Below are 71,104 nucleotides of genomic sequence, written 5' to 3'. Positions count from 1 at the left end.
CCGAGGGACCTGTACCCAGAGGGGGGCATGCAGGGTGGCAGCCCAGCTCCCTTGGTGGCTCTGGAAATGTAGTCCATCCAACGCCAGACTGGGCCCTGCACGTATCAGATGTGGGACATGACCTGTTTGCCAGTCTAAGAGATCTGGGACACTTCAAGGATGGTGACATCTTGGGTTCATTTGCAGGTACTACCTTGAGGTTCAGTGGTCAGAGCTATGTGCGGTACAGGCCCCTACAGGCTCAGAACTGGCAGGTCCACTTCTACCTCAGAACGCTGCAGCCACGGGCCCTTCTAGTGTTCACCAATGAAACAGCCTCTATTGCCCTGAAGGTAAGGTGACTCCCATGTGAGTGGCTTTCATAGCACCCCAAACTGGGAAGAGGAGGGGTGCTGTGAGGATAGCTACTGAGCCAGTTCCTGGCGAAGAGTCCCCTCGTGGATGCTGGGTATGGCTATCAGTCAGAACACACAGAACTCAGGACTGTCCGAACCATAGCTATTCTTCCTGGAGATACAAACCCCAGGCCATCCAGGGGTGGAGCTGCTTGCTCTGTGGGGTGTGAACACCCTAGAAGACAGTGAGAAGGATGTGAGCCTACATAACCCTGGTGCTGTGAGGGTGTTTTTAGTGTGTGGTAGGAATTTCCACTGGGAGAACAAGTCCAAGGCAAAGCCTCATGAGAACACAAGGAAAACAGACCAGTCGCTGCTCAGTCCCTCAGTGATTCATATTACAGCCAGTAGAAGTCTCCTTTGCTGCCTGGGTTAATACCTCCATCACAATGTTGCGCCAGGTGACTGCTTTCATGATTTCAGTTTGCTTAACATGTTATCTGTTAAGCATCCATACGTGACAGGCCCTGTTCTGTGCACTTGGGTCTCATTGTTCTATGGGACAGGAATCCCCCTTAGAGTTTTCTTTAAATGCCAGGGAGACTGGTGGTAAAGCAAGGAGATTTCAAAGTTAGTTTGAATGTGAAACGTCCTGAGGGCACAGGGGATGGGAGGGTGAGGGGCTGAGAGGTGGTCACGGAGGTGGTGGCTGAACAGTGATATGAAGAGGGTGAAGAGATGTGTTAGGTATGTTTCCTGTTGCTCTGACATAAGCAAGTTCAAGAATAAAGGGTTTATTTTGCCCTGTATTTTAAAAAAAGCAGGAGGGAGTGTGAGCAGCTGGTCATGGTGCATCCAGGGTCAGGAAGCAGACAGAGATGGATGCTCAACTCTTTTCCCTTTTATCCAGCTCTGGACCCCATGCCCACATTCAGGATGGATCTTCCCTCCTCAGTTAAGCCTTTCTAGAAACTCCTACATAGACACACTTAGATGTGTGTTTCCATGGTAATTGGTTGACGATGGAGGGAAAAAAAAATCACAGGGAGGTAGCTGCAGGCATGTCGAGAATAATGGCCAGGTAGATGAACAACAGGAGGCTGTTGACATTCTTAAACAACAGCCCAGTGTTGTTAGTGGCTCCAGTGGCATGAACAAGGTGGACAGACCTCACAGTTGGGGTCACAGTGTAATGGGGGTGGGGCATTTCAATGAAGGTCTTGGAGGCCCTTGTAAGGACTCTGCTTTCATCTGAGTAAAACAGAGGGTTTCAGAAGGTCTGTAGCAAACACAGCCATGTGATTTATTGTCTTCATGGTGCCTGGACTGAGAATAGAGTTTAGAAGAAGAGAGACAGAAACAGAGAGATCCAGACAGGAGGCTGAGACAATATCCCTGGTGAGCGAGCGTGGCTATGGGGACCAGGGTGATGACAGTGGACTGTGTCAGATCTGGGAAGGAATTTGAAGTTAACAGCCTTTCCCAGTGCAGTGTAGGTAAGAATAACCCTTAGGGCACAGTCCCATGAAGAGGGAAAAGAGAAGACAGGACACCAACAAAGGGTATGAAATATGAGACTTCAAATGGAAAATAGGAAAAAAAAAAAAAAAAGATTAGGTCCAGGAAAACAAGCGAACTTGGATTAGAAAAAAATGTGTGGATAGATGTGGCTTAATGAGGGAGAGCTTGCCTAGTGTGTGCAAGACCTTAGGTTCATCCTAAGAAGAAGGAGGAAAAAGGCAGAGGAGAAAGAAAGGGAGGAAAAATAGGGTGAGGAGGGAGAGAAAGAGAAGGCAAGAAAAGGAGAAGAAAAAGGAAAAAGATGAAGGGTGGGGGAAGGAAGGAAAAGGAGGAAGAGGAGATGAAGGAGGAAGAAAAGGAGGTAAAGAAAGAAGAGGAAGAGGAGAAAAGGAAAGAGGGGAAGGAGAGGAGGAGAAAAGAAATGGGGAGGAGAAGTAGTGAGCAGAAGGAGGCGGCAGCAGTGATTGACTGAGGGATTGGCTGCTGAGAGCAGAGCAGAATGAGGTCTGTCATTTGATACCACAACAGGGAGCACACTGAACACCAATGGACACCAATGGACTTTAGCACAGAAAAGATGGGTTCATTTGGGGGACATTTGGGGACAAAGAAAGAAAATGATCCCAAGTTCAAGACAACTTTTTTTTTTTTTTTTAATTGGAGGACTCATTGTATTTGCGTGGTAAATGAAATGATCCAATAGGGAATGGACATTTTGCAAATGCAGGAGAAAGGAGGCAGGAGAACCTGGCTTTGGAGGGGGTGGAGGGGACAAGGATCAGTAACAGGACCAGCTTTAGCTGAAGAAGACAGTCATGATGTCAGAGTGCCTGCGAGCACCTCTGGTGCCTTCAGCAGGAAGCAGGGCCATCAGCTGAGAGTGCTGTCTGAGGAGAGAAAAGCTACATTCAGTCATGACTGGTTGGCCTGACGCTGGCTGGCACCGGAGGCTTACCTGCCGCTAGGGTCATGGGTTGGAAGCTGGGCAGTGAGTGAGGATACAGTAAGATAATCATTTTCTCCAACTACAGTTCAAATTTTTCTAAAGAAGCTGCCTTGCCCACACTAGACAGAAGAATATTTGGTCCCTGACATGCCTAGTTCCTGTTGCTCTGTCTTGTTTTTTCACAACACAATGTCAACTTGATGCTTGCCAGCACAGGGACTGAACCTTGAACCAGAGGCACACCAGACAAGCACACTCCCACTGAGGTACAGGCCCCAGCTGCTCTTTTTCTGGCTCAAAGCAGGGCCTCACTGTGTATTCCAGGCTCGCCTGGTGCTTTATAAGCAAACCTATACCTACCTGTTGAGAGTAGAGAAAATTAGCTCTAAGCCAGAGGCTCTCAAACATTTTAACCTCAGGGACTTACGATATGTGTGCATGGGCAAGTAAAGAGGTCACAGGGCAAGTAAAGAGGTCACAGGGCAACTTGGGTGTTGCTTCTCGGGTACCATCCACCTTCTTTTTTTTTTTTTTTTTTTTTTTTTTTTTTGCTTGTTTGTTTCTGTTGTTGTTTGTTTAGTTTAGTTTTTCACCAGTCTGGAGCCAAACACCTAGGCTAGGTTAACTGGTTCATGCACAGTCACTAATGATCTAAAACACAGGGTCCCATCAGTAAGGTGCCTTTGGCCCTCAGTTTCCTCGTCTGTCAAATGGGATCTTGACCATTCCATGGAATATGGTGGAGGACTGGATGAGATTTCGAGGACATTTGGATTCTTCAGAGACAATCGTTGAAGCATTTGAAAACGATGTGGCTCAACTGGTAGAGCACTTGTCTGTCATGCACAAAGGCCTAGATTCTATCCGCAGCACCGTTTAAAGGAGATATGATGGTGAACAATTGTAATTCTAGCAAATCAGGGGTTAGAAGCAGGAGGATCGGGAGTTCAAGAGCATCCTTGGCTACATAGCAAAAGGGCCTGGTGGGGAAGGAGAGAACAAGAGAGAAAAAAAAAAAAATTCCTGCAACTGAAAGCCTGTCACAGAAATCCTCATCTTGATGATGGCTATCTGTGCTCTCTTTGTAGCTGGCTAACGGCTTCCCTCAGCTGGAATACCGATGTCCAGGTGGTTTCTATGGAAACCTCTCCTCCCAGCATCTTGTGAATGATGGACAGTGGCACGCCATGCTGTTAGAGGAGAGGGACACTTCTGTTCATCTGGTCATTGACACCACAGACAACACCTCCCTTGTCATCCCAGAGGAATGTCAGGGCCTGAGGACTGAGAGACACCTGCTGCTGGGTGGCCTTGTCCCCTCGAGTCCTTCCTCAAATGTCTCGCTGGGCTTTGAAGGTTGCCTGGATGCTGTCGTGGTCAATGGCGAGAGATTAGAGCTGCTTGGCCATGGAAAGAAGACGGCAGGCTGGCTGGAGAGACGAGCCCTCAGCCAGTGCTGCTGGCCCGGCACTGCCTGTAGCCGGAACCCGTGCCTCAATGGTGGGAGCTGCTCACCTGCCCTTGGATCAGGTAAGGACCTGGAAGGTGACCAAAGGCCCCTGATTCTGATTCAGCCCTTGTATCTCACTGCAGATTTGGCATGAGAGGGTCCTCAGCCCAGGGTGATCTTGGGCAAAGCCACTAGTATCTAGTAGACAAATGAGCCTTGAACTGCAGCACAGAGACACAGGTTTTGCTGGGGCCTCTGACCAAGGCACTCACCTTCCTCTCTCTCCCAGGCTACCTGTGCAGGTGCCCTCCTCCATTCTCTGGCAGGAACTGCGAACTTGGAAGGGAGAATTGCACTTCTGTGCCCTGCCAAGAAGGTGGCGCATGTGTCTCCTCCCCTGAAGGCACGTCCTGTAACTGCCCTCACCCCTACCCAGGTGACAGGTAAGTCCAGAGAGGTCACATGTCCAGGCTCCCTACCCCAGCACATTAAGGAGTGACCTTTGCCTTCTGGCCTCCAGTGAGGCCAATGTGAGTCCAGAAGCCCAGCCTCTGGAGCTTTTCCTCATACCACTTCCTTGCATCAGGACACTGTGGGAGGGAAACGCTTGTGAAAATGATGGCTTCCTAAGCCCAATTCACAACCATCTGAACCAGACCTACAAACAAGAGACCAGGAAGTCACACATTTCACTAAGCTCTTTACACATGTCAACCCTGGCTGACATCTGCAGAGAAATGACCACACTTGCTTTGTACTGCATTGCCCCAGAGACACTTGGAAAAACGGGTTCTCCTGGACCCAGGAATGGCTTTGTCTCAGACCCCACTGCAAGACTTAACACCCTGTCCCCAACGAGGCTGGGCCATGAGGGTAGTTAGGGAAAGAGACACATTCTAAAAACCTAGAAACAAAACATTTGGACAGGTATCTAGTGTCAGAGCACCCAAGCTTAGGAGCCTTTAAGCAGTCATAAAAAAGAATTGTGAATCAATGGAATTGGGATCACCCACAATGGACCTTGATTCTATTTTCACAGGCTCCTGGCCAGGGGATTCCCTTGTAGTCAGCCTGGATATAATAGCCATTGACTGCCAGGCATGGTGGCTCATGACTACAACCCCAGCACTTAGGAGGTGAAGCAGGAGAGTCAGAAGTTCAAGGTCCAGGCTGGAGGGATAGCTTAGTGGTTAAGAGTGCTTACAGCTCCAGCACCCACATGACAGGCCATATGCTCCACGAATGCCTGTAACCTCCACTTCAAGGGAATTATATGACTTGCTGGCTTCCAGCCTAGCCAAGTAAACAAAAGCCTCAGGCTTAGGGAGTGACCCTGTCTCTCTTCTACCTTCTCCATGAATGCATAGGCATGGGCATATATGTACACACATAGACCCATATACTCACACAGTCACACACATACACACAATTAATTTAAAAAGTTCAAAATTATCTATGCAGACTTAGTGAGTTCAAGGTCAGCCTGGGCTAAGATCAAAAATCTCGAAGAAAAGAAAGTCATGACCACCTTCCCACTGTTTTGGAAATGGGGAAACTGAAGCCCAGAGAGGGGAAAAGGCTTGCCCAAGATCACCCAGTGTTCCAGTGACTCAGTCCTTCTCAGCAATCATCACTGCTACCCTGCTCCCTGCCTGTTTTGATGTAAGAATGGTATTCACCAGGGTCATTGGACGGCGCATGGGAGCAGGCCAGGAAAGTGGTGTTTTCGTTTGGAAAGAGGAGCCTGAGGAACACAGCATTTCACACTGCAGAACAAGCTGCTCACGGTGAAATTCTAAGCACTGAGGGATATTTGGGACTTCCCCCCTCCAACCCCTCCAAAGTGGAAAGCTGACAACAGATGATCTCTAAGGGCCTTACACCAGACAGTGCCAGGTTGAAGTTGGCCTGGGAGATCACATAGTGACTTGGTTTCTCTCCCTGTTGCTGTGGTGAAATACTCTGACTAAAGCAACTTAAGGGAGAAAGGGTTTATTCTGGCTCCCAGTTCACAGGGGCAGTCCGTAGTGGTGGGGAATCAAGGGGGAAGGGGAGCAGGAGCTTGAAGCAGCTGGCCACACCCACAGTCAGGAAGCAGAGAGAGGTGAATGCATGCTGCTGCTCAGTTCTCCTTCTCTACTGGTCCAGCCCAGCATCCCAGCCAGGGGAAGCTGCCACCCACACTGGGCACATCTTCCCACCTCAGTTAGTGTAATCATAGAAATTCCACACAGGCCTGCCCACACAGCCATCCACCTCCTGGATGATTCAAGATTCGGACAGGTTGACAATTAACACTTCAAGCAATTGTCGCACGTAAGGCAGCTAAGCTCTGCATGACCACGCTGGCTTCTTAGAGCTCAGTGAAGAGAAGTAGGCGGCATTGCCACCTGGGTCCCATCCCCGGGCCACAGCTGACTTGTATCTGGTATACAGATGTTCTTCCTATGAGAGAGCTGGGTAGACCAGATACCTCCACAGCAGGAGCATCTGATTTCACTGGTGAAGAGAATATCCCTGGCCTGGATGTCATTGGTAAAAACGAACGCTGGCGGGTTCCATGGTCACAAGTGAGGCTGTTACCGAATCCGGTGCTTGGCCGTAGAAGATGGCTCAGTTGGTAACAGTGCTTGCCTTGCAAGCCTGAGGATCTGAGTTCAGTCCCCAGAACCCACGTGAAAATGTTGGGTGTGGTGGTGCACACTTGTGATTCCAGCTCTGAGGAGGCCGAGGCAGGCAAGTCCCTGGAGCTTCCTGGCGAGGTGGCCTCACTTAGTTGGTGAGGGACCTGCTAGTGAAAAGCAAGTGAAAGACCCTGATTCAAAAAGAAGGTGGATGGTTGCCTAAGTAATGAGGTGCAAGGCTGACCTGTGTCCTCCACACACATGTGCATACGTGTGTGTATATGTATACTTGCACACGTACCGGATAACATGAAGGGATTCAGAGAAGGGATTCAGAGCCCAGTGTTCTGCTCTCTCACCCTCTGTCTTATTCTTGTGAGACAGAGCCTCACTGGACTGGGGGCTGACAAGGCCCCCTGATCCTCTTGTCTCTGCCTCTCCCATTTTGGGGCCAACACAGCCAGCTTTTTGTGAGGATGCTGGTGACTCCAACTCGGTTCCTCACGGTTGAACAGTAAATGCCCTTATCCGCTGAGCGATGTCCCCACTGCCAGGCTGCACACATATGAATGTGTGTGCGCGCACACACACACACACACACACACACACACACACACACAAGCAGCCAGCCCATGTTGAAAATCTCTCCTGCCAACCTGTGTCAGTGAGAAGGGAGGACTGTGGAGAACCATAGACAGCTCTATGCCATCTCTCCCTAAGACCTGCTGGGAAGTTTAATCTTGGAACTGAAGGAAACAGATACACACTGTGGACTTGGAGATGGCGTGGTGTCTGTCACAGGGGGGTGTGGGTGGTTCTGATAGTAACGTGTTGGTGGGTTTGACAATTTCCTTTGACTTTGGAAGGAAGTCATAGGATTGGGGATGAGTGCTCTATCCCATAGGACCTTGGAAGGCTGGAAAAGTAGCTCAGTGGTTAAAAGCACTTGTTGCTCCTTCAGAGGACCTGGGTTTGATTCCCAGCACCCACGTGGTGACTCACATGTGGATCTTATTCCCTCTTCTGGCCTTGGAGGGCATCAGGCACACATGTGGTACGCAGACATACATGCAGACGAAGTATTCGTACATTAAAATAAAGTTGTTGTTTTTTTTAAAGAGGTAACTTCAAACATCCACTAAGTACTTCTCAATCTCTGCAGGTGTGAGATGGAGGCAAGGGGCTGCTCTGAGGGACGCTGCCTCATCACTCCAGAGATTAAGAGAGGGGACTGGGGACAGCAGGAGTTTCTGGTCATCATCGTGGCCTTACCCCTCCTCATTGTTGCCACCGTGGGGCTCCTCCTCTACTGCCGCCACTGCAGGTCTCACAAGCCAGTGGCCATGGAGGACCCAGACCTCCTAGCCAGGAGCATCGGGGTCGACACCCAAGCTTCTCCCGCCATTGAGCTTGACCCCCTGAGCACCAGTTCCTGCAACAACTTGAACCAGACCGAGCCCAGCAAGACCTCAGTTCCAAACGAACTCGTCACCTTCGGGCCTAGCTCCAAACAGCGGCCGATGGTGTGCAGTGTGCCTCCCCGGCTCCCACCAGCCGCCGTCTCCTCCCACCCCAGCCACGAACCTATCATCAAGAGAACCTGGTCTGGCGAGGAGCTGGGTAGGTATAAGCAGAAGTCCTGTGGCTCGGGGATGGATGGGGGGGGGAGCCCCAAATACTCCATCAGCGTACACATTGGCATACAGTGGAGCAGCCATTGATCAAACCAGTCTCCAGGAACGGGACACGAAGGGATGCATCCCAGCTCACATTGCACAAATGACCGGGAATGCCAAGTCTCTTGGCCCAGAGCTTGTGGTTCATTATGCCTGTTCCATGACCCACTTGGGAATGGGGGGTGGGGGAGGTGGGGATGTCTGCTGTTCTGGAAATGAAAAAGGTTCTGGCCGTCCAATCCAGAAGTGAGAGCTGGCTGGTCTAGAGTCTGGAACTACAGTCCCTCTCATCTTTGGCTCAGAAAGAGGTGGAGTTGTGAAGAGCTTTCTGTTTTTTTCTGGTGTGCTTCCCAGTAGTTATAACAGGTATTGTCACGGTATGTCACTGGGGCCAGAAAGATGAAATGAGTTGCTCGCTCACTCTCTCTCTCGCTCTCTCTCTCTCTCTCTCTCTCTCTCAACTTCTCAGTGGCAGAGATGGGTGTGAGAGAAGAGAATTCCTCCGATCCTCCCCCCATTTCATCACCCCCTGTGACAGACACCATCTCCAAGTCCACAGTGTGCCTCTGTTCCCTTTAGTTCTGAGAGTAAACTCTGGCGTGTCTTGGGGAAGAGACGAAATAGAACTGTCCATGGTTCTCCACAGTCCTCCCTTCTCACTGACACAGGTTGGCAGAGATTTGCAAGATGGGCTGGCTTTGAGTTTAGCTTGCCCTCACTGGATTGGAGAGCCATGCCAGCTTCCAGAAAAAGCATGTTCAGATAGGTCACATGCCTATGAGCCGTGTCAAACGTCAAGTCATTGATAGCCCCTGTACAGCTTGCTGGAATGACCGCCATGGAACACACAGAACTCACCAAGTCTTACTGTTCTCTTTCAGTATACCCAGGCGGAGCTGCGGTCTGGCCTCCAACTTACTCCCGGAAGGAGCACTGGGAATACCAACATCCCGAAGCAACGCAGGGACCTCTGCCACCCTCTCCTCGTCACCATGTCAGTCCTGCTGTGATGCCAGATCCCACTGGACTCTATGGGGGCTTCCCTTTCCCCTTGGAACTGGAAAACAAGCGGGCGCCCCTCCCACCCCGTTACAGCAACCAGAACCTGGAAGACCTGATGCCTCCACGGCCCCCCAGCCCCCAGGAACACCTGCTCGCGCCCTGTCTAAACGAGTACACAGCCATCAGCTACTACCACTCCAAGTTTCGCCAGGGAGGGGGTGGGCCCTGCCTGGCAGAAGGAGCCTATAAGGGGGTGAGCATGCGCCTCAGCAGAGCCGGGCCCTCCTACGCTGACTGTGAGGTGAATGGTGGGCCTGCCACGGGCCGGAGCCAACCTCGAGCACCCCCCAATTATGAGGGTTCAGACATGGTAGAAAGTGACTATGGGAGTTGTGAGGAAGTCATGTTCTAGCTTCCTGCTCTCAGAGGAAGGCATGGGGAGGCCCAGGCCCTGCACTGTCTTCCAGTCTCTTGGGGGCATGAGTTGGGTGTGACTGGGAGAAGGAGGAGAGCCACCGACATCCCCAGTCCAGATGGCCATCTCTCAAAATGTGCTCTTCGGGTCCCCAGCTTGTTCTTGAGGGTGGAGAGAAGCTGAGGGCAGAGCTGTAAAAAACAGCAGTAGAGCCCCAGAAAAGAGGAGGATGCCCAGACAGGTGCATGCTGGGATGAGAACTAGGTAGAGGAGCCAGTCCCTCAGATGGAGCACCTCTCAGCCTCAGCAAGAAAGAGCTCCAATCACTAGCTCAGCACGTTTGGGCTACATTCTCCCAATTGCTCACATGCCCATCGTGAGGCAGGCAGGTTTGTGCCTCCAACAGGCAACCATGCACGTGGAGGGAAGACCCAGGACCTTCTGAGATCTGGGCAGTGGCCTCTTAAGGGGCTGAAGGGTAAGCAGCCTACAAGCAGGTACTTCAGCCACCTGAGCATCCGCTTTGTATGTGCATTTGGGACGTCTGTCAGCACCATTCTGGGCACTGGGAGCATTCTTGGGAGATGAGTTGCTTGGACCTCCATCTCCCAGAAGTCTTGTTCCAGAAGCTTCAGGACTGTGGTACCTCTGCCAGTGGAATCCTGCCCGGAACCTTCTGGGTTGAAGAATTCAGATCTTGTGGCATGCTGAGCTAATTTGCCCCAAGTTTTGTAGGCACTTTTGGCCCCAAAGCAAGAAGGGAGTAGTTTATTTCAGAAATTCTTAGGCACTTTCAACCTTGCTGTCTGGATGTGTTTTCCCAAAGGGTTTCTTCTTGTCTAGACACAAGGAATTCCACTCCCGTTCAGGACCAGGTAGAGGTGAAGAGCCAGCCAGCAGACCCAGGCCAGACACCTGCCTTCTCCTTCCCCTTCATTGCAGATGCCTGCCAATCAAGTGTTACCCACACTGGCCCTGCCCAGTGTGTGGAGGGTCGGTGTGGGCACATGTCTACACATGTGAGCACCCATGGACCATGTGTGTGCTGTGCACGCACACGTGTGTAGAAAGTTATGTAGCTGGGAGTGGCAGAGACTGGAAGCCAGGGAGGCTTGCAGTAGCCTGAGCACTGTTTTCTGCCAGTCCCTCTCCGGTCCACTGCCTTTTCACGTGTGTGGTTTTGGAGTCAGAGGTCCAACGGAGGAGCCGCAGAGACTCCCGCCCACAGAGCTGTTCAGAAAGACAGCCATGTGGGGAGGGCTTATCAGTGGGCCGTGTGTGTGACCGTGGGTGTGACTGATTTCGTGAGTGGCTTTGTTGGCCATTTGATTTTTTTTTTTAACAATAAATATCTTTTTTACGGTTATTTTCTGTGTCACTTGGAGCATTTCAGGCTGGGACAGGGTCAGGTCAAGAGAGTGTTCGAGTCCAGGTTCATAAAGAATTGAGGACCTGGAAGGGTTCGTCACCCTGATATCTGCTAAGCTAGAGCCCTGAGCTCAACCAGACATGAAGCCAGAGGTCTGAGTGGGGCCAGGACACCATTTTGGGAAGTCCCTCCAATTCCAATGCCACTTCTCAAGTTCAATTTTAGAATGATCAGGCATGGTGGCACATGCCTTTAATCCCAGCACGTGGGAGACAGGGGTGGGTGGATCTCTGTGAGTTAGTGGCCAGCCTGGTCTACACAGTGAGTTCTAGAACAGCCAGGGTTGTTATAGGGAGAAATCCTGTCTTGGAAAAACAAAAATAATCTTTATTGTCATTCTATCTTAATCCATTTGTATCCAGAGAACAATTTGTGGGAGTTAGTTCTCCCCTTCCATATAGCTCCCAGGGGTCCAACTCAGGTCCTCACGCTTAGTGCTCCTACCATTTCACCAGCCCCAAGCTCCTCAATTTAAAGATGAGGAAACTGAGCTTCTGGGCCACAGGCTGCAGTCGGCAGGTGTGCCAAAAGTCCAAGGCTCAAGACTTCATTTCCTGGCACCCCATGGGATGGCTGCAGTAGGGGCCTCACTAACACAAGTCTTGGGGAGCCAGCAACTGCTCCCCCACTGCTGAATGGGACTTCCCCTGGCCGTTGTGGTGACCAAAGACTGGAAAGCCCAGTCAGACAGAGATAGCCGGCGTAAGACATCCAGGTGAACTGGGGGCTCTGGAGTCAGGCTGTCTCACCCAGCTCCATTGCATGCTAATATATCCTTGAGCAGCTTTGGCCTGACTCTCATTTTAAAGGTTCGTTCTGAGAGCTTTTTAGCCTTTTTTTTTTTCCATGTTGCCCAGGCTGGATTCACCCCAACTCAGTATGCAGCCAAGGATGACCTCAGACTTCCCATCGCTTTACCTCCATCTCCTCAGTGCCGGTTGTGCATTATGCAGAGTTTATGTGGTACTGGGAATGAAACTCAGGGCTTCTTGCATGCTGGGCAAGCACCCTCCCATCTGAGCCACAGCCCCGGTTCTTGTCAGAGAGGCTCTCAATAGCATAGTTGAGTGGAAGACAGAAGCTATCACGCAAGGCCCTTTCACATGTCTGGGCAGCCTTCACCAGAATGGCACATTTAATCACACCAGTGTACCCAGCATAAGTACACCACCAGCCAAAGTCCATAGCCCAAGCAGGGCTCATTCCTGGTGTGGTAATGGGACAGCCACCATGATGGTGTCGTCGGGAGCAACCTAGCTCCTCCTGCCACAGCCTCTCAAATGCTGGGATGACAGCGCACATTACAAAACACGGCGGGAGCTTTAAGGTCAAGGCAGTCTAGCTTAGCAATTCTTTCTTTCACGTGTGGTGCATTTGGTGTTGTGCCTAACTACCCAGATGCGCACATCTGGACAGAGCAGAGAGCAGAGAGAGTAGAATCCGGCTGCCCAGATGGATTTCTACTTTCCCCATTTTATCCAGTCTGAGACTCCATCCTACACATTCAGGGTGGGTATTCCTCCCTCAGTTAAATCTCTTTGGAAACTCCCTCAAAGGCATGCCCAGGTATCTCCTGGAAAAAAAAAAATTAAACTCACTGTCATACCAAAGATGGTCTATATTTTCTTGTATGACAGTTTCTCTGGTTTTATGTTTGACTTATGGGTCTCCCTCAGTGTTTTAGATGTGGAAACCCAAGCTTCAGTACCTCTTGTTGAAAAGGCCATTTTTGCACCAACGATTCCCTTTGCTTCTTTACCAAAGCCCTGCTGGAAAATCCTGTTTTTCCAGTAAACAAATACAGAAAATAGTATCGCACTGGTTACTGTGGTGGTGAATATTGGCCGCTCGATGGGACCTGGAATCGATTCAATAACACACCTTCTGGGTTGGTTTCCCGTCCTCAGTCAAGCTTCTTCGAGAATTCTCTCCTGAGTAATTCTAAATCAAGTCAGGTTGACGAATGAAGGTTAACCACTGTAAATAGCAACGATAGCTGCCTCTGCCTCCCGAGTGCTGGGATTAACACCCAGCATTTTCTTTAATTTTTTAAGATAGGAATTCATGTACCCTTGGCTGGCCTTGAACTTGCCACATAGAGGGAAATAATCATGGAACTTCTGGTCATCCTACTTTTTTTTGGGGGGGGGGAACCTTTTAAACTTGCTGTGGAGTGGGAAATAACCTCGAACTTCTAGCCATCCGACTTTTACCACCACCACCACCACACACACACACACACACACACACACACACACACACACACACACACACACACACACACACACACACACACACACACACCTGTGTTTTTGGAAAGACAAAACTAGTCATGTCCTTAAGGTCCATAAAGAAGCACGCCTTCCTTTGCGCGCCTACCCCGATTGGCCAGCAGGGGGCTCTCTGACCTTAAGAACCAATCTTTCCATACAGCCACGTAGGCTCCAGAGCCAAACAGTCAGCCACCACCCCACAGCCCTAACCCCTTGCTGGAGGTTAGGCTCCTGACATAACTACTGCCCCCAAGTCACTTAACCTTCCTAAAACCTTTGTGACATAGGTACTATCCTCTCCACTTATGAGGGAGAGAGGGAGGCACAAAGAAATTAAATAGCTTGTATTAGGTCGGTAATTTAAATGTGCAGGGTCACGGAGTTCATGAGTGATGAGGCCCTGCCCTGCATGTGAGTCTGTGAAACCATCTCAAATGATAGGACCCCAGAGGATCAATACGCAGCAGCAGCAGCAGCAAGTGTGGGCCATGGAGCAGGGTTCAGAACCAGCCTAGCCCAGAACTCTAATTCTAGGAGGTTGAGAGCCAGAGGGTCTTGATCTTTAGAGGCAGAAGTCTGCTCAGCTATGAGGCTGTAACCAGGCCTCTCCTGGAAGAAACCTTACATCTGGAACAGACCTAGAGGGAGGGTGTCTGAAGGAAGGGTGCAGAGCGAGAGCGTCATCTGAGGGGCTGCAGGAGGCAGGCAGGGGGCAATTCCTGCCGGAGGGATCGGGGCAGATGCTGCGGGGCGAAGTGTAAGCAACAGAGGACACCTGCCTGTGTGGTGGTCAGTGTAGAGGGCTCCCACCGTGTCAGTCTCGGGCTGTCACAGCTTTCCGGAAAAGGTGAATGTGTTAACTGGAAATGCAGAGACGTAGGGTATCTCCACAGGGGCTGGACGCCATAAGAAGTTTCTGGAATTACGATAGTGGGGTTCAGCCAGAGAGGTTTTCTGTCTTTTAAACTGAAGATAACGAGAGATTCTCAAAGAGCTGACTGGAAAAGAAATTATCAGACATGAAGTTCTAGGGTGGGGCGTGACCTACCCAGGGCCCATAGCTGTTTCAGTCTAAAGGGAAAGTTGTTGTCACTGTAGGACAGGGTGACCTCTTGGGCTGTCATTGTGTTGGGGTGCTGGCCTTGTGCTGACTGACAGCCTGGACCGCCTCCTGAAATGCATTAGCCCTGAAACCATAGATAAGTCTCTGTGCTTGGCCCCTTGCCTAGCTCCCTCTCTAACATGACTCATCGAAGACAGTCTAGAATTTTTGTCAGACTCTTTGATAAGCCTCCAAGGTCCAGCTAAGGAAACTGCTTGGTGAGATTAACGTGAAACCAAAAACATAGTGAAGTTAACAGACCTGTCCAGGACACCACTCAATACAGGTTACACTGAGTCTCCAACCAACTCAGGGACGAGCTTACCCCTCGGGCAGACACTGAGGGGAGAGGGCACTCTTGCTTAGCGAATGCCCTCAGCAGCTTGGGAGCTGGGTAAAGGGTCAAATACAGAGAAGCTCATTATTCATGGTTCCAGGGACCCCCAAGGATACGCTGTTCTGTGGAAGCTTCAGCCCCCTGTGTAAAACAGCATGTTGTTTTGACTGTAACCTAAACAGCTCTTCCTACATGCTGATCATCTTCTCTGGATTGTTTCTCCTCCCTCAGATCACATGGATGAGAGATGAGGGACCCACAAAGCCTGTCCCTGCTCAAAATTAAATATAGTTTTTCCCAATGTTTTCTAAGTTCAGTTGGATGAATCTGCAGCTGGGGTATCTGTAGACCATGGAGGGTTGATAGCGCCATAGCTCCCTAGCACAAGCAATCAGATAACAGCACATAGCTGAGAAAGGAGCCATAAATTCCCACCAAGGTAGCCAGGGAAGAGTCCAGAGATAAGCAGCCATCTTGTCTGGGTGTTAGGAGTTGAGTCCCAGGTTGAATATGGACAAGGGCAGCCAGCTAGGTCAGGATCAAGTAATAATGTGAAGACACGAGAACTGAGACTGTGGATAGCGGGGTCGATCTCACAGATATCAACCGAAACCTAAGGAGGGTGGTGTGGACAGAGCAGGCTTGGGGCCGGAACAGTGTGGGTGGCCTAGGTACCCAGCAGGTCTGGGGTCAGGGAGGCCTCTCTGTGTCTGCTGAAAGAGGACAGATGAGACGAAAGTGGGAGGCAGGAGCCATGGGTCTCAGGGGCAAAGCAAGAGGTGAGTCCCAACTAGGTAGAAAATGTGAATCTTAGGAACCCTGTCTTGGGTGGATCTTGGGTGTGTTTAAAAAAAAAAAAGTGTCTGTTTGCAAAGGAGATACTGTCAGAAGTTTCTTTCACTGGCTCTGAGTATTAAATAAGATGCTATATAGAAAACTGTTGACTGTCACTGACATAAAAAAAAAAAAAAGTCTCAACACATTATTCTACCTGAGCCATTGAAAAGATGCCTCTGTGCAGTTTCCATATTCGCACACCTTTGCTCCAAGGCCAAGGGCAGAGTAGCATGGGGTGGGGAAGATTACAAAATGCTATCGGGAAGACCTAGGGAGATGGCTCGGTGGATAAGAATGCTTTCTGCACAAGCATGACGGCCTTAGGTTCTGATCCCCAGAGCCCGCATAAAACCTGACGTAGCCATCCACACACATGCTTATAACCCCAGCCTCGTGGGGGCAGAGACGGCAGGATCCCTGGGTTTGGCTGGCTGCCGGCTGAGCTCCAGCGGAATCTTGGCTCTGGGGAGTAAGAAGGGTGCCCGACATCCGGGTGCACACACCTGCACACACATACACGCGTACAGCACACACAACACATAGAAGTCAACAAATAAACGGGTGAGCGTTTAAGGCGAAGGTGATGTTCTACACTTTTATTGAGACAGTCTTAACTCATCAAGATGTAGAACTATGAAATTATTTTCGTTGCTACTCCCTAACTGCTACTGTTAGGAGTCATAACATAAATGTGTGCTTTCTGTGGGTCTTAGAGGACTCTTGGGTAAAGGGTCACTCGGAAGCGACCTCCTCCCCTGGGACAGGTCAGAACTCCTCCCTCTCCCTCCCCCGGAAAGGGGTTGAGAACCACTGGGCTAGGAAGAATGGACCATTCAAGGGCGACAGTCTCTTAAGCACATCTACAAAGGGCCGAAACGAGGAGGCTGCCCACCTAGAAACCCAGGTCAGGCCACTGTCACTCACATGTATGGATGTCTCCAGCAGCGCAATGGGCTTACCTGGAGGGACCTGGAGATGTGGGGATGCAGATCACAGCCTTGATGTGGATGATGACGTAAATAAGTGCTCTACACCTTCATCCTTTCACGGCATTCCCTTTACCCTCACAGCACTCCCCCCTGAGGCCGTAAGCAAAGAGAAGAGGCAGGCACCCTGAGAAGTGCTTGAATTCTGGTACCAAAACCTTGCTCTGTTGCAGTTCCTTGTGCCAGCTGGTGGCCTGTAAAGACTAGCTGAGTCTTCTGGACTTTGGGTTGACTCAGTATGTGCACACACAGCCAGACACCAGACAAGCAGCATGAGAGATGGGGCACTTACGCAATCATGATCTGGTAATTTATTCTGTCTGGTGAATAAGCAGCCACCACAGTTAGGATAAGCAAACTCTTCACGTGTGTATGGATATACGTGTGTGCGTGCATAAAAACAGATTTCAAAGAACTGGCTTAGCTGTGGCTGATGGGTGTAGAGTTCTCAGGGCCTCGGTCAAGTATGGATGGATGCTCAGAAGCTGGTACTGTGGTTGGGAGACAGGATTTCTACTCAGGGAAACCACAGTATAATCACTTTCAGATGAGGCAAAGCCACCCACACTAGCAAGGGTAATCTTTAGTCAGCCGCTACAGATGTGAACATTTGCAAACACCTGGGCTCATATTTGACAGAAAAACCAAGTTGACACCTAAAATTATCCACTGGTATATGCAGAGGGCATTTGAAAATGTTTACCCAGGATCTAAGGAGAATATTGAGGTGTTTAGAGAGGCAGGACTGATTAATAAAATAAAATAAAATAAAATCCTCATTCCCTTTCTCAGACCCCTTTTTCCCTTAAACATAACCTGAGTGATTTTTTTTTTTAAGTGTGAAAACAAAGACACGGATTGCAACCTCTCAAAAATAAAAAATAAAATTCATTTATTGAAGTGGAAATTTAACACAAGATCCATGTGTACAACCCAACTGAGCCTTAAAAGCTCTGACATGACCCACATGTTCACGCTGACCCTCCTGACCCCTACTGAAATGGAACATCTGAGTAGGCACGGAACTCGCAGTACTGTCTGGCTTTCCAGGCAGTTCTCCTGTTCCTTGATGTGCACATCCACTGAGAGTTTACAATACAGACATGGGATTTTACTGTTCATTCAAAACAAAACAAAACATAACATAACAAAACAAAACAGCTTCTTCAATATCACCTTGATTTAAACCAAAGAACAGGACAAACACCAGGAACTTTCCAGGGTCATTTTCCACTTCTTTCTTTCTTTCTTTTTCTGATAACTGCCTATGAGCAAGTTTAATGTCTCAAGGTACACAGAAAAAGAAGAAAGTGACCAGACAAAAGCTGGAGCAACCAGCAGGACTTAAAGTGCCTTCAAGTATTGACCACAGTTTTCAAAGAGGAGCTTTCCCCTAATGGTGTCTGATTTGTAATGTTCTCTAGAAAATGAAATTCTAAAGCTGACTTGGCACCACCTTCCTGATTGCCATGACCTACCACTCTGTCTGGTTCCCATACCAGGTCTGAGAAAGCCTCAGTGTCCCAGTGGGAGTGGTGGCTGGGGCCGGCCAGTAGAGAAAGTAAACCGGTGTCCAGAGCCCTCAAGGTGTACAGGGGATAAAGAATGCTGTAAACATGATCGGAGCACTGCACTTCCTGGAAGGATCAGGCAAAACAGTAGTACCCAAAGACATAACACTGAAGGGAGGGAGAAATCTTCGGATGAAAGAGCCTGAGGACGGGCTCTGGGCTCCACCTTCAGATCACAGAGCACACTTAACCCAAGACTTCCAAGGGTGAACACCAGACAGTGAGCACCTGCCCATAGGTATGGTTGGAGAGGTGAGATGGGCGGGGCTAAACTGACTCATACCTCTCCCGACCCAGACCCAGACAGCAGCACATTACAAATGATGCCACTGGTAAGGGCAGGGTGGGGCTGATCAGGCTGAATCACATTCTTCCCAGCAAGCACTCACATTCAAGTCTGAGATAATGGGTCTCTTCGGGATGAATTTCGGGTACAGGCAAGGACAGAGGAGCATGTCTGCTCCTGGGGCATCTGGATTTAGGCTTACTCTCCACAAGCCTTGCCTATCTGCTCTGGTCAAGCTTCCATTTGCCTGACTGTTTTCTCACCAGGGGTCATCTGGCTCCAAGCTGACAGCGGGAGATGCCAGGAGGGTTCTGACTCAGGGCTCCTGTGGGCGCTCAGGCTGTGTGCAGCAGAGGACCAACTTCCTCAGGTGTTTGTCTAGAAAGACCCTACTCTTGCTAAAAGAGTCAATTCAGAGTCAAGCCATCAAACTGACAGTGCCTCGGGAGCACAGCAAGAGGCCAAAAAAACAAAAACAAAAACAAACAGAAAACTACACCAAAGAAGCTGCCTCTAGCCAAATGCTAAAGAAGGGGTTCCACGTCGGGTGGGGCTAGGGGCCCTGAAGAGACAGCTGGCCTTGTGTACTGGGTCTCGACCTCCAAAGCCACCTGAATAGGGGTGCCTCTAACAGTTCTGAATACAACCAGGAAGCCATGCCCAGGTGGCCTCTAGGAGAGAACCTCAAGCACAGTTGGGTTGTAGCCAGCATCAGAACCTACTTTGGTCATTTTCCAGCCTGAGACCTCAGAAAGCAAGGCCTCTGTGAGCCCTGGTCACATAAAGCACCTGTGGGTAGGCTGAGGCAACAAAGAGTAAAAAGCACTGCTCTCCTAGGGGCTAAAGAGCAGCAAGACAACAATGCCTCCTCCTAGGCCAGCTGCTGCTGTAGCCAGAGGCCAGCCTTCCCATCTCCAGAGGTGGAAGTCACACAGCAGGAAAGGGCTTGGCTGCAAGGTTGGGCCACAGCCCTTCTAGCTTCTGTCAAACACAAAAGCAAGACCCTGATAAATTCTTGCTTCTTTCTCTGAACCAAGGCTCAAGGCAAATCCTATTTCTAGGTAAGAGCCCGGTAACCAGAATGGAGGAGGCACACACCTCTCGGTCACGTGTGAATGTCTGCATGCACACATGTGCACATTCACACACACACACACACACACACACACACACACACACACACAAACTCAGAGATGGGGAGCTAATGACTGCCCTTTAGAAATCCTTACTCGACAGGAGAGCCAGCGGCAAGCCACAGACTTTCTCAGCTGCCTCTAAAGGACCACCCTGAGGTGACTGACCGAGAAGCCAGACAACTCTATGGGAGGCATGATAGGGGACAGATATGGGTCACAGTTAATGTTTAGTGGTTCCTTGGAAGCCCAGGATGCGGAGGCAGCTTGCGGGCAAGGCAAGGCTTCTGCTCTCTCCCCAGGAACTGTAAACAACGACCCTTGTGTGTAGTGTCTATGAAGAGGAAGTCAACCCGAGCCCCAGCCCTCAGCCTAGTGCACCACAAAAGAACTTCCGAATGCCCAAGTGGATTCAGTCTCATGGATGGAAATCCATGCCTGCATGGATCTCCCAGAGGTGGTGCCTGTTCGTGTGATCTGCTTAAGATCTTTGAGCCAGCTGGCTGTGGCAGCCCATGCTAGTAATCTCAGAACTTGAGGCAGAGACAGGAAAACCAGAAGTTCAAGGTCATCCTGGACTACATAGGAAGTTCAAAGCCAACTTTGGTGACATGAGACCCTGTCTCAAAACACAAACAAACAACAAACAACAAACAAAAACAAACAAACAAACAAACAAAAAGAATGGCCTCTGGCCATTCAGCCAAGAGTGTGGAGGGTATATGCCATGGTCCCCTGGAATAGGTTTCTTTGTGGCAGGAGAAGCCAAGTGCAAGTTGCTGATGGAAAAGTAATCCTCCATGATGCCAGGCCTGAAGTCAGAGCCCGGAACCTAAGCTTAGATAAACTAAGAAATACCTCCAATCTGGGCAGCATCTTATTATCTTTAAGAGCTAAAGGAATCAAGGAATAAAAGACTGTGAACTACACAGAGAAAATGAATAAAGAGGTGGCTGAGGCCCGCAGGTTCACCCAAGCCAGACAGTAGATGGAAACCTTCAGCTTTCTGGGCTGGCTGTAAACTACAAGGAGGCCCAGCAGCCTCTTGGGGCTCGGCTGGGCGGTTACAGAGGTACGGCATCTGGCAGCTTAATAAGAGGCCTGGCTTTGTAAAACGGAAAGAGTCCCCACTTAATTCAATCTAGGCCTGGCCCTGGAAAGGAGAAAAGATCAGGAGCGGGACACTACTTTTTAAATAAAGTGAGCTGCGCGATGGGAATGATTTAGGTAAGGGCAAGTCAGAGGAGGGAGGCCAATGCCGAGGGAGGAGGTGTGATGAAGGAAAGCAGTGGCTACACCCTCACAAGTGGACTGCCTGCTCTCCTCTCCCCTGCAAAAGTCAGCCTCATCTGGCCCAGGTTACCCAAGGGCCCAATGTCAGCTAGAGAAGTGCCCGGGCAGCAGCGCTGCCTTTGTCCAGAGGCTTGAACCATACATGAGGATGTGGGGACACTACTGGGAGACACATGAGGCTGGGGCTGGGCAGGTGCAGGGAACACACCCAGATCCTTATATGAAGGCACTGGTGAAATTGGAAAAGATGTCAGCATGGGTTGGATAGATCAGCTCATTCAGAGACTCATAGGTCCCCACCAGGAAGCCCAGGAGGCCCAGGATGCTGATGAGGACATCCTTGATGATGGTCAGGGGTCTCAAGCCCTCCTCGTAGTAGGTGGTCAGCTCCAGCAGGGGCGGGATGATGAGGGCCAGGGCGCTGCTGCTCACGGAGCCCACCAGAGAGATGACCACATCCAGACGTGGGATGAGGACGGCCAGAACACCTGTAGAGAGAAGGGACATCTGTAATGAAGAACGCCTGGGACTGAAAAATCCAGAAAATTCAGCCTGGGTCCATGTCTGTAGCTGAGAACTTGAAGAAAGTAAAGATGTACATATGTACATATTTCTGTATGTACATATAATTTTTCTTTATTTATCTTTGACAGCACCGTCACACAATTGCCTTAGTGTGTATCGTAGGCGCAACTGAGCTTGAGCTCCTCTTGCCTCAGCCTCCCACACCCCGGGATGACAGCTGTGGACTATCCCAGCTGGTATTCTAGCCAGTCTCTCCCAAAGGGATGACTAGGTGGAGGTCGGGGAGGAGAAAAGAGGGTGGGCCTTTCTGAGAGAAGGCTCATTTCCTTACACTGATGGAGCCACAAATACACCAGTCTTCAAGTGCCAAAGAGAAAGGAATGTACCTTCCTCTCCATCACTTCCTCTTCCAGAAGACACCATGATAAGACCCATGATAATTTCATCAAATACTTTCATGGTGTGGGGAGGGGAGTGGTCCTGCCTGAGGACTGCCCTCTGGGAACAGCCCACCACATCAAGCAGCCATGCTGGTCTTGGAATGGCGCACAGTGTAGGCTTTGAACTTGTCCCTGCAAGCAAAAACTGGGCTGAAGAGACAGTTGGTGACATCCTGTGAGCCTTGCGGTGGAAGGGAATGAGAATTGGGGGAGGGAGGGTGTAGGGGAGCGCTGTGGACTGCTCTCACCACAGCACCCGCTGCCTTGCTGGACGCCTGCCCTGAACCACAGTCTCCCTCTGCCTGTGTCAGCCTCATGGTAACTGCTCCAGGAGTCCCAGGTGTGAACAGAAGCAAGGCAGCTGAGTCCAGGGAGGGTTACAGAAGGACGGTTAGGACTCAGAGTGTCCAGCCTCTCACCTCAGTGCCAGCACCAGCTAGCTCACTCTTAGGCTTCCCAATTGCCAAGAAGGGGTGACCAAAGGGGTCACTCACGTCAAGAGAGAACAGTGTGAACTAGACTATGCGAAAGGGGGACCACGGCATCCTCTCTTCCCTTTGGGTTTCAACACACAGGGCGAATGACCTCACAGTTACAATGAGGCGAATGGCTAGGGTCTGGGATCTGGGAAGCCTATGGTCCAAAGCCAACATCCCAAAGAGAAGACCTAAGCGGTTGAAAGAGTAAACAAATGTATTCTGCTAACACTAGCTACAGGGCAGGAGGCTCACACTGATATGAGGACTAGTGCTGGCAAAACCCACTATTACTTCTGCAGGTTTAGAAATTTGCCTTCAAAATTCACAGTGGCTTTGAACAAACTCATTCTATGGGGGGATGGACAGGAAAAAAATACGAAAGCTATATTCGCATTTATGAACACAGGGAAACTTTGGTTAATGAACACCTCTCCCTCCACTGCAGTTCAAGTGTAGTTGGGGAGGAGTGGGGAGAAAGATGAACTCCAAGAGGGGTTTAAAAATGAGGTTATAGGGGCTGGGGATGGCTCGGCAACTAAGAGCACTTACTGCTATCGCAGAGGAGCCAAGTTCAGTTGCCAGGTCTTCTATCAGAGAGTTTACAACTGCCTATAACTACAGATCTAAGAAACCTAATACCTTCTTCTGGCGTCTGTGGGCACTGAAGAGAACCACGTATGAACACACACAGATAACACACAAAAATAAAATATCTTATAAAACAAGGCTGGGGACTAGAGAGACAGCTCAGTGGTTAATAGCATTGGCTAGTATTCCAGAGGACCCACGTTTGATTTCTAGCACCTACATGGTATTTATAACTCCAGTTCCAGGAGATCTGATGCCCAGGCACCAGGCACCTGGTGATAAAAACAGCCATACACATCAAATTAAAATAAAATAAGAGGCTGGACCTTTTTTTTTTTTTTGAATATATATCTTCCTTTTTTTCTTGAATATTTAAGTTGAGGAAGAGGATGAAAAGGGAAACCTTAGAGACAGCAATAAAAACAAGCGGCCAGTAAAATGTACCAGTCTAATTGAAAACAGTCACATAAAGATGGAAAGTGATTCACCAATCAGCTTTGCCACAAGAATTGAATAAACAGAGAATCAGGAACAAAGTGAACCCACACAGGTACACTGGGGTTGGTGCTACCCTGACAGGCCTCTTCTGCCTCCCACAATTACTTCAAAGTCTCCGAGAAAGCCTGGAAAGGCTATGGAGCTGGCAGAGATGAAGGGGCTGCCTCCTTTGATAGGACAATGAGCAGAACAGATCACAGGAGGTGGGAGAGCCGAACATTCTCTCAGAGATCAGACACAGCCCATCCCTGTGAGTGTCCTTCAAGTACAAAGAAGGAAAGTGAGGTCCAGACTGAGCCAGGAAAAGCAAAGCAGAAAAATCAAGAGGATCTAAGGACAGGCCCAGGTCCAGAGCCAGGGACTGAGACCTCCTGCAGGTCCTATGCTTTGGGACATTCTACAGGGATGGACCTACTTTTTCCTGGAAGAGCCACACTGGAAAAGGCAACTTAGATGAATGTTCAACGTTCTGTCTTGCAAAGCCCTTTGGAGTCAAGAACCAGGCCCTCAGAGCTGACGAGAGAAGCCACCATGCACACAGAAGCTGTCCCCTCATCACCCAAACTAATCCATCCTCAGAGGACACACAGCTGAGCGCACATCAGTTGTTGCCACAGAGGAGGGCGTCGAAATGCAGCGGGGTTGCTCTGGACCCTCCCCAGCTTAGCAGTCTCGTGGGCTGTTTCTCCCAGGAGAGAGGCTGGAATCTGTTAAAGAGCAGGAGAAGCCAGAGTTCTGGGTGCAATGCGCTCTCTGCAGGACTGGGGAATTCATGGTGTCCAGACTCGGTCTCCAAGGAATCCTTACATCTGCCCAAGGTTAAGTGAAAGGATCGAGGTCATCTCATTAGTTCTGGAGAGTTCTTTCTGTATAGACACTGAGAAGGCTGGCCTTCTACCTGCTGTTTCTTGCAGGAAAACAATGATGTGCCAAATATAGTGGGATTATAATCCTAGCACCCAGGAGGCAGAGGAGTAAAATCAGAGGCTACAGGTCATTTCACACCACGAAGCTGCCCTCTGACCTCTACATGTACCCCACCATCATGAATACATATAATAGTAAATAAGAAAAACACTCAACTCCAGTTCAGTTTACAAATACATATATTTGTGTATATATATATATGGATGTGCCTAAGGGGAGAGAAAACAATTATATAGACCCATCTTAATTCCAAAGATGGAAGCTAGGATTAAGTGATTTAAAGACATTACCAGAGATGTCTTAATGTAATAAGCTATGAGATGCTTGCTCCCAAACAGTAAAACTGACATAAAAGTCTAATTTGGAAAACTGCAAATCTCCTGGAAATCCAACCAGAAATGAGAGACCAGTTGGCTAGGGAATCCCTGGTTGAACTCACAGAAGTAATGAGGAAAAGTTAATTTTTAAAAATTGGCCTTACTTTCAACAAAGAGAAAGTAAGGTGCTGGTGGTACTCTGATTTTAATGTTTAACTCAGGGCAGGGAAAAGGGGGATAAAAAAAAAAAACAGTGAAAAGCGAGGTTAATCAATAATGTTTAAAGATGAACATAAAAAAAATATCTGGGACCATCTTCCCAGCTCAAGATGTACAGCTCTTTAAAGCAGCAAACACATACTTCCTGTGAAACTAATCCGTCCTCATTACAGATAAGGTAAAGTGGCCAGCTACTGATCGATCCGCACAAATGAGGACTTGTTGTATCCCAGGCTAGCCTTGAACTCTTGACCGTCCTGCTTCTACATCCTCGTGTGGGGATTATTGTGTGAACCACCATACCCAGGTTATGTGGTGCTAGGGATGAATGCTAGGCAAGCACCCACATCCTGCCGTGACTTCTAGATATTTACTTGTTTTAGATGACATAGTAACAGTACCTTCTATGAAAATTTCCAGTCCTCACTATGAATGGGCTTGAAGTAACTATCCATCTATCTAACCATCAGTTCATCCACTTACCTATCTATCCATCCATCTTTTTATCCAGCTATCCATCCACCCATCCATTCATCTATCTATTCATCTACTTACCCAGCCAGCCATCTATCCATCATTTATCTACCACCATCCATCCGTCTGTCTATCACCTCATCTATAAACTACCGTCCTCACTTCTGAGTTCTTTCGGAAGGCTGAGAACCACTCCTTCATGCCCTGGTTTATGCCTCAACTCCAGCAGTGTGTCTGTGCACCAGGCTCTCACTGGGGGCAACTTCAGATGTCCTCTAGCCTTTAAGTAAAAGCAAAACTCATCTCTTCTACTCACACGTCACAGAGACCATTGCGGTGCGCACGAGGAGGTCCACCGTTAGCTTGTAGTGCTCAGGCACTCGGAACACAATGGGCGGGATGATGATTTCGGCCGCCACATAGAACTGGATAGCGTAGGTGAAGAGGATGCCTATGGAGTACAGCAGCTTCACCGACTGGTACAACCTGCAGAGAGGGGGTGCTCTCAGGGGCCTGACGGTGCAGGCAGGCAGCCCTGGACAGAGCCCAAGACCGCCCCTGCACCTTGGAGTCAACCAGAAAGGTCACCAACCCACACGGCCCTCAGACTCAGAAGTTTTATGCCTGGCACTCTCTCTCTGGCACTCTCTCTCTCTCTCTCACACACACACACAGATACTAAATGCAAATTAATTTTTTTAAAAGTCCTCTCTGGCTTTTATGTAAGGGAAGGCTATGAAAGGGAAATGTTAATTCTTAGAGAACTGAATAAGCTAAGTAAGTCACAGTGCCTCCATGTAGCTCTTCAAAATGAGGAGGTAAGCCAAGTGTGTCATCTCCCTAGCATTTTGGAACAGGAGGCAGGAGGGTCAAGAGTTCAAGGTTAGCCTCTGCTACACACTGAATTTCAGACCAGCCTGGGGTACATGAGAACTTTTCTCAGAAAACAAAACAGAAAAGAAAAAAACAAATAAATAAGTAAAAAAAGAAAAAAATAAATAAAGAAGAAGACACCCCTCCCTCCCCCCCACACCCGTGAATATGGAGACTGACCCCAGGATGTGGTAAAAAACGTTCTCTCTACACCTTCAGCCCGAGGTATCTGAGGGAAGACAGCTGCTCACTGGGGTCAGACTTTATATCCTGGTTGTGTCAGGCACCCCTTGGGGAACAGGAATGCAGCACCCAGTCCCCTAGCATTCGAAGGTACATTCAGTAATCTAAAAGCAGTGCCGGAGGGAAGATTGAAATCCCTCTGAATGAGAGCCCGCTTGGCTGGAGGTGCGCCCAGCTTGATCTCCAGCAGCCTGCCCACTGGGGAATCGGTGCTGTACACTGACCCTACTGAGCCACCATTTTTCTCAGGTGGTCCTCACCCAAAGTCTCACCACTCGGAGGGCTATCAAATGGGATGGATGGAAAGGCTGCTCTGGGTCCCTGGGGGTTAACCAGTGTCTCGGTGTGGGGCAAACTCTCGACAACGAAGATCATCTTCCAAACAGAGACCTCTCGGGACATGCTCTGGGGCATCCGGGCTCTTCTGTAGGACTCAGTGTTTCCCTACAGCATGTCCATCTGGGAGAGACTCCTGACAGCCGGCCCTCTACGGTGGGATGACCTGCACAGCGTGCCTGTAACTGACCGCAGACAGACCTGCCCTCCTCACACAAGAGTCTGGAACGGCTTCAGGTCCACAGAGTGAGGCTACTCCGTCCTCCTGGGCTCAGTATTTCCCAGAAGTGTCTTAACAGATGGATGATTCACACATGAATTCAGGATAAGCTGCCCGTAGGAATCACATGCTCAGGGCAGCCAATCGACAGGGAAAAGTGACATTCTGCCCTATGGCCTTCTGGGAGTTTCCAGTGCCCCCCACCCCCGCGTACCAGCAGTTGGGCATGTTGAGTGTGATGCTACCCTTGATATTAGCTCCAAACTGCAGATACCCCAGGGTTCCCAGGCTGATGTAGAGCATGGTGACTATGACCATCCCCAAATACATGATAAACGGGAACTTCTCTGAGTCCTTCATTTTGTTCTCAAGGGGTAGAACCTACAAAATAGTAAGAAGGGGAAGAAAAGCACGTGAGAAAGAAAGGTGAACATACCACACAAATAGCATTATCAAGGGCCTGGGGGGGTCGGGGATGGGTCAGCCGGTAAGGTTCCTGCTGTGCACACATGAGAACATGAGTTCAGATGCCCAGAGCCACAGAAAAGCCGGGTATGGTAGCATGCATCGGTAACCCCAGCACCTAGCAGAGGTGGGCTGGGGTGGGAGGGCAAGCTGATGAATGGAGCTCACTGACCGGACAACAGTCTAGCTGAAGCGGTAAATTCTAGGTTCAGCGAGAGGTGTCATCTCCAAAAAACGGAGGAGTGCCTGGGGAAGACACGTGGTGCTGCCTCTGAACACACAAGCACACACACATGCGTGCCCAGGGGCTACATGCACATGAACACACACACACACACAGCGCACCGTAAAAGAAAACAGAACCTTTACTGCCAGACCCAAGAGCATGCTTTCCTCTCGTGCACAGTGGAGTCAGTTTTTCTATCAGCAGCTACACTCTCGGGTGTAACAAGGGGTTTCGGAACCCACTGTCTAATCAGGAATGAGCAGAGGTAAGATGGAGATTCCCTTGTCCTCCCTGAGACGCCAGGGGCTTGGGGTGCGCTCGGCCCTCACAGCAGTATGGTACCCCAGCGGGACTCTGACACCTGCCTTGAGATCACAGTCTCTAGCTAATTTTTCTAAGTGTGAGGTTCCCTTCTTTAACTTTTTGTGTCTGGGAGGAGAGGGTCTTATGTACCTAGGCTGGCCTCAGCTGTGTAGCTGGAGACCGCCTAAATGCCTTATCCTCCTGCCCCTGCCTCCTGATCGCTGTGACAATCAGCAGGTGCCACCACATCCAACTCAAGAGATAACTTCCGACGGGGTTTCCTGAGCACCAAAGCAGACACTGGGGACGCTGGGGGTGCTGGGGAGCAATCAGGCCCAAGCCACAGTACCCCTCTTACCACTCCAATGCCTTCAAAAGCAAAAACCGCCGTGCCAAAAAAGAGAGGAAAGGTCTTCCATGGTGCCACCAAGGGGAGGTCGCTGGGGTCTGGGATATTCTGGAAAAGATGGACAAAGCCAAGGGCTAGTCAGAGATTCGAGCTTTGAAACACAAGTCAGAGTGCACCTTCTCCAAAAATCTAAGATTTCAGAAGAGGAAGAAGCTGACAGCTACACTGGGGACAGCCAGCGCCAGCTGCCCTCTCTTTTCAGATTGGAAAGCCTCTACTAGTTTTGGATAAAGTTCTGCCCAACACATTCAACTGCTCACACCCTGATGCCTGCATAAAGTCTCATACTCATTCATGGATCCCATCCTGACATTTGACATAATAGGAGAAACTCAAGAAACTGAGCAAAGATACTTAGCAAAGAAGTTGTTAAGTATTGAAAACCATCTTAAATACTCCAAAAGAAGTGATCAATTAACCACCTGCCAAATATATCACAGAATATTATACACTACACATGCACACGCACACGCACACACACACACACACACACACACACACAAAAACCCCAGAAATTAAAGCCAGACATGGGAGTGCACAGCTATAAACTCTGAACTTTAGGAAGCTGAGGCAAGAGGATCAGGAATTCGAAGTCAGCTTGGACTCTGTGTGAGATAGGGAAGAACACGAAAACTGATTATGAAACAGTACCGAGAAAATATTTGTTATGTTATAGCCAGATGTTATGACTTACATCTGTAATCTGAGTCAAGAGACTGAGGCAGGAGGATCAGGAGGAGTTCAAGGTCAATTTAGGCTATATTGTCAGTTTGAGGCTAGCCTGGGCTGCCCTGTCAAACAAACAAACAAACAAACAAACACTCAACCACCACCACAAAGCTATGTAATAATTGTGACACAATTATGCGAAGCCTCAAACACCTGCAAATTACCCACACAGCTCAACTCTGCAACAATACTAACGAGATAAAAGCTCGAGAAGAATGTCATCAGGTATATAGGCTGAAAGACGCAGGCGGAGTAATTTCTTTGTTCTCTCACTGGAGGCCTATCTGGAGTAATCACTTGTTCCCGTCTCATGTAAATATGCTGCATGTAACTAGTTTCTCGTGTTCCACAGGATGCAGTAAGGCCCAGGCCTGTACCTGAACAATGAATTGGTATATCATGACCAGGCTGATCAGCATGGTGATGTTGGCCAGCAGGGAGAAGATGGACAGGATACGCAGCTTCCTGACGAAAGTCAGAAGCACAAAGAAGGGCAGGAAGATGAGCATGTAGAGGCGAGAGTCCATGGTGGGCGTCAGGATCACAGTCTCATTGTCTTCGCAGTTGGTGGTGGTCCCGTTGGCTGCCTCTATCACCTGGAATGAGAAGAAAGGAGGAGAAGCCCTACGTGACAGAGCCACTGTGTATCTTGCTGGAGAGGGATACTTGAGAAAGAATTAGGCGTGCGAACTCGGCGTTTTACGTAGGCACCTATGGCTGAGAAACTTGCTTGGAGTCTTCATTACTGCAAACTGTCTGAGCTGGGTTTGATCATGTTTCATAAGACAGAAGGATGTGGCAGACAGATGGGGGGGATTTAATGATAAGGTCTTCCCACTCTTATCTTAAGCATTCCTTCTGATGTTCAGGAGGCAAAGAGGAAAGCCTGCAGGCCCTGATCCAGCTGTAACCAGCATGCCTAGAATGAAAGGGGGACACTCTGAAGAAACACCTGAGACCCTCCTTTCAGCTATCGTACTCTAGACAACTGAAATTCCCCCAGGAATCTCATGCTGAGGGAAGGAAAGGCCCTGGTGCCAGCCAGATGTGGAACTAGTCTCCTGGAAAGGGGAAGGGATTATACATAGTGCCAACAGGCCAACCTGTCAAACCACCTTACAGGAGAGACTGGACCAGAGACAATGATGGGCCAGTGATGAGCAGGACCACATCCTGACCAGGGCTACTTTTTTTTTTTTAAGTCAAGTATTCATATGTGCGTGGGTTTATTTCTGGGTCTTCAATTCGGTTCCATTGATCCTCCTTTCTGTTTCTTTTTTTTTTTTTTTAATTTATTTTATTTTATTTTTAATTACACTTTGCCAGCAGATGGCAACACAAGCAAGGCAAGGTGAGGTCTCTTTACACCACAGGTGTTCGGAGGAGAATCAAACACTAAAGGCTCAATCCAAACCATTTTGGCTTGGAAGGAACCTTGAACAAAATCTCCATTTGATTCTCACCCTTCCCTCTTTTTCAGTAGAACTCTACCTGTTTAAAGTTGTCAGCCAAAAACACGAAGTAGACGCAGCAGAATCCCAACTGAGTGATGATGAGGAAAAAGTCCACAAGATGCCTGCAGAGGGGATGAGAGGAGCACCAAGACTGTTGAATTGGAAACCGTCTTCCCAGGAGATGAACATCTGTCCTCACCATCCCAGTGGGTGACAAGACCAAGCTGTGGCCAGAGGGCCAAGTGTGCCAGGGCCACCGGTACAGAGTTTGGGGAGACTGTGGAGAACCAAGTCCCCTCACTGGTTCTTGTCTTCCTGCGTGAGCTCAGGGCAGCACCAGAGCACAGCCTGGCCCTGGTCTTCTACTGTCTAGCCACTAACTCAACTCCTCCTTGCAAAAGCTACAGAGTGCCCTCAGCATGAAAGACCAGGAAACAGGCCTTCTCAGTTTCCTACAACTGGGGCCCAAGCCCTGGTCTAATTGAAGATAATGAGCAGGAAGAAGTGTGCCAAACCAGACTGCTGGCTGAAGCACTGTGATTAACAGCTGGGGGTGATCTGAGGCCCCAGCGAGAGGAATGGGGTTATAGACCTGTCTCAAGTGGAACACGGTACAGCAGTTAGAAAGAATGGTTTAGATCTGGAACAATTTCTGGAGGAAAATATCCAAGGTACAAAGGAGGAAAAAAAAAAGCAAGTTTGTGTCTTTGTTTTACTTTTGTTTTTCGAGACAGGGTTTCTCTGTGTAGCCCTGGCTGTCCTGGAACTCACTCTGTAGACCAGGTTGGCCTCTAACTCACAGACCCACCTGCCTCTGCCTCCCAAGTGCTGGGATTAAAGGCGTGTGCCATCACTACCTGGCAAAAAAAAAAAAAAAAAAAAAGCAAGTTTCCAAACAGCACACACAGGAAGAGTCACTTGCCAATAAAGAAAAAGATACATGTAAGAGCATTGGAATCCTCAAATTTATTCAGAAACTTCCAGAACCAACCAGAAAGGTACCCAGGCCAGTGGACTATGGCCAGAATTTAATTCTATCTTTCAAACTGTGTCCTCCCACCACATGTAAGCAATGCTCTTCCTGCGAAAATAAGGAAGGTTGTGTGAAAGGGCGGAGGAAACAGAGGGAGGAAGAAATGGAGACAGGAAAAATTAACTGAACAGCCGAACTATAGTGGGCACTCGACAACCTGGCTGCTCCTCAATAGATGACTTTGCCAAAGAAAGAAACAGAAAGGGAGGGAAGGAAGGGAGGGAAGGAAGAAAGAAGGAAGAAGAGAAAAGGTATACACCACATGGTAGAATGGAGCTATGAATGACCCTCTTCCTCAAGACAACAAAACCAAGGATTCGGGCCTTGACAGTATGAAAACTCTACATCTAGACAGGCACAAACGTCACCTGAAAAGTCAGGAGAAGTTCTCAAAGCTCCCCACCTGCTCTGAACATTACCCCTGCCTATCCTATCATCCCACACAGCCAGACTCCACCCTCCGGCCTCTCATCCCCGAATTTCATTGTGGACCTCTTGCCTTTTTCCTGGCTTCTCTTCCCACTCGTCTTTCACCCTACAAAGGCCACAGCCCCAGCTGTGGCAGGGCAGAGTGTGTGTGTGTGTGTGTGTGTGCGTGCGTGCGCGCGTGTGGAATGGGACACAACAGACAAAGTAATTTACGTCAGGGAAACCCCTTTTCCAAGCTAGAATCATTTTTGTGCCAGTTATGAGAGACTGGCATAAAACACATTTGGCGAACAGATCAAAGTGCTCACAGTCACAGGCTATCACGGCTGGATTAGCCATCCGAGGGCCTCAGGTCAGCCCCATGTACTAAAGATGAAGAAACTGAGGCCCAAAGAAAGGTTGGGCTCATGGCTTACCACTTGTCAAGCTAACCCCAACACACCCTCCACTCCTGGCGTCCACTCCTGGCACTGTCCCTGCAGCATGCCTGCCTGTCTCTGAGGAGATCATGCCAAGAGGAACAAGGAAGTCAGTTACCTTCCCCAGTGGGAGTGGTTCCGGACCCAGGCGCTGGGGCTGCATTCTAGTCCGTACTTCACTGTGTCACCATAGTCCAAAAAGGGTTTGTTCAGTCTGGGGTGGGCGTGGGGGGCGGATACAGGAAAAGCAGAATGCATTGGTTAGACAATCACAGTTAAAGAACAAATAGAGATACTGAGACATGGGCCAGTTCTTCACTTTTCACCCTGGGGGACCTCGGAACCCCGAAAGGACCACAAGTGGGTGCATACATGGATGTGTGCATACATGAAGGCCAGATGTGGATGTCGGGTATTTTCTCCAGTCCCTCTCTACCACTTTACTTTTGGAGACAGGGCCTCTTACTGAACCTGGGGCTTGCCCACTATGCTAGAATGGATGTCCAGGGAGCCTCAGCAACTTCCTGTCTCTGTCCCTCCAGCGCAGGGACTACAGGTGCCCACCTCTGCACCTGCTTCTCCTTCTTCTCCTTCTTCTTTTTTTTTTTTTAACATGGTTACTAGGAATCTGAATTCAGATGCTCACGCCTGCGCGTTAAGCATTTTACCAGTGAGCCTTCTTCCAACCCATGGGTCATAAGTGTTGAGCAAATGGCCTGGAATCCTCATTATAATCCACAAGCAGTTGGTAGAGGTATTTCAGTACAATAAGCAACCACAAAAATTAGAATGTGATCTCTGCCCATAGGATGTGTGTAAACTTAACATATAGCAATGAGCCATAAATAAATGAATGAACGAATGAATGAATGAATGAATGAATGAATGAATGAATGAATAAGTAAGTAAATAAATAAATAAATAAATAAATAAGGAGGTGAGGCGATACTGCCATGACAGCCGCCATCCCCAGCTGGGAGATGAACCCAGAGGAGCTGTACACCCTACTTGCAGGCTGACAAAGGGCCCCTGCTGATAATCTCTGCCCCCCAGGGGCAGGTGTGGGGCTCTCACCTGTGGCATAAATGACGAGCACATTTCACCAGGATAGCCATGCAGTGCACCGCCACGATGCCAATCGCCAACAGGCTCACAGGACCCAACTAGGGACCGGGTTGCAGACAAAAGGGAGAGAAGCAGGCAGAATTAGGAAAGAGCCCAAAGGACCCTGGATGTGTTGATGATAAATGTTATTAAGGCGTGTCTAGGGACAGAACTCTGCCAGCGGGAGATAGACAGGGTCCAGGAAACTGTATCTGCTCGTGTCCTCAGCCCCAGCCCAGACACTTAATCTTGTGGAGAACACGGCCCTAAGATAAGCTCCTTCTGCGACTGTCTCGGATCTTCAGGGTAGAAGTTCCTGGCAGGCTCTGGGATGTAGCAGGAGGAGACGTTATCCTGAGGGCGACCAGCAAGGTCAGCACTTCAATGGTCTGTCTCTGGGTAAGCAGGTGAGACAAAGGGAGAGCAGAGATGCCAGCTAATGTCACTGACCCTGGCTCAGAGCAGAGCTTAGGAAATGCCTGGCACACACAGAACCCCACTGCACAGCTTTCAAAGAGTGAACGTCTGAAACCCTTACCAAGAGGCCTGCATTTTTCACTGCCAGGGGCAGCCCCAGGAGTCCGGTGCCAATGTTGCCTTTTAGCATGTGGATCAAGGTCTGGAACCATCTGAGGTGGGAAGGCAAGTGGGGAGTGTTAACAGCAATGCCGGCCAATGCTTAGCCACATGGCACCAAGGCAGAGAGCCTGCGAGCACTGTCTTATCTGATTTCCCAAATAACCTTGTGATGTTTCATTTCATAGATGAGGGACCGACTTGTTCAAGGAGCACGCCTCCCAGTGACAGCACTTCCTGAGTTCTCCTCTCTCAGGGGCTAGTTCAGAGGGCCAATGGAGGTTCTCTCTAAGCATTCTGTCCTTTCCTGATGCGTTCAGGGCTACGTTTGACCACTGAGTGAATCACCCTGATGGTCCACCCAAAATGCCATAGACAATGATGAGATGTAACTTTGAAGGGTAGACCTCAGTGTGGGGGGTAAAAAAAAAAAGGAGTGGTAATTAAAAAATAAAGTCCAAGCTGGGTGTGGTGATGACAACACTTAACCCCAGCACCTAAGAGGCAGAGGCAGTTGGACCTCCCTGTGTTTGAGGCCAGCCTGGTCCACACAGCCAGTTCCAGGTCAGCCAGGACTATATAGTGGGCCTCTATCTAAAAACCAACCAATCAAACAAACAAACAAACAAAAAACACTTAATAAAGTTCAGCCCCTCTAACAGTCTAACTATCACGAGGGACTCAACATTCCCACTGGGCCAGGCACAGTGGCACACACCTTTACTCCCAGCAGTTGGGAAGCTGAGGCAGGAGGGCAGAGACCTGGGACCAGCAGGTAAAGGGGAGGGGCTAATCACCACAGGTGAAGGAAGGCCACAGACCCTACTGAGAAACAGGAGTACATGAGGAATGATTTGTCTTAGTGGCACATGGGCTGGGCTATCTATTGGCAAGGGTGAGTCAGGAGTGTCCCCTTCTGTAGGGAAGGCAGAGGCATCCCAGACTACACAGGAGTGTGCTGGCCTGGGCCTTTCTTTGCCTTTTGTTCCCACGACAGAGTAGGAAACAGCTCAAGCGAGGTTGCCTTCAATCACTCAGGGCTTGGCCTGGGAGCAAAAATCCTTCTGTACAAATAGCCCTCAAGATCCCTCAAAACTGGCACTTGGACACAAATCTGTGTTTGGCAGAAAACAAAAGCCAGCAACCCTTTGCTGCCTCAGAGGCCATTCCCTCAGCTCTACCAGGAAGGAAATCTGATATACCTGTCATTCTGGTATCTGCAGGATGGAACATCAAGAAAAGGCCTTTGACTCCCAGTAGACATATGCTCCCCTGGGCTGCTTGGAAGCCACGCGGTCCAGCGGCATTATTGGTAGCCGGTGGCCAGGAGATAACGGGCCTGTTAAATCTCTATCTTGGCAAACAAATGTTTAACCTACTTAAGTGCAAAGGTAAACCTGTACCACACACTCCGACTTCTCTGAAGCCTCCCCCAAAATACCTTGGCTCTACTGTCACTCTGTACGGCCAATCCCTTCCATTATAGGAACTGTCATCTCCTCTGTGCTGTGAGGTAATGGGACCAGAGCTAGGTGATCCCAAAGCCCCGTCAGTTCAGGAACATCAGCCTTCTAGGCCACAGGTCAAAATCGCCCACAGTGATGTCCCCTCCACACCAGGTGGGCATCACAGTACCATCTCCAAGACTGTGACATCCTAGCCACAGGGTGGGTTAGCTTCTCAAGACAGAGGGGAGAAGCTTACCAGGCCCTCTAGTTTTCACTGGGTGCTGTCAGGAGCTCTTAGACTTTTTTGGGGGGGATGGGAGGAGAGGGCCCCAGGCCCTGTTTATTCTTGGATGAATTAAGGATCCCTGATATCTTTACTTATGTAGGTTCTATCTGCGGATAAATTACATTACTCAAACCGAAATTTAAAAATTCATAATTTAAAATAACAGTACATTTAACGAGTACTAATGAATTAATGAAAGCTAAATACGAAATGGTACTGTATCACTTTAAAAAAAATGATCCACTTAAGTTTTAAAATTTATGTATGTGGGTGCTTGGTCTGCATGTGTGTCTGTGAACCACACGAGTCTTCACAGGCCAGAAGAGAGTGTCAGATCCCCTAGGACTGGAGTTATGGACAGTTGAGCCTCCATGTAGGTGCTGAGTATCAAAGCTGGGTCCTCTGGAAGAGCAGAAACCATCTAGATCTCCAGCCACTCATATTTTAAATCTTTATTTACATGTCTCTATGTGTGTGTGTGTGTATGTGTGTGTGTCTGTGTGTCTGTGCGTGTGTATCTGTATGTATCTCTGTGTATGTATAACTGTGTGTGTGTCTCTCTGTGTGTATCAGTGTGTGTGTTCATGTGTACATATGTGCATATGAGTGAGGGTGTCCTCAAAGGTCAGAAAAGGGTATGTGATCCCCTCCAGCTGGAGTTACCGGTATTTGTGAACCGCCACGGTGGGTGCTGGGACCAGGGCTCAGGTCCTCTGCAAGGGCAGCAAATGCTCTTAACCACCGGGCTGGCGCTCCAGCACCATCCCCACATGGCTGTTTAAAATATCTCCTAAACGCCTCATCTAACAGAAGACAGCTGCTGTCTGCTTCAACGTTCGATCTATATGTGTGGTGCTGCTTGGGGGAAAGTCTGTGAGAACACGTGCTCTCCCTAGTCACGTGGCTGGAAAAAGAAGGAACACTTTAACCGCCTCTTCAACCATGCCAGTTCCATAACGGTTATCAGCAATGTGGAATCTGACCCTCTTGCAATCTGTTCTCTTAATCCGCTGCTGTTGCTGCTGCTGCTGCTGCTGCTGCTGCTGCTGCTGCCGCCGCCACCTGCAGGGACCCTTCCCTCACACACAATTTCCTAACATGTGGAGCTTCCTGGCTCCTGAGGCCCGCATGCCCTAACCTGTATCGTTACATAAGCTCAACGCCACGCCTGCAAGGGCTCCCCTTGACCTCACAGGAAAGCATCTGCGAGTGCACAGTGCTGGGTGCAAGGGTGGCTGGGATGCTCTGCTTGTTTCTTTCTCTAAGTTTGCCTGGAAGCTCACATTTCTTGGGAGCCACAAAAACACTGTTGTTGGTTTTTCTTGAGCTAATGGGCTTGTTTCGCTTTCAAAGGTCACGCTAAATGCTTGGATCTGAAAAACCTAGTTAACTGGTTGTTTTTCTAGTTTGTTTTACATTTTATTTACTTTTATTTTTCTAGTTTATTTCCCATTTCTACGTACGGGGGGTGGGGGAAACCCAGTTAGTTCAGTTGGCAACTGCTGACACTCACACTTTAGTGTACGGTATTTTTTATACAGACTACTCAGACTGGTCCCGTGCTAGAGGTTGCCATTTAATAAGAATTAATGATCCCATTATCTCATCAAGGACTTTTTAGGGTATTGGAGACGGGGTCTCAAGTATCCCAGGCTGGCCTTGAACTCCCTATGTAGTCCAGGATGACCTTGAAACTTCTGACCCTCCTGCCTTCACCTCCCGAGTGCCACCTCACTGCGGGTTATCTGCGTTTATTTATGTCTTGCTGGGAACGGGACTCAGGACAAGAGTGCACGCTAGGAAAGCACTCTGCCAAGCGGGCTACATGTCCAGGCCTTGTCAGGACCACTCAAATGAAACTGGCCTTTTCCTTCTACTCACACGTGTCTAGGAGAATGTAGGTGTGTGTGTGTGTGTGTGTGTGTGTGTGTGTGTAGTGTGTGTAGTGTGTGTGTGTGTGTGTGTGTGTGTGTGTTGTGAGAGGAGTGTTCAGAGGAGGAAGCTGCTGACACACACTGCCCCTGCATCCTTGTACACAAGAGAACAGAGTAAAAGGCAAATGACATCTTGGCACTCTTAAGAAGAGCAATGGTGGTCTGGGAACTCCCAAAGCTCTGCAGTCCGTATTTGGCAAATGGCTGTTTCAAGTCAGCCAAAGCCAGTGGGTAGCTGAGGTCCCAGCCTGCTGACCTCTGGAGGCACCCCTGAGGTGGGATTGAGAGCCGTTCCTAAGTACTCAACAGGGCAACAAGGAGGAAAATGTACCCTGCAGTGTGAACTGCCCTACTGTGTGCAAGCTGCCCTACTGTGTGCAAACCGCCCTACGGTGTTAAACAGAGGCTGCCGTCAGTGCTGTCAACAGCTCCATGGCACCAAATGTTAGGGGGAAATCACTAACACTCCATCACAGAAATGTCTAAAGTCCCTATTTGCACACACTATTTTGGGTCTTTTAACTGAGCCTTTAACTTCTGGAAAGAGTCGAGTGTGGATAAGCAGTTCTTCCAAGGCACTTTGCTCCTGAGTGAAGTGGATGACAGGGAAGGGCAAAGGCTTCAAATCACTCCCACTCACTACCTGATAGAGACTGACCAGGGTCACCAGTTAGCCTTGGTCCTCCTGGCATGTTTCCTGAATAAACGCCTGGGTGGATCCTGTCCCCAGACTGGAGTGACCAATACTCTAAGACCCAAACAAATACTTCCCTCTGTATCATGGGAAATGTCCTATCACAAGCTGAAGGAGGGAGTTCTCTGCCTGGCTTGATTTCCAAGAAAGCAGGGGAAGTGATGAAATCAACCCGAGGACAACCCAGGCATGCATCCTTGACCTTGCACGGCTGACCTGGAACAACAGCCAGCCAGCTGGTCTTGACTTTCAGAGAGGTCTCTATAAAGGTGAAATTTTAGACTGTGCACAGAAAAGCACTGTGCAAACAAATTGATCATTGGAAGAAGTATTTCACAAACCCGAAAGGGACCTCACTCTCCCTAGGGACATTGATGGGGCATATGAGGCCAGAGGGAAGACAGAAAGGGTGTCCTGGCTTCAACCAGCTGTACTGTAAGCAATCTTTTCCACCAACTGAATTTGCAAATAAATGAAGAATCTATAACAGTATGTTGTGTGGGGCATAAGCTAAAACCCAGAATCTTTGTGCGAGTGGTGGCAAGGATCCAGCCATGTGCACAGACCATTTTCCATGCCAGCTTCAGTTCACAGGGAAACATGTCCCTCCCAGGAGAGAGTGCAGACAGAGGGCACAGCCCCACAACTTCCACAGTCCCCTTGAGCCACCACGGAGAGTTGGAGGCATGCAGCATTAACACTTAGACCCAAAGCCACCTTCAGTAAGTCACACCCAGCCTGCAAGGGAACACAGGAAAGGTGACAGCTGAGATTTTGGGGGAATAAATGACAGGGCTGCCGAGGACAGGGTTCTGGGACCTTGAAAAAGGCCAGGCGCATGCTGGGAAACTCAGAAGAACAGAACCCTTCCCTCTGAAGTTTCCAGTTCAAGGAGTGAACCTCATACAGACAGCCCAGCTTCCCAGTGGGCTTCTCTACTGGTCTTTACATCGGGGGGGGGGGGGGTTATTGAGAACCAAAGAGGGCCAAACTCAGCCCAGGGGAGCCTGAGGTTTCAGCTTCCAGGTAAAAGACTGCAGCTCTCTTATGGAAAGCCACGTGGATCTCTCCTCTACCCTCTCTGGAAGGTTCTTAAATCCAGCCACCATTCAGCTAGGAGTCCCAGGAGGCTCTGCCAAGAAGGTGCTAATGGAGCCAGGAGGCATCTGACGCCTGGTTCTAGCCTGAGAGATTATCCCTTGGGAAACTTTTAAGTCCAAGCTTTTCCCAGACACCAGCTTTCTGGAACTAACCATGAATAAGCAATAAGTCCCCTCCATGACTAGGGAGGGGCAGAGTTCGTCGCTGGTCCTGCCTGTAGGTAGCCTGCTTTCTTCTTTCTGGTAGGGTAAAAATGGGAAAATGGAGGCACAAATTGTTCCAAGGGAGTGCTGGGGACAGGGAAGCCACTCCATGGCAGGAGGTCATAGGTACTCACGTTGTGCTATTGTTCTCCCCCAAGCGCTGGTAGGAGCCGGAGGAGAAGCCACCCAGGCCTTCAGATGGGCTCTCCTCGGGGCTCCCATCGGTGGAACTGTAGTCATGATAGTCTTCATCCCGAAGTCTCTGGGTGGACATGGTAGCTGGGGGGACAGAGACAGTGCTAAGATCTCCAGTAGCTGGGGCCTTCAGCTCCAGTTGTGGAGTGGGCTCAGAAACAGAGGCAGACATTGTCACAGCTCCCAGTGAAGGATGCACTATGGAATGAGTCTGACTAGAGAGCCCAGTACCAACCAAGGAGTATGCAAGGGGCACAAAGTCCACAGGGCAGGCTGGGCCTGCCAGGCCTCTGCCTCCCCACCTTCCCACACAGTGCGCTGCTCATAAATTTCTGAATTCATCCCAGGGCACCTGGGCAACGCACATGTGAAAGGCAACGCTGGGCAGGGCACGGGAACGCAAGCGTGCACTTTCAGGAAGACTTCCCTGGTCTTCTGGTTAAGTTCACCCCACCTTCCTCTGAGCTTATCTCTTGGACCTCAAACAGTAGTTAAACCTCACACCTTTCCCAAGAATGACCTCTCAGGAGACCTGAACCTGGATGTTTCTTGAGGTGTCCTGTTCGTCCTCTGCCTTCAGCAGAGAGTGTGGTTACAGTCATGAAATCCCCTCTGGGTCACCCAAATCTGCTCCAACTCTACAGGGTCCCAGACCATAAACAAGCCCCTCCTTCCCACCAGGAGCTCAGTCCATCTCCTAGTCTCTGGAAGCCGACCTACAATCACCTGGAAAGAGAGTCTTCAATGGAGGTCTAGATCAGGTTGGCCTGCGGGCATGTCTATGGGGGAACTGTCTTAAGTCAACTGATGTGGGAAGACGCCATCTGCTATGGGCAACACCATCCCCTAGAAAGGTCAAGCTGAGCACAGACAAGCAAGTGAGCATGTCTGTATTCGTTTCTTTCTGCTCCTGACTGTGGGTACAGTTAACTGCTTCAAGTTTCCGCCATCTTGACTTCCCTGAAATTGTGATAAACCCTTTTCTCCTCTAAGCTTGGTTGCATCAGGGTCCTTCATCACAGCAAATGGGCTAGGGTGGAGTGATCAGGAAGGCTCACATCTTCACCTTCACCCTGGGCCTTTTTTTTTTTTTGGCCACGAACCTGAGTGCTGGAATATGGTGGCTGAGCACAGCTCAGAGGAAGAAGCGTGGGAGCAGGAGAGACGATGAGCTACCCTATCTTTGTCTCAGTGGCTCCTCTCCACAATGTTCTACTGGGGTTCAGAAAATTGATATCCCAAAGTACAGTACAAAGTATGAGGTACAGCTCTGACAGGCCCAGCACTTTGAACTAAAGGAGACCCGGAGGCTGCAGAAACTGCCAACAGCAGAGTCTGCTGACCCTCTCCTGTCGAGTGCCTCCCTCCCAACCTTCGTCTCTGAAGTCTTAGACACCAGAATTCTTCCCTAATCTGCAAAGCATCCACAAAACCTAAAATGGCCATACATGGAAGGAAGAAAAGTTCCAGAGGCAGGAAGGATCTGAGTGGCTGGACTGGCGGGAGTAAGTAGCTCAGTCAGCCTCCATCACCACACACTCTGCGACCTGCCTTTCCACACAGCTGCCCACACTGAAACAAATTAGCTCACAGGGGCACCATTCCCCCTGGGTCCTTCCATATTGTCCCCTGAAGACTCCCATGTCACATAAAATGTGGACTAAATAAAGACTTACACCCCCATTAATGAGTGTTGATGGTGACCTTGTGATGGGGAGGATGGATGGTGTCACACCTTTCCAGCCCTATGCCTTCTCTTAAATTTTTATAGATTGGCTCATGTTTAAAAGATGGTAAAAGAACTAACCCTCCCTGCTGTGCACTGCTGAGGGATGGTGAGGCTGGGTAAGAGAAGAGGGCAGGGCTTCTCTCGGCTAGGTGAAAGGTGTGCAGGCCCCCAGAATCTTAGCCCTTTGCTAAGGAGCCATCCCAGGTCACTTCAAGTCCCTCATTGCATAGACGAAGAATCTCCCCACAAAGATGGAGGGACTTGTCCTGTGAAACAGTAAGTAGCAAGGCAGCCTGGCAGCCTGTTGGTCTAGAAATGTCTATTGACCACAGTGTCAGGTGCTGTGGGAACTAAATGGAAGAGAGTCAACTTCCTATCCTTCAAGAATTTTCGGTCAAATAAAACCCGCCCCTTCTCCATCCCCTCAGCATGCAGACACCAGCCTGCCTCTGAGATGCTACCTCAGGTTTGAGAAGCCAGCTTTCCAACTGCCACCCTAACACCGGCTGCCAGAGGATGGCTCTCTGCCCAGGGCTCCCTTCTGGGGATGCCTGAAAACCAGCCTTGCCCCCAGCACAAGAGTGCTCCAGGGAAAGTCACAGCATCTTCCACCAACTTCAAGTCAGGAAAGGGGCTGTGAAGCCTCACAAGGGAAATACATAGTGGAAATTCAGTATAAGGCCTGTCTTAATCCACTTTCTGTTGCTGTAACAAACTATCTGAGGCTAGGGAATTTATTAAGAAATGAACTCACAGGGGCTGGAGAGATGGCTCAGAGGTTAAGAGCACTGGCTGGTCTTCCAGAGGACCTAGGTTCAATTCCCAGAATCCACATGGCAGCTCACAACTCCAGGGAATCTGATATCCTCACACAGACATGTAGTCAAAACACTAATGTACATGAAATAAAAATAAATAAAATTTTAAGAATGAGCTCACAGTTCTGAGGGTTCAAGTATCTGCTAGGCTTCCCTCAAGGGTCTCACATTGCCTTAGGCATGGCAGAAAAACAGAAAACCAGTGGGCAAGTGAAGGCACAAGAGTGAGGGGAGGTCACAAGATGAGATAGGACCAACGGAGAGAAGCCATGCTCACTTCCTAGCAGCCACTAACCCACTCACTCACTCACTGGGCAATTACATTAATGCCTCCATGAGAGTAGCAGCCCATGGGACTCTTAAAGACCCCATTATTTCTCAACACCATCACCTTGGGGACCAAGCCTCAACATGACTTTTGGTGTAGATGACGCACATTCAATCCATACAGCGCCTGCAAGCCCGGGGGGGGGGGGGGGCTCCCTGCTCCACTGCCACAGCCTCCCACTGAGAGTCTGAGGTTCCCACTGACTTGTGTGATGTGGAGATTCAAGCACATCTGGGAAAATAAACTCACAAGTGGACCAGGAAAAAAAAAAACTGCCAAGTACATGGATGTAGAAAGCTGAAAACCTCTGCCACTGAAGCGAAAGCTAGTAAGCTGATGTGCAAGCCAAGGGGCCTGGGTGTGAAGTTGGCCTCTGTCACCAATTCGCTTGGTAAAATGCTGAACAATTTTCTTTCCTATGTCCTTAGACTGCAAATGTATAAAGCAAAGTGGGAAGTGCAGACTGGGGCACCTCTGTAGTTTTAATCAAAGGATGTAATTACTTATGTGAACATCAGCTCATTTCTAGTCTCTTCCAACACACTGAGCGCATCTACAGAGGACCTTGTATGTGAACTGTGAATGTCACTGAAGGGCAGATGAAGGAGGAGTCCCCAACCCCTTCTCACTCACCACAAAACCAGTATGGCCAGGGCATGGTGGCACACACCTATAATCCCAGCAGTCAGGACTCTGAGGAAATAGCAATACAAGTTCAAGCCCTGGGCAATAAAGTAAGACCCTGTCTCAAAAATCTAACTAAGCCAGATGTGGTGACACAAGCCTAGGAGCCCAGCACTTTCAAAGCAAAGGCAGGTGGATCTCAGCGAGCTCAAGGCTACAAAGAGCTCATGAGAAAAAAAAAAAAAAAAGTTAAATAAAATGTAAAAATAAAATGCATTAAGATTTTAAAGAAACTGCCATGAACGGACTCTCAGTTTATCCCTGACACTGTACAGAGTCATATGGAAAAGCCGCAGCAGGCTGAAGCTAAAGCAGCTGCTCGAAAATAAACTGAAATCTCTAGATCTAAGGTCTAATGCGTGGTTACTGATACAGGAGCTGTGGCTTAGCAACTGTGTGCATATTGATAATGGATGGGGGATGCCATTTATAGTGGCTGGTTAATGATAAACTTAAAATACATCAATAACATAGAAACACATGCTAAAGAGTTGATGGTGATTGCAGGCTGCACCAGCGAGGGGAAGAAGCAGGCAGAGAGTAGCATGTGGCTCAGGCATGCGTTGCAGTGTGTTCCAGGCAATGCCCTGAAAGGATCGTGAAATTATAACACACTGTAAACCTAGGGCTCAAGGCCAGGACCACAAAAGGGCTAGAAATCTGATAAATAAGGAGGTAAGGAGAACATCCAACCTTGTGACTAGTGCTATAAAATCTGTTTTGTTTTGGCTTGTTTTTGTTTTTGTATTTATGATGGGAATCAAACCCATGCAATTATAGGCTAGGACATGCTCTCCCACTGGGCTATAGCACCAGCTCCTCTCTTATGCGCATTTTTGTTGTTGCTGAGACAAAGTTTTGTCCTTGAACTCACTCTTGAGATCTTCTGGCCTCGGCTCCCCAAGTAGCTGGGATTACAGGCCTACACTCCCAAGAGGCCTACACTCCCAAGCCGGGCCACAGAAACTGTCTTTAAGGGCTGCCACATAGATTAGACTTGTTCTTTGGGACCTTAAAGATCCGTCGGAGCTGAGACTGACAGATGGAAAGAAGGGAGGAAAGAAGAAGGGAGGGGTTTGCTTGTTACAGGAAGAACCTACTATTATGTTTGCACAGTAGTCCGAACAAATAAGATCATTCTGGGAGAAGCCATGTTCCCCGGGGCTTGGTCCCATCTCAAGTATCTCATAAGCCAGGTGTGGGAGAACAGGCCTGCAATTAAGCACTCAGGATGTGGGGACAAGAAGGATCACAAGTTCAAGGTCATCCAAGGCTGGTCTGGGCTACAGGAGATCCTGTTTCAGAGACAGTGAAAAGGAAGGAAAGGGGCGGAGAGAGAGATTCCATCTCTGGCAAGGCTAGGCAGCAGTCCATTCTCAGTCGGTACTTTGAGGAAAGTGGACACAGCTACTTCATTCTACACGGGGCTTCCTCTACCTCTTCCTCCTCCCCTGCTATGCCACCCTCCCCGTGGGCTCCCTTGAGGAAGCCTGGCATCTACACTAACTAGTGCAACTGCCAACTCCTGCCCCCTCAGGAGATTTAATGGGACCTGTTAACGAGAAATGAGGGTTGTGTAATATGAGAGAGTTGAAGCAAGCTTGTCTTTCAGGATCTTGAGCAGAGCAATGGTTTATAGATTATGTGTGGTCCATCAACACAAGGCAAAATCTCTTCCCACAGTGCCCACAGAGAGAGACTGAGTCAGGATTTTCAGGATGGGCTGCAAAGTGAGACAAAACAGACACAGTAATCAAAACTGACCCCTGTACACACTAGAATAAAAATGACACAATACCTCATGAATCTGTAATTTGTATTGTCAATGTGTCACAGAAATACTACTTATATATTAAAATAAAATAATTACTTTTTGTCCTTTTGTCTAAGATCAGGTGTAGAAATTGCAAAGGCAAGGATTTTTTTTGCTACATTTTAACGCTGTTACATTAATTTGGGGGGGGGAATACTAGAATGTGCACTCTTATCTTTGGCTCAACTCAGCCACAGCTAGGAATCCTTATTTAATTTTTTTTTCTTTCTTTTGGACTCGGGCTCTCTGTAACCCCGATCGGCCTCAAACTCTCCACCGTCCTGTGTCAGCCATTCAAGTGCTGGCTTACCCGTATGCACCCCAACATTCAGCAGGTTTGGTTTTACTGGGCTTCCTAAGTGACCCAGATCACAGTAATTTACATGAAGTGCTTCAAAATGTATACTCTTACTAGGATGCCTACACTTAAGGCCTCACCGCCCACCACAGGTGGGCACTGGTAATTATGATTTTAAATAGTTTTTATGATTTATTATACTTATATGTATGTGTGTGCATTTTTGTGTCAGAAAAGGGCAACAGAGCCTCTGGAGCTGGAGTTATGGCCAGCTGTGTCCCTCCCATGTGGGTTCTGGGAACCAAGCTCAGACCTCTGGGTAGAGGAGCAAATGTGCTTAACCTCTGAGCCATCCATCTCTCCAGCCCACCATGAGGATTGCCCATTATTCTAAGGTCATGAGTTGGACCTTGGAACCCAGAGCAAGCAGCAAATTCTTCTTTGCAGTGCTAGAATTCTTAAGACATGAACAGAGGCCATAGGCTGGGTTGCCCAATTCGGCCTACAAAAAGGGAAGTGAAAACATCTTATAACTACAAGAACAGTTAGAAACAGCACCAGGCAGCAGTCCCCCAAAGCCACCGGAATGTATTCTGCAATCCAGCCTCGTGCATGCCTGAAGGAGTCCCATGCCGGGGCAGCCACAGGACAGCTGCTGTCAGCAGTGCTCGGTGACTAAGGAGCAGGCAAGCATGCTCAGTTTTCACACACACTAAGCGCTAGGGCCGGGTGTGACTTCAGAAGAACTTACTGCAGCTTCTCGTCCAGAGTCAAACCAAGGCACGAACAGAGATGGCCTCACCAGCCCCCAGACATAGAAAGATCACCTGAGATTCCAAGCCAGTGCCAGACCAATGCCCTTCTACCACCAGATGGTAGAACGCCTAGCCCCAAACTAGCCCCAGAGCTGGCTCAGGTGGGGGTGGGGGGCATTTCTGCACGGCTGGATTGAGGAAGGCAACCTCAGCTAAGTCATTCTCTCTGTTTTGTCTGGACTCCTTCATCTGAGAGATGTCTCCAGTACACCAAGTCATACTACTGTTAGGAAGATAAGATAAAGGTCAGGTGTGTTGCCTGGCACACAGCGGAGCCTCGGTGATGGTAGTGATTGTTACCATGGAGACACCCTGGACCAGAGAAAGATTCCCTACAGTAACATTGCAGAGCTTTTCCCACTTAACAGTCTACAGGATTGTCCAGATTCTTGCCAACTTGACACTTCAAGCCAGGGTCACTGCATTTATTAGTCAGGGTTCTCTAGAGGAACAGAACTGATAGAAAAAAAAAGTATATGTATATGTGTATATATTTCAAGAATTTCAGTATACATATTCAAGAATTTTAAGAATTTCAACATATACACAAAGAATCCAGTAGCTGTTCAGTCCACAGGGACAGATGTTTTGGCTGGTCTTCACCATATGCCAGAATCCTGAAGATGGGCTCTAATGCCACCAAGTGTGAGGGCAAGCAGGCAAAAAGTCAGAACCTCAGTCTTCCGTGTCCTTTATATAGGCTGCTACCAGAAAGCGTGGCCCAGATTAAAGGTGGATCTTTCCACCTCAAGAGATCTGGATTAAAAGCGAGGTTTCCCACTTCAAATAAATTAATAATAATAATAATTAATAATAATATTAATAATAAAAAGATCCCTCCCAGGTGTACCCAGCTACTTGGGTTTTGGTTAATTCCAGGTGTAGTCAAGTTGACAACCAAGAATGACAACCACCATGGTCACCTGGAAGAAGGAAACTTCACTTGAGAAAATGCCTACATCAGACTGCCCTACAGGGGAGTCTACAGGCCATTTTCATTGATTAATGATTGATGTGGGAGGACCCAGCTCACTCTAGGTGGTGTCACCCATGAGCAAGTGGGCCTGGTCGGTGCGAAAGAAGGCCAAGCAAGCCATGGGGAGCAAGCCAGTAAGCAGTGTTTATCTGTGGCTTCCGCTTCGGTTCCTGCCTTGATTTCCTGCTCTGAGTCATTCATGATGGTTGTAAGCTCTAAGATACAATAATCCCTTTCCTCCCCAAGTTGCTTTTGGTCATGGCATTTGCCACAACAACAGAAAGCCAACTAGGACAAGGACTGAGATGGGTCCCTAACTTGGAAATGTTGAGCCAAGTGCCAAAGCCCTGCAATGCCCTACACAGACAGACTGTTGAATTCAGGGAGAAAAGCACAGAGGAGCCCCACCCTTCCCTCCCCCTGCCTCCACCCCCACTCCCAGCAAGAGAAGCTCATTGAGTCCTGGCTTGGGTGTCCAGGCTTCCGAGAGCAATGTGTTGGGAGTAACCCCAGATTTGGCATCTTGTGGTTTCCATGCTGCGAACCTTACATGCCAGTCTGTGAAGCAGAGGTGCGCATTTTACATCTGGCCAAAGGAGAGAGGCATGAGACCCCCAAGGCCCTGGGTTTGGGTCAACAGACTAAATGTGGCTCTCCTCCGCAGGAAAAAGAAAAGTCACATTAAAAACGAGGAAATCATGAAATTTGCAGGCAAATGGTGGGACCTAGAAATGATCATCCTGAGTGAGGTATCCCAAAAGCAGAAAGACACACCTATAAGATAGGATAAACATACTAAAATCTATACACTTAAAGAAGATAAACAAGAAAGAGGACCCAGGGTACAATGATCAATCCTCACTTAGAAAGACAAACGGGATGGACATTGGATATAGGAGCAAACAAGTAACAAGACAGGAGCCTACCACAGAGGGCCTCTGAAAGACTCTGCTTAGCAGTGTATCAAAGCAGATATTAAGACTCATAACTAAACCTTCGGCAGAGTGCAGGGAATCAAAAAAAGGAGGGAGGGGAGTTAATATGACCTGAAGAGGACAGGAGTTTCACAAGGACCAAATATATCTGGGCACAGGGGTCTTTTATGAGACTGTTTCTCCAACCAAGGACCATGTATGGATGTAACCTAGAGCCCCTGCTCAGATGTAGCCCTCGGTAGCTCAGTATCCAAGTAGGTACCCTAATAAGGAGAACAGGGACTGTTTCTGACATGAACTCAATGGCGGGATCTTTGACCTCCCCCCCATCCCCCGAGGGAGGAGCAGCCTTGCTGGGCCACAGAGGAGGACTTTGCAGCCAGTCCTGAAGACACCTGATAAACCAGTATCAGATGGAAGGGGAGGAGGTTCTCCCTATCAGTGGGCTTGCAAAGGAACAGGGAGGAGATGAGGGTGGGAGGGTGGGATTGGGAGGGAAAGAAGGAGTGGGATACAGCAGGGATACAAAGTTAACAAACTGTAACTAATATTAAAAAAAATAAAAATTAAAAAAAGAAAAGTCACTACAGGGACATGATTCTACAAAGGGTTGGCAGCAGCTGTGGGGGCCAGTGAAAACAGAAAGAAAGCCATTCACCAGCCCAGCAAAAAGTCTAGCTTCGAGTCAGGGGGAAGAAGCGACCAGAAATCCAGAAGTTTAAGAGCTGAGACCCTCAAGAGGTGAGAGTAGGGGCAGAAAGGAAGACAATGGGGTGCTGATAATACAGCTGTCTGTAAAATCCTCACAAGGACCTGAGCTCACTTCCCAGAATGCAGGTGAAAAAAGCCAGCACAATGATGCCCTCATAATCCTGGTACTGGAGAGGTAGAGACAGGTGACTCCACGGGGCTCTCAGCCAGCCCAGCCCAACCAATCAGCAAGCTTAGAGCCAAGGAGACTCTGTCTCAGCAAAAGTAGACAGTGCCTGGGAAACACACACACACACACAAAGAGAGAGAGAGAGGAGGAGGAGAGAGAGGGAAGGAGAAGGAGAAAGGGCGGGGTGAGGAGGATAAGGAAGGAAAACATTGCTGTATTTAGGTCAGCTCTCTACCCAGCACAGCAATTTCACCTGCAACATTCCCCAAGGTGATCAGTTAAAAGCCCAGCGACAACTCCCTCTGGGGATATGGAGGTCCACGAGGTATCCAACACAGAAGAGAACTCATTCCTTGAAAGTTTTCACGCTCAAAACCACTTCACTTACTATAACTGATCTTAAGTGTAGTCTCCAAAATAACAAAATAAACAAACCCCTCTCTCCTTTATAGACTCGGGGCTAGACAAAGACAGCTAAAACATGGATGAGGCTGAATCTACAGCCACAGGCTTTAAAGAGAAAACAGAGACATAAAAACAAAGAGGCTGTAGTAAGCGCATACGTCACCAGGGCAGACACAGCCTCGAGTCAATGCCAAGCGCTGAGAGCCGCGCCTCTTACTTGCAACCTCAAGAACATCTGTAAAGGAATGTGGTCCATGGATGAAAATTAAGGGCCGAGATGCAGTCTAATGGAAGAGCGCTTGTTCAGGATGTCCAAGGCCCCGGGTTCCAGCCAAACACAACACAACAAACAAACAATAAACCCTACACGTTAAAGGTACCTGTTTGCTGCAAATTAAGATGCAAACAAGAGCCAAAAGAGGTCTCGGTCATGAGAAAGACGATTAAAATTATTTTCAGTTGCCAGTGTCTAGCTTAGCCATAATTTGGGGTGGGGTGGGGAGGAGGAGCATTCAAGACATTTAGGAATGGGTACAGGTAAGATTCTTTTTTTTTTTTTTTTAGAACAAGATCGGGTCTTGTTGTAGGCTAATGCCTACAGTATTCACGGAGAAGCAAATCTCTCCGAATAAGGGCAAAACAAAAGCAAAAACAAAACAAACAAACAAAAAAACCCAATGGGAGTATCAAAACAAAAGGGTCCCAGGAGACTCAATCAAAACTATTACCATACACTGAAAAATGTAAACCCAAGTGGGAATTCGGAGTCACCTAAGGCGTCAAAGCAAAAGGCAAAAGCTTAAATACTCTCTGCAGATTCCCCAGTGTCAGTTCCTTTCAGGACACTAAGTTGCTATCCTGTTTCAGCAAGACCCCCACCCCACCCCAATCCATCCACATAAGCAGTCGCTACCTAAATCTGCCAAATTACAGAAAACAAAGCAAATGGTCTTCAAGTTCCCGTCAGAGCCCCTCCTGGCCCCTCCAAGTCTATTCCAGCTCCTATTTCATATTTCCATGTGACTTCCACAAAACTGCAGGACGATGAGAAACGAAGCCTACAGAGTGATGAGTTTGCAAAAAGAAAAAAAGAAAAAAAAAAAAAAAAAACACCAGGGAACGGAACCACACCCAGAGCCCAACCCGGGAGCGGAGAACCCAGACAGAGCAAACCCAACAAGGACGCGACCCACGCGGAAGGGACAAGTGGCTTCTCGCAGGGCGAGTTTCCCCGCAGAAGGCGACGTGGCAGAAAGCAAACCGCTGCAGGAGTTGATAACCCTGTTCCGAGGATATCTCGGAAGCCCCCACACAGCCCTGGGCCTCAGTTTCCCCTACTATCGGAGGAGGGGGGTGGCAGTCTGGTAGCCTGTGACCCCAGGCAAGGGTATGGCTCGTCCAGACGCATCGAGAAACGGAGGGTTGGCCCTACCGGGGCATCGGTGAGCCCTTCTCCATCTGGGAGCCGTGCCTGCACATCTGTCAAAGGGGCTCAGAAGACCTCACCTCCCGAGGGACCTGTCCCTGAACAGCAGCATCTGCTTGGCGGGAGGTCGCGCGCTACAGCCGGAGGGGACTACAGCCGGATTGCAGCTCAGGGCGCGCCCTACTCACCGGTCAGCCCTGCCGGGCCCGGGATCCGGCTCCTGCTCAGCCCACCCCGCGCAGCCTCAGCTCCGACCCCTACCCATAGTGTTTTAGTCGCCTGGACAGACGCTTCCGGGCCCCGTCACGTGACACTGGCTTCCCAGCCCAGGTCACGTGTTGCCCCGTTCCATGCTCCTCCTCCTGGACACTTGTTCCTCAGCGTCATCTGGCGGCTTCCAGCTGCCGCTGCAGAAAGGGCCACACTTCTGGGACGACCACAGCTAAGGTGACCTAGACTTTGAGGCTGTCCCCAGAGAAGTCGGCATGCAAAATATCCCTAATTTTTACTCTTGCTGGGTTTTATTTTTGCAGCATATGTCAGTGATCGTGTACCGGTTTATAATCACAAATACACATCTTTTGAAAAAAATCATGCAGCCAGGCCTGACAGGAGAAGACTGCAATCCCAGCGCTGGATAGCATGAAAGTTCAAGGCCTGTTTGGGCCACAGAGTGAGTTCAAGGTAACTTAAAGACATCTTGCCTCCATGTAAAAATTTTAAAGGGGGCTCCTTGGAAAATGGTTTACTGGGTATAATGAGGACCCGAGTTAAGATTCCCAACACATAAAAAAGCCAGGCATGGCAACGTGTGCCAGTAACGCCAGGGCTTGGGCCTAGAGGCAGAAGGGTCCCTGGGTGTCTTAGACTGACTGATCTTGCTAAAACCTTGGGCCCCAGGCTCAATGAGGGACCCTGTCTGAAAAAAATAAGATGGTGGGAGCGACTCAAGGAGAGAAACAATATCACCATCTGACTTCCCAGTGCTCCACTACACACACACACACACACACACACACACACACACACACGCGTGCGCGCACGCTCCACATACCACCACATACACATATACACACATACATATACTCCATACTCCACACAGAACACACACATAGATGTACACACATGCATATTCTCCATGCTGCACACACACACACACACACACACACACATGCTCAGTAAATAATAAATGTGAAATATTTCTTTTTTATTTTTAAGAAAGAAAAAGGAAAAGCAGTAGCGTGCGTTCCAGGAGAGTCCCTTTCCACACTTCCTGGGCCAAGATCCCCATCGGTGAATGAAATCCGGCAGGACATGGGGAGATTGGCTTCCCCTCCTGCTGAAAGCCCTGCAACAGAAAACCGGCTTGATGTGCTGTGTAATAGCCTGACACTTCCTGCAGTGTGGTGAAGAGTGACCCCAAGGTCCATCTTCATCACTTCCCGCTGGATGGCCCTCTGAGCAGTCTTTGGGCTACCCATCTAGAAAGTTCAATTGGAAGCCCTGCTCAATTCTTCCCCTTCCCTGGTTGTCTGCAAGTCACCTAAGCTCTGGCACCTAAAGGGGTCATGCCGCAGAGAGATCTCAGATAACTCCTTCTGTGCCTAACAGTAGGGGGTCATTTCCCTTCTCCCCTGAGCCCCACCTGTGCCCCATCCTCAGGGGTGATGGACTCTGCTCAGCATCCGCTCTCCTCTGCAGAAACAACATTCTCTGTTCCATCTTCAGTACACTCAGCTTCCATCCCCTGTGCTGAAGCTCTTAGATCATACAGTGTGCCTGGGCCCATGCAAAGTTTCCTTGTCCCTTAACTGATTCCGTTGCCACGGTGGACCTTCAAGATACAGGGTGGACACTGGCGATGGCCCCTCCAGCAGCCCCCTTTTCCAGAGAAGGCCTCCGGGCCCTGGTTCAGTGAACACTGTGTAGCCACTGTGGCAGGGATGAAGAAAGCCTGGCCCCCTTTTGTCAGTATCCCAGGAACGATGGCACTGTTCACACTCATGGATCTTTGCTAGAGAGGAAGCATTCAGCACTGTTAGAGTTTAAAGTATTTTGGAACACGATCAAGGACTCACTAAGTGGTAGGAATGGAGTAGACTCTCATTTTGGAACAGCGGTTAGAAAAGATAAAATTGTTATGAAGAAGGCCAGGCATGAGGACACCAGGAGCTAGAGACATAAGAGGCGCTGTGCCACAAAGCAGATGAGCAGCAATACTGAGGAAATTAAAACAGCCGTGGAAGAAAGAATGACACTCGAGGGAGCAAACGCCAAACGTCAGGAAAGAAATGATGCCAGATTGGCACCTCTGGAAGGTGTCTGTCCTTAATTACAGGCTCAGACATCCTGCAAGTCCTCACCTTGCTTTCTGAGGGAGGGTTCCTCATGGGCCTGGAATTCACCAAGTAAGCCAGACTGGATGTCCAGTGGGCCCCAGGAATCTGCCTGTCCCCACCTCCCTAGCACTGAGGTTACAAGCCTGTGCCACACAATGTCCAGCTTTTTTACGGAGGTGCTAGGAATTAAACTTGAGTCCTCACGATTGCACAATCAGCACTTTGCCAACTGAGCCATCTCCCTAGCCCAACTTTTGACTCTTTTCTTATGGTTTTGATGACATGAGAGGAGACAATAACAATTTTTTTAAAATACTACAAATAGGTTTTTTTTTTGTGACAAAGTATTTAAAGATACATTGTGACAAGGTACTAAAGATACTGTGTGTGTGTGTGTGTGTGTGTGTATGTGTGTGTGTGTATGTGTGTGTGTGTGTGTGTGTGTGTATGTAGCATCACGCCATATGATACAACACAGGTGAGTGCCACAACCCAGTACAGAAAAGAAAAGCTATTGAAGTTATAGACACAGCAATTGAGATGCTAGGAAAAAGATTTCCGAACTATTTGAAATTCCATTCGTTCTGGGGTTAAAGGGGACACGCTCACACATTCAGCATGAAGGAGAAATGGGCAATCTGTAGGAACATAGCAGGCCTGGGGGTAGGGAGAGAGCATGATGCCAAGATGCCAATGGGTGTATCAGTTTACACAACCTGTGGATGGTATCAAAGACAGGGTGTCGGAGCACAGGGACCCAGGTGAGGCATACCCCTGTCCATGGTACCTAACTGAGGTTGGTGCACCCAGACAGATCCTAAGGCAGCTGGAGCTCCCGAGACAGTTATGGCTAGCCAACATTAGCTTTGTTGTTTTGCACCAAGAGCTTTCAAAATGCTATCATCTTCTGCCTGACACAGGCAGGTCAGGAAAGCACTGGGCAAGAGGGGCATTCTAAGCATATTTTGTTCAATCGGAGACACTTGAGAATGAAAGAGGTTGTATGGCCATCAGGATTATGATGGAATTGTCCTAGGTAATCAAGGATGGGGATAAAACACAGCTATGTAAACTGTGGGTTGTGGTCCTGGATGGTGTCATGTAACTAATGTGGTGGTGGTGAAAACTTAGTACTGATCAGAGGTTTCTGAAAGTGTAGTGGAAAAAAAAAAAAACTTCAAAATCACATTTATACAGAATCTGGGGTGTCTCTTCAAGCTCTCACCATAGTTGCATTGAATGAACACACATACTGGGTGCATGGCTATGGCACACAACGCCAACAAACGTAGCCTGAAACACCTCGGCTATGTTTCAGACTTTCGCATTACATGTTATAAACATACGGTGCATTCAAGTTTCTATCTTATAGAAGCATAAAGCTGACTTATGAAAAACAAAGACTTAATATTTTCCTAAGCTCATTCCTCAGCATGTGTCAAATCTATCTACCTTTAGGTGAATTTTATTAAGAGGTTTCATTTTTTTTTTTTAATTACAGTTTGGGGACTGCAGAGATACCTCAGAAATTAAAAGCCCTTGCTGCTCTTGGAAGGGACCCAGGCTCAGATTCCAGTACCTTTGTAGCAGCTCAGACCAGTGATCCCAGCTCCCGGGGATCCTCCGTGGCTCCTGCATACGCTAGTGTTGTGCATACAAGCAAGCAGGCACACACATACACACATGTAATTTTAACTTTTTAACTTTTCAAATTGTATTTAGTTGCTGACTTAAGGGTCAATTTTTGAAAAAAAAAATATTGAATGTCTTGAGATAGCACAAATGTCCAACAGTTTCTGAAATGACCCTACACAGACTTCTGCCATTTCATACTGCGTATTTATATAAAAAAAATTTCTCAGAATTTATAATCAGAAGACTGACATTTGTTGTTGTTGAGACAGTCTCTTGTTTAGCCCTGGCTGTCCTGGAATTTGCTTTGTAGACCAGGCTGGCCTCGAAATCACAGAGATCTGACTGCTCAGCCTCCTGAGTGCTGGGATTAAAGGAGTTTGTCACTATGCCCAGAGACAGAACAATTTTTAAAATGTGTGTATTTATGATTAGTTAGCAGTAAACGTTTGATGTTTATGTCTATTTTAGATACCTGTGTACCCAAGCTCACAAAAAACAAACAACAACAACAAAAGAACTTTCTCAGGCAGAAAGGGATCAGCATTGGGAAGAAGTTTACTGTACTCTAATACAGAGTGATGATAGCCTCCAAAGATAGCTCCTAACCTCAGAGCCTGTGAGAAGACTGCCTTGGAAGGCAAAGAGGCTTTGAGGATATGACTTAAAGAACCTGAAGTGAAATTACCTCGTATATTATGAGCTCAGGGGTTACTATAGGAGGGAGGGAAAGTGTGGGGAGGATAGAAGCAGGGGTCATGAGCCTGGTCTACAGAAGTCTCTAAAAGCCGAAGAGCAAGGAAATGGGTTCGTCTTTAAAACCTCAGAAGGACACAACTCCTGAGGACACTTTGGCTTTGGGACTCCCAACCTTCAAGCACAATGACCAAATAAACTTGTGCTTTAAAAATCTGTGTGCAGTTATTATAGAAGGAATAAGAAACTCAAATGGGTGCTATTTATAATCTATAACAAATTTGGGGGCTGGAGAAGATGCCTCTGCCTTTAAGAGTGTGCACCATTCTTGCGGAGGGCCCAAGATCAGTTCCCAGCACCCATGTAAGGTGGCTCACAATCATCTATACCTCAGCTCCAGGGGACCCAACTTGCTCCTCTGCCATCCAAGGGTACCTGTACTTCGTGTGCGCATACATACATGCACATAAATTACAAACTCTATCTTTAAAGCAAGGTTGCGCTGGAGGAACATGGTCCAAGAACGTAATAGGTGTCTCTGATCTCTGCTGCTTCAGCCACACCAAAGCTGAAAACGTGTGCAGTCTTTATCCCGCCCTCTGTCCCTCCACTTCCCTCACCTCTTACTCAGCCCACAGCTTCCTGACTCTTAGTCTTCAGGGCCAACTAGTAGAAAAAGACACTGCTGAAGAGGACTCTTTCAGGGCTTGAGTCCAGGCAGCTTATGAAATGTAGAGCAAACCTTAAGTCCCCAGCTATGGTCTTGGCAGACCTAGCATTACCTCACAATGGTGACAAAGGGCCCTGATCACTTAGATGAGGGTAATACTTCCTATGCCGCATCAAAGCATTGACATAGGGGCCACATAGGGAAAGGCAGAGCTCAACTCTGCCACTTCCTAGCCCTTCCCCCTGGGCTCCAACACCTCCCTCGTGAAATGAGTTAGAAGGAAGCTCATTGCTCCCAGGCTTCCTGTTCTCTGGGCCTTTCTTTCCCCAGCTTCAAGAACTCTCTCATTCTGGAAAGGACGGGGTAAGCCCAAGGTCAGCCACAGAACCATTCACACGGCCAGACAGCCTGCTGAGGCACGTTCACCGTAGGAAGCCAGACCCCTGTGAAGACCTCTGTGCACAGTCATGCTTCCTGATGAGCATCAGAACCCAGGGTCGGCCTGCGATCCCTCACTTCAACATCAGGGTTCCCTGCCCACAATATACCATGTGCTCAGGTGAGAACACACGTCTCCTCACTTAGACTGGAGGTGTCCCTGCTCATCATCTGCCCCATAAAGGGACAAAATGTGGAACGTGGAGGGCTGTTTCTCAACACCGATTTCAACTGCTCCCCCATATCCTTCCAGTACTACAGAGGTCAGAAAAAAAAAAAAAAGGAGCACTAGAAAGTATCTCATTAATGCAAAGTTCTCGGTGGGGTAGGGGAAGCCTCAGGTGACAGGAGCCTAAGCCATGGCATGGAGCCTGTGTTTCCAGGATGATGATGACGAAAAACAGAGACATCAACTCCATAATAAGAGCACTGGAGACTCAGAGTCTCGACACTGGGGACATTTATTTTATGACTTTGCAAAGCCAGGTGTCAGGCCAGAATGATGTGTGCTGATTTAGCACAGACAGCCGGTTCTGTAACCCCAATACAAGCGCCTTCCTCCCTGTTGTTTGGCTGAGAGATCAGGAGGGTAAAATATCACACATCATGTGGGCCTTCGCTTTCCCTCCACCACCTACGTTTGTATGCACCACTTTGTCACAGCAGCAAAAGGTAACTAATGCAGACTTCTAGAGACTAGGAAGGTTGCTGGCAGGGAGGGGAGGGAAGAGGGCTTTAGGGCAGAAGAACAGATAGACAGGGTCCGGGTCCGTGCATGCTGTGTGTGTGTGTGTGTGTGTGTGTGTGTGTGTGTGTGTGTGTGTGTAAAGACAGTGAACTCCAAGAACTTGTATGATTAATGGGGATTAACGATTGAAATATTAAGAGAAAGCTATGAGATACTGGAAAATTCTTTCATTTCTTCTTTCTCTCTCTCTCTCAGTTTTATGAGACAAGGTTTCTCTGTGTAGCCTTGGCTGTCCTGGAATTCCCTTTATAGACCAGGCTGGCTTCGAACTCACAGAGATCCTCCTGCCCCTGCCTCCCTGAGTGGAGGGATTACAGGCATGTGCCAGGGTGCCCGGCTAATGAAAAAAAGTCTTTTCTCAGTGGTCTTCATTTTATCCTGAGAATCAGGAGAATGCAAAGGCCCCGTGTGACAATCCCAACAGTGCGATGTTCAAATTAAGTTCCTATAGAGTTTGGAACATCCTCAACTGGCACGAGATCATTAATTAAAAAGTCATCAGTGGAAGGCAGTTCAGTATCAGCTTCACTATTTCTCATCCACTGAACCTTTTGAAGAAAAAAAAAATCACAAAAGGATTCAAGCTTTAGATCAAGTCAGAGGAAGGACAGGAAGCATTTAAGAGCTGGGCGTGGTAGTGGGGCGGGGGGGGGTGGTGCGGGTGGGCCGTGAAGTGCTGGCTTCTGGACATGGTAGGTTCACTGTACCTGTGAACGCATCGCAGCTGTGGTGACCTGCATGAGACCAGGCCAACGAGGTCGGTCAACATTGTGGCAGGCAGCACTAAGCGGACTCAGTGGACTACCAAAAACACAAACAAAACAAACAACAAAAAACAGTGACATGTTGGGGGGCCTCAGGGGGTGTGGCAGGGGAATTAGGGGTAGATATGAGTAAGCTACAAGGTATCAAAGGATAAATAGGATATTAAAAATAACAGACTAGAGAGCTGGCTTAGAAGTTAAAAGAGCTGTTTTTCCAGAGGACCCGAGTTCAGTTCTCAGTTGTTGGGGCTCCTGCTCAGATGGAAAAGCACCCTGGGACTCTGGAGCCCAGGAACCACACAGCTCTGAGAGGAAGCCTCCTCAGCAGAGGCGTGAGGGGGAGCCCTGAGGGAGGAGATCGCTGGCTGAGCTGGAGTGTTGACAGATGAGGGTATCCAGAGGTGAGCTGAGGGGCTCAGCAGCCTCAGGCTTTCTCCACTTCTTTGCTTGTTTGCTTCTCGGCTCCTTCCAGTGAGAAAGTTACACCAGACGGCAAATCCATAAAAGAGATTTATTGGCAGGGACAAATCCAGGGTTTGGAAGGACGGATGCCTCTGGTCCTGGGAGAAGAGAGCAGGGAACTGGACAGTAGGCAGGGCTTATTTAGGAGTTCTTAGGGGGCGGAGCTTTCCAGGGTGAGGATTAGTGAAATTTCAAGTCCTAAACTTGGGGGAGCTCAGGAATTGGTGAGATTTTTCCTGTAGGGCAGGGTCGGAACACTCTCCCACCTGGGAATGATAATTACAGCTCTTAGGGCCATTAGGAAAGCCTGGGTGGCGGGGCCTGGCTGCCAGAGCTCCTCAGGCGGAGGCCTGGCCGCTCTCCTGCCCTGAGGGTTTACAAAGAGAATCCACAGCCTTTCCTGCCGGCATGAATAGCCAACACCAGCACCCAGTCAGATGTCCACAGCTGCCTGTAACTCCAGCTCCGGAGGAATCTGACCCCCTCTCCTGGCCTGTGCAGGAACCCACACACATAACCACACACACAAACACAAAAGCAAAAAATGAAAACAAATTTAAAAAATAATAAATGAATAACTAATAAAGCAAGTCAGAAAAAATACAAGACTCAGAGGTACTAAGGCACAGGAAATACGTGTGAGACTATGTATTAATGTGTGTGACATGGATATAGATGTACATTAAAATGCATCCACACAGAAACTATTGAGAACTGATAGAGGGAATGTGGGATCCAGCAAAGAAGGTCCCTGAACCTAGGGCCTCAGGCATGTGTGGCAAGTGCTCTGCAGTGCCAGCCCCTCCTGTTCCTTTTAAACAGCTTTCCTTTTGGTCCTCCATCAGCAGCGGGAGTGTGAGTTGGAGTTGTGTTCCGTGTGCCACGTCTCAGGAACGCGTGCACAGATTGCAGGTGCCCGGGGAAGAAAGATGACGAGAGCGCTGAGTTTTCTAGACACCATAAATAAGGACTCTGGAGTTTTGTTCGGTCTTGGAGCCAGGGCAGCCTCTGCTGCTTTTTCTTGCTTTGATAGGGAGAATGCTATATATTCTGGTGCTGTATGTTCTGTTCACAGGTCACCTTCCTCCATAAGCTTGGTGGTGCTCCCCCTGCTGGACCGAGCACAAAGTGCAGCCCCTGCAAGGAGGCTTGCAACAATTGCGTAATTGCGGTTGTCTCTCCCCTTTCTTTCTTTTTTTTTTTTTTTCTTTTTCACACTCATTTGTTTGTGCGTACACATACGTGCAAATGTGTGTGAGTCAGAGGGAGCCGCACTGAACACAGCCGCTCCCCAGGTATTCCTCACCCCTCTGGCTTCAAGGTCCTCATCTGTAGAAGAGATATATCCTTCCTACCTGTCTTCCTCCTGCGGTAGCCCTGCACGGGTGGGCACTCTCTCTGTCTGCAATATTTCCTTAGATCCCCAACAGCACCTTGTTTTGTTGTTTTGTTTTGTTTTTTCCTCCCTTAATTGTCCACACCTTTGAACAAGGAAACTCAAAGGTAAAAGAAAACATTCAGTCTATGCTTAAAGTTGGGGGGGGGGGGCGCGATGCCTCCAGCTGCCTATCGCTTACTTTATTTCACAGAGTTCTGTGGCCAAGAACATACTTCTCAGCCTCGAACTTAGACGTGGGAGGATTTTTTTTTTTTTTTGAACTGCTTCCATCTTTGTCTCTGCGTGTGGGGGGGAGGGTGGGGCTCAGATCTGGGCTTCCGCGTTTGACATTCCCTTTGCAATTTCAGAATGGACGGACAGTCGGTTCTTGAAAGAGTCAATTTGGTAGAATAGTCTAACACACCAAAGGCACCTACTGTGTGCCAGACACACAGTAGAGGGTTGGGGAGGCAGCTCGGTTGGTAGAGTGTCTAGCGCACACAAAGCCCTGGGTTACACCCTCAGCCCCCTAAAAACCCTCCACCAGGGAGATAAAGGCAGGAGAATCAGGGGAAAAAAAATCATCTACTGCAGAAGTGTTCAAGGTAGCCTGGGCTACATGAGACCCTGTCTCAAGAAGGAGAGGGTGGGCAAGAAAAGGGGCCCAGAAAAGAGGAGGGTTGAGCAGAAGGGAGCAAGCAGGGTGATCAAAACGTATTTCATCGCTGGCAAACATCAGCGGCTTCCCCAGGGGAAGCCTGAGAACAGAAGTTTTTCTAGCCCCTCTCTTTTTCTTACAGTGTGTGTGTTTTTTGGGGGGGTGGAGGGTGGGGTTCCTGCATTCTTAATCTGTCCTTTAAAGTTTTTTAGCTGTGAAAAAAAAAAAAAAAAAAAAAAAAACTCTGTGTGGCTTTAAAAGTCAAAAGTGCCAAAGAAAGAGTGATATTTCTGCCCAGCTCTCCACTATGTCTTCTGCTTCTCAAGTGTGTGTATATACAAGTATGTGTGTAATCGACCGATTCCCCTGGTGTGTATTTGTATTAACTGCTGGTTGTTCATGTGTGCGATTTTTAATTAAAAAAGCTTCGTGTGTGTGTGTGTGTGTGTGTGTGTGTGTGTGTGTGCTACAAAGCACATGTGCAGGTCAGAGGACAGCCTTGTGGAATTGGCTCTCTTCCTTTCCACCTTCATGTGGGCCCTGGAGATTGAACTCAGGTTGTTGGGCTGGCATGGCAAGCCCCTTCATCTGCTGAGCCTTCTCACTAACCCCGGCCATGTAGCTTATGGCAATAACAATCATCTAACTTGTTCTTCAGGGTCTCAAAGTCTTTTTTTTTTTCCCTAAACAACAATTAACATTTTGGCCTACAGAAGCCCACCAGGGATACAGAACAAAATAAAACACATAGATCATATCTCTTGTCTCAATGACCTCAAGCTTTACATCAGAGCCTGCTCAGCCGGGCATTGTAGACATGTTGACCATTTGAGAAATATTTCATTCCTGAGTATAACGTGGGGCTAACTCCACCTAAACTTGTCTAACATCTTACCTCCCTCCCTTCAAGGCTCAAACCACCCGTGGGCCACCATGACTGTAAACACCAGGAGAGGAGAAAGGTGAGGTGGTGCCCACCTCAGGATCTCAGTCCCACGGGACTGTAAACTAGAGAGCCTAAGAGAGGTCAGTGGAGGTCAGGTAGGGTAGGGGAGGCTGAGCAAGGGAGAGAGATTGGCTAATAGATAACAAAGTAACAGCAGGTGAATACACTTCTGACTCTGTTATAGAAGGATGTTAATGGTCAGTTATATTGTATCATGTAAGATAGCTACAAGAGAATACTTTAAAAAAGAATGACAGAATCTCATTAGATAACCCTGGCTGGCCTGGGACTCCCTACATAAGACAGGCCAGCCTCCAGCCCAGAAGTCTCCCCCTCTTCCTGGAAAGAGCATGCATGTCTCTCCTTTTCACTAGCCCGGCACATCTCTTCTTACCCTGTCTGTAACTCTCCAACCTGCTGGCTTAGAGGTTAATTCATGGGCAGGCCCCTGCTTCTCCTTTCTTTGGCTACTCAATAAAGCCCATTTTGACTCCAGCCCTTGTCCTTTGGACATTGGCCCACTGGCTTTTCCTTGGGATTGATTAGCTTTTGGACCTGAGCTTTGAGAAAACAGACATCCCCTTGGGAGTAGTTGTTCTGGAACCCCAAACTAACAACACAATACTATCAGCCACAAATAGAGACAACATGCATCAATGCGAAAGCATCCCTGGAAGAGAAGCAGAGCAAGATGGGTGAGGCGCAAGCTCCTCCTTCAGTCATCTTTCTCCACAGAACCCCATTCCTACCCCAAACTACCCCCACAAGACCTGAGGAAACCAGGTCATGCCAGGCAACTGGTTTCCAATGTAAGAAATAGGAAAAGCTAAATTGAAGAAAGCGAGAAGAGATGTCCGAGTCACTCTTCCCTCTCTGCTTCAAGCTGGAGGAGTGTTGGGAGTTGGTCTGATGCTAATTACTGGCCCTGAAAATCTGGTTACTGCCTGGATAAACCTGCCTAAGAAATTAAAACCTGGACAGGGCAGAATGGGGTAGGCATGGCTAAGGTTCCTGGGCTTTGAGTTCAGGAAAACAATGTGGAAGTCTCGGGGTAGATCGATACTGCGAGGTGGGGAACACAGGAAGAGAGGAAGAAGGAGGACACCATGATGGGTTAGTGTGGAGAAGAAACCATGTAGGCCAGGAGGAAGGACTCCAAGGATGGCATGGATGGAGAAAACACCAAGATGAAAAATGTAAGTATTGATAAGATTATGGGTGGAAGGTAGCCCAGATAAGGATGGTTAGGGCCGATGGCATTGGATGAGGGCTGGGAGGTAGCTGATGAGGTTATTGAGACATTGTAGGTGAAATAGCTGCCCAGCCCAAGGTAAATAAGGCAATTATGTCTTATTAATTGTGATAGCAGATTAAACAATACCACGGTGATAATTATAGGGCAATAAATGATAAACACTGTTTAGCCCAGTATCGTTTCTATTTACTATAGCAGGGGAAATTTAGTCCGTACTAACTGGATGAATGAGCATACCGTCCCATCCCTGCAGCAAGGAAGAAGGCAGCCCCACATCTTCATTCACTTGAGTAGTGGGAATGGGCCCAGGGCTGGGTCACAGTTCTAGCCCTTCTGAGGCAGGGTAGCAAAGCAGAAAAACCATGTGGACATAGGTAGGAAGTCATGGAATATAGGAGAACCCTTCTTCCCTGTGGGGCTTTTTTGCTGAGAAAAGCAGACCACTTTGGGTGCCGCTGATTATGCCCTTCCTACACAAGGAGATGGTGTATATTTCCCAGAAACACTTTGTCCAAGACAATAAGTAAACTCAACTTGCATGGAACCCAAATGATGTAAAACCCTGAGTTTCTAGCCCTTCCCTAAGCCTAAACAACAGCACCGATAAATTCACCTTATGACATTGCCTACAAGAGAAAATGCTTTCAGATGGGATCAGATGCAGAGACCCACAGGCAAACATTATGTGGAGAGAGGGGTCTCCATCGGGTCCCTCCCCTGGGAGCTCAGGGAACCCCACAGTAGAGCAGGAGGAAAGATTCTAAGAGTTAGAGGGGGTGGAGGTTGGCAGGAGAATGTGGCCCACCGAGTCAAATAAGCAGAGCTCGGAGACTGAAACAGCAAGTACAGGGACGGCAAAGGTCTGCACCAGCTCCTCTGAATGTATGGATGGGTGTTAGCCTGGTGACTTGAGGGACTCCTAACCCCTTTTGTGGGAGCAGATGTGTGTTGTGGATATAAACTTGTTTTTGTTCTGGTCCCAGGTGTGGGATGCGGGGCCGATGGTCCACATGCGGGCTCTGAGAGGAGCTCTTTGCCAGCTGCAGATGGTTTAACTCTGAGGACTCTGGAGAGAGAATAAATGCCAGAGCCCAGAGAGTGGAATAAAGAGAAAGTACAAGGCTGGTGCTGCTTCCCCGCTTCAGCTCCTATTGCTGTTGTTGCATTGAGACAAGAAGTTGGAGATCTCCTGTAAACGAGGATTGGATGGATGGGACGTGCTCCAAGGAACCCAACAACCTAATCAATAGGAGGCAGCTCAAGAGAACTGTTCCCCTCTCCCACTAACCCTTTCTCTCTCCTACCTGGTGTTGGGGTATTGGAAGGGATTGGGGTGGAGTAGGGAGAAAAGAGAAGTGTAAATAAAAGAGTTTTAAAAAACTAATGCCTACAGGTGCACCTCTGACTCTTTTGCCTGCTGTTTGGACTCTTCCTCCTGCTGGGTTATCTTGTCCAGCCTCGATATGATAGTTTCTGCTTTGTCTTATTGTATCTTGTTTTGTTGTGTTTAGTTTTTATCTCTTGGAAGCCTGCTCTTTCCTGAAGGGAACAGAAGGGGAATGGATCGAGGGAGAGGGGAGGAAAATGTGGTTGGGGTGTTTTGTATGAGAAAAGAATCTATTTTCAATTAAAAAGAGAGAGAGAGAAAGAAAATGCTTTTGATGTTTAAAAGAAAAGGGGGGGGGTCCTCAACCACCTCTGGAGGTATGACTTGAGAGCTGCCAAAACCCCATTGTAAAGAGACCTCGTGTGGCTGGGGCGGTGGATCATCAGTTGAGAACGCTGGCTGCTCTTCCGGAGGACCTAGGTTCAATTCCCAGCACCCCCACATGGCTGCACACAACTGTGTGTAACTCCAGTTCCAGGGGACCCAACACCCTCACACAGACATATGCAGGCAAAACACCAATGCACGTGAAATGAAAATAAATGTTAAAAAGAGAGAGACCTCACTGTAACTCTCCCTTGAGAGCCTACACCCATGACACCCACGTTCTTAGGAGCACTACTGTTTTCTGAGCTGCTTTCTATTAACAAAACCCAACTTTACTTCATCTGGCTAGCCTTGGGGTTCTCGTCGAAGGCACAGACCCATCTCAACTGCGGGGAGGTGGGGGATGTCTAGAAAGACACAGCAGGCAGCTGCCAGTGTGAGCTATGTCTCCATCCCAGTCACTGCTGATACACCACGGATTCACTCTTCAGCCACTGTGTTTCTTCTTGTCTCTGGCCCCCAGTTTCCTCGATATGGTACAACTCAACAAAATGGCCCCAAGTTCTCTCCAGCCCTAAGTGAGCTCATACATCTTGGTGCTGGGTGAGGACATAGCTCAATAGTTAGATCCTTGCCATGTAATCATGAGAACTGGAGATGGGGATCTGCAGAAAAACTAGATGGGCATATGGTGGCCCCCAAAAGGAGGAAGACTCCTGGCTAAGAGCATCATTCTTCAGTGTCAGTTCTCCCTCCCTAAGCCTTTCCTCCACCCCCCTCCCCAGCTTCAGGAGATTGAAATAGCCTTCCTTAGAAGAAAGAATAATAGTGAGGCTGGAGAGATGGCTCAGCAGTTGAGAGCTCTGGCTGCTCTTCCAAAGTTCAGCTCCCAGCTCCAAGGGCAGCTCACAACCACGGGTAACTCCAATTCCAAGGGATCTGAAGCACTCTTCTGGCCTTCATGGGCACCTGTACACACACGGCAGAGACACAGATACATACACAGACACATAAAAAAAAATAAATAAAGCCCAGTGTTGTGGTTACTAGCCTGTACTCCTGGCACTTACGAGTTGGAGGTGATAGGATTAGGAGTTCAAGGCCAGTACTGGCTGCATAGCAAGGTGGAAGCCAGCACAGGCTGCCAAAACTCTGCCTAGAGGAAGAGGAGGAGAGGCTGGAGAGATGGCTCAGAAGTTAAGGAAACTGGCTGTTCTTCCCAAGTCCTGAGTTCAATTCCCAGCAACCGCGTGGTGGCTCACAAGCAACTTTAGTGCCCTCTTCTGGTGAGCAGGCACACATGCAGGCAGAACACTGTATAAATAAACAACTCTTAAAGAAGAGGAGGAGGAAATAATGCAAAGGTCCTTAGAGGAAAAAAAATAAATAACTTGGCCATTCATGCCCTTAAATTTTATTTGGAGAACTGAGTGATCCATGAAGCCCCCCAGCCTTGGACCACATAGGCCATGCTTGGAGAAAGGGTTTTAGTTGTGGCTGAGTGTCTCAAAGGCACCAGGCAGAGACGAATAATGAGACACATGCTTCAGAGACACATCTCAAAGTTCTTCGCTCGCTCCAAAGCTTCACCTGGAGTCCTAACTCGGTCACTTTAACCATACAATAACACCTCCGAGACTCGGTTTCCCTGTCTGTCAAATGGGAGATGATGATACCGCCTACCTCAAATAACGTCCTTGGTCTGGAGCTTGGAGTATAGGATGACATGAATACATGAGATTGTTGTTATTCTGGTGCAGAGAGAGAGGGGCAGCTACCCTCGGCTACAGGCTGGAGGGATTTTCTGGTGGAATATGGGGTGATGGGTTCCCTCTTAGGAGTCACCAGCTTCTAACCCAAAGAAGCACTAACGTTGGACCAGATTATATGATCTCAGGCGAGTCGCTCCCAGTTCTTCATCTCTGTTTTCCAATCCACTAAACAGCTACTTATTGTAGCACTGTTCACAACAGGCAGCGTGTGGAGTCAAGGAAGGTGTCTATCAAAGAATGGATGGACAAAAACTTTACACATATATACATATGCAGTCTGTATAGGTATATATACATATATAAATGATATATATAAATGTATATATGTAGATATATGTACATATATATGTATATATGTGTATATATGTATATATATGCTATTCATATATTCATATATATATATATATATATATATATATATATATATATATATATATATATATATGAATAGCATTCGGCCATTAGAAGGGATGAGATCCTGCTGTTTGCAGCAACGTGGAGATTATAATGTTAAGTAAAACAAATCAGACACAGAAAGATACTCCTCCCACGGGACTGTAAACTAGAGAGCCTAAGAGAGGTCAGTGGAGGTCAGGTAGGGTAGGGGAGGCTGAGCAAGGGAGAGAGATTGGCTAATAGATAACAAAGTAACAGCAGGGGAATACACTTCTGACTCTGTTATAGAAGGATGTTAATGGTCAGTTATATTGTATCATGTAAGATAGCTACAAGAGAATACTTTAAAAAAGAATGACAGAATCTCATTAGATAACCCTGGCTGGCCTGGGACTCCCTACATAAGACAGGCCAGCCTCCAGCCCAGAGCTGCGGCTGTCACTGCCCCACCCCCACCCCAAGATGTGCTTCGTCACACCTGGTCAAGAGAGTACGTCTAATGTCGTATCACAAAGAAGTAATAGACATTTGAAGCAATGAACAATCTAAGTGCCCTGAGCTGCTTCACAGGGAGTCTACGCGGATCTCAGATCAACACACTGTGTCCATGAAGATGTCCTCCTATGTTAGTTTAAAAGGAAGAGATGACCCTTGCCCTGCAGAGAAGTGCATCTCACAAGGCCAGGTTCAAAATAGTCCAGCGAATTTAGGGGATACACACAGCCCGTAACCTAAGCCCCTTCAAGCCCCCATCCCTGCATCCCTTAATATCCCCCTAGACTATTCAGTTCACCCTAAGACTCTACGCTTCAAACTGCCATACAAGAATGAAAGAAGCCCCCTCACAGTGCCTCACTTCTACAGTGTCACAAAAAATATTAAAGACTAGCATCACTGAGGCTGCACTTGGGGTCAGCAAGACACTTCAGAGGGTAAAGTCACCTGCCACCGAGCCAGAAGACGAGAGCAGAAGCCTGGAAGACACATGTGGAAAGAAAGAACCAATTCCTGCAAGTTGTCCTCTAACCTTTCACACTTATGCCACGGCACACTCCTACACACACACACACACACACACACACACAAACACATACTTACAACTCTCTAAAGTGTAACTGAATTGCATTCACTCCCCTCCCCTTCTACTCAGCTCTCATGTACTCTGTTCTCACACAGAGTACACAGGCCTCACCATAAGTAGCTAGGCCTGTTGCTCGGCTTTGCAGAGACCCCCTATCCATGTCTCTCTGGTTCTCACACCTTTCGAAGTCTTATGCTCTCCGGTGTCTACTTCATTTGTGAAGGGGTGAGGCTCAGAGAGAAACAGTGTCCTTCCCAGGTTCTCAATGGTGGTGCCACATTGGAGTCCAGCTCTTTGCCCGACTCCCAGTGGTTTATAGTGGAATCCCGCCATCTTGTCTAACCAGTGGTGCCACAAGTCAGGAGTGTACACTTTCACCCCAGCCAGCAAGGTTCCTTGTGGCTGTGATGTCCATGAAGGGACCCCAACCAAACACCAGTCAGTATTCTGGCCACCCCTATTTAAAAGGTCTGAGGATCAACCCCAGATTCCCAATCAGTTCTGAGAGGAGAGCAAAACCGATGTCAGCCCAAGCCCCTGACAATGCTTGGAGGGAGATGAGCTCTACCGGCAAGATGAAATCTAAAATTAGAATCAAACCGTGGAATCTCAATTGCAGGTCCCAGAATGCAGCCTGCTGCTCCACAGACCAGGAATAGCACAGTGTGAGGGTGCCAGAGGAGGGAAGAAAGGACATTTTGCAAACCACAGCCGGAGCCACAGTTGACTCAGGGCAAGAACATAAAGGGTGTTGCCAGCGTTTAACCAAGGGCCTGTGATCAAAGCTGCAGGCAGCAGACATGCAAGGAGACCTGGCCAGGCAGCAGCAGGGACTCTGCCAAGGGATGTGACCTATGTCAAAATAACCTTTTTTTTTTTTTTTTTCTGGAGCTGCAGTTTCCAAAAATCAAAGCAACAATGCTCCCCTGGAGACGTAGGCAGGCTTTGTGGAGCCCACTGGGGATGGAGGAAGGAGCATTAAGGGGTGGGTGAGCCTCCTCTTTGTAGTGTTTGTTTGTTTGTTTTAAATTACATTTGTCTATCTATTTGTGGATCACATAAGGCTTGTGAAGGTCAGAGGGCAACTTCCAGGGGTCAATTCACTCCTTCCACCAAATGAACCTCAGGGATCGAACTCAGGTTATTGGGCTTGACAGCAAAGAATCTTTACTGATGAGCCATCTCTGAGCCTGGGGTGAGACTCTTCAGGAGAGAAAACAGAACAAAACCAGATCTAGGGAGATGGCTCAGTCAGTAAAGTTTTTTCCTGTGAGAACAGGAGGGCTGAGCTTGATCCCCAGAACCCACAGGATAGCCAGGCACAGCTCCACGTGGCTGTAATCTTGCTGCTGGGGGCCAGGGGCAGAGACATGCGGGATTCTGGAGCCCACCAGCCGGATTTGTTGAGCTATAGGTTCAGTGAGAGACCATGTCTCAAAATAACACAAGGTGGAACCCAGTGTTGTGGCACACGCCTTTAATCCCAGCATTGGGGAGGCAGAGGCAGGATGATCTCTGTGAGCCTAAGGCTAGCCTGGTCTACAGAATGAGTTCCAGGACAGCCACAGGCTACATAGTGTCTCAAAAACTAAAATTATTAAAAAAGGTGGAGATTGAGTGAGGAAGGCACCTCAAGGCCACCTCTTACCTCCACCTCTTACACACTGTGTGCACCATACAACACACAGACACACCACAAATTCAAAATTCTACATGGGAGCTTAGAAGGAGCCCCGGTAAGGGACAGGCCCTTCAGAATCTGTCTCCAGTGTCTCTCCTACCACGGAGGTGTTTTAAGTTACACATAGTATGGTCTCAGTAAACGCTGCTTTCTGAGGAGGAGACGGGCGATGGTGGGGAGACGGGTATGACTTGAGAAAAATGCCGTAATTTGTAGGAGGAGGAAAGTTTGGCTGGCTCATCCGTCCTGAGCAGAGATAATGACAGAGAGCAGCATCAAAGAGGCTTCAGAGACCAGCTCCAGGGCTCTAATCTGAAAGCCACATGTAACCTTAAGGAAATCACACCCTTCCCCAAGCTGTGGCCCTCCCAGGAAAACCCTCCTGGGAATCATTCAGCAACTGTCTCTTCTCATCTCCAAGGAAACCCTGTCTTTCCACAGAGCATCCAGAAAGCAACGAATGCTCTTCAGCAGTTCTCAACCCGTGGGTCATGACCCCTCTGGGGGGATCCCATATCAGATAGCCTGCATATCAGATATTGACATTATGATTCATAACTGTAGCGAAATTACAGTTACGAAGTAGCAAGGAAAGAATTTATGGTTGGGGGTCACCACAACACGCAGAACTGTATTAAAGGGTGGCGGAGTTGGGAGGAAAGTGGAGAACTGATCTAGGTGAGGTGCCGGCTGCACCTCCTACCCTTTCAGAGCGTTCTGCAGGCTAGGGGCCCCTGGGAAGCCTGATCTGATATTCTCAGAGGCAGAAATAGGTGACCCTAAGGAGAGCGCATAATAAATAGTTCAGCTCCAGCCGCTAACATTATCAGGCTGGGCTAGGAGTATGGCTCAGACGTGGACTGCCTTGTATGACGGAAGCCCTGGGTCCTGTCCCCAGAACTGTGTAAAAAAAAAAAAAAAAAAAAAGTGTGGTGGCACACAAGTCTGTAAGCCCAGCAACTCAGCAGGTAGAGGCAGGAGGATCAAAATTTTGAGGTGATCCT

At 48.6% G+C, this 71,104-nt stretch overlaps 2 protein-coding genes across 2 annotated transcripts in view; one reads left to right on the top strand and one right to left on the bottom strand.

Moving 5' to 3' along the window:
• Fat2 (FAT atypical cadherin 2) overlaps window positions 1-11,283 on the top strand; it is a 58,830-nt gene extending 47,547 nt beyond the window's left edge. Inside the window, exons 19-23 of the mRNA XM_055602859.1 lie at window positions 187-332; window positions 3,891-4,332; window positions 4,542-4,695; window positions 8,039-8,496; window positions 9,434-11,283. Coding sequence (XP_055458834.1) covers window positions 187-332; window positions 3,891-4,332; window positions 4,542-4,695; window positions 8,039-8,496; window positions 9,434-9,966 — 1,733 coding nt within the window. The 3' untranslated portion in view covers window positions 9,967-11,283. The remainder of the gene's footprint in view (window positions 1-186; window positions 333-3,890; window positions 4,333-4,541; window positions 4,696-8,038; window positions 8,497-9,433) is intronic.
• Window positions 11,284-17,801: 6,518 nt separating this feature from the next.
• LOC129673142 (proton-coupled amino acid transporter 1) lies at window positions 17,802-51,764 on the bottom strand. Its single transcript, XM_055602843.1, has 11 exons — window positions 51,659-51,764; window positions 40,303-40,447; window positions 34,465-34,555; window positions 33,897-33,985; window positions 32,941-33,036; window positions 30,979-31,063; window positions 29,865-30,083; window positions 28,708-28,806; window positions 27,570-27,736; window positions 26,000-26,169; window positions 17,802-21,704 (listed from the first exon to the last, which is right to left on the bottom strand). Exons 2-11 carry the CDS (start codon window positions 40,440-40,442, stop codon window positions 21,433-21,435), a joined length of 1,428 nt encoding a protein of 475 aa, XP_055458818.1. The 5' UTR covers window positions 40,443-40,447; window positions 51,659-51,764; the 3' UTR covers window positions 17,802-21,432.
• Between the last annotated feature and the right edge of the window lie 19,340 nt (window positions 51,765-71,104).

This window comes from Psammomys obesus, unplaced genomic scaffold (genome assembly GCF_907164565.1).
Source record: "Psammomys obesus unplaced genomic scaffold, mPsaObe1.curated_primary_1811, whole genome shotgun sequence".
Taxonomy (NCBI): domain Eukaryota; kingdom Metazoa; phylum Chordata; class Mammalia; order Rodentia; family Muridae; genus Psammomys; species Psammomys obesus.
This window is presented reverse-complemented; position numbering and strand designations above follow the sequence as displayed.

Excerpts from the sequence above, each read along its gene's own strand:
- LOC129673142 (XM_055602843.1), bottom strand. The coding sequence starts at position 40,442 with ATGTCCACCCAGAGACTTCGGGATGAAGACTATCATGACTACAGTTCC. Across the intron at positions 31,064-32,940 it reads AACCACTCCCACTGGGGAAG|GCATCTTGTGGACTTTTTCC; the intron begins GTAACTGACTTC and ends TCCCCTCTGCAG. Across the intron at positions 21,705-25,999 it reads CGCAATGGTCTCTGTGACGT|GTGTTCTGGCCGTCCTCATC; the intron begins GTGAGTAGAAGA and ends TTCTCTCTACAG.